Source organism: Ornithorhynchus anatinus, chromosome 8 (assembly GCF_004115215.2).
Source record: "Ornithorhynchus anatinus isolate Pmale09 chromosome 8, mOrnAna1.pri.v4, whole genome shotgun sequence".
Classification (NCBI taxonomy): Eukaryota; Metazoa; Chordata; class Mammalia; order Monotremata; family Ornithorhynchidae; genus Ornithorhynchus; species Ornithorhynchus anatinus.
The window spans coordinates 29123178-29185855 of record NC_041735.1 but is presented as its reverse complement, the minus strand read 5'-3'; the positions used below and the strand labels follow the sequence as shown (position 1 = coordinate 29185855).

Below are 62678 nucleotides of genomic sequence, written 5' to 3'. Positions count from 1 at the left end.
TCTCCGCACCGCCACTTTCTCCTGAAGGCTCCACTCATCTCTCCCCAGTTGACCAGATAGTACCAACTTGTTGGGGCCCCAATTCTCCTCCTTCCCCTTTCACTTTGCTCCTGCCCCTCCATGGCTCAGCCCTCCCAACCAAGCTATTTTTTCAAAAATGGTATTTAAGTGTTTACTATGTGCCAGGCACTCTACTAAGCGCTGGGGTAGATATAGGTTATCATCCATTCAATCATACTTATCAGATTGAACACACTCTATGCCCCACATGGGGCTCACAGTCTTAATCCCCATTTTACAGCTGAGGTAACTGAGGCACAGAGAAGGGAAGTGGCTTGTGCAAGGTCACACGGAAGACAACTGGCAGAGCTGGAATTAGAAGCCAGGTCCTTCTGCTTTCCAGCTTCTGATCACCTTCCAATCACCAGCTGATTAGACTCTTGGCAAGAATTTGCCAAGAAGTCTTGGCAGGAGCCCCCCTTTTCTCCATAAGAAGATATGGATTTAGTAGAGCTTGGTCCTGATACGGGGTTTGGGATAAGGGCCAGGAGAGGAATCCTAAGGGGAAGCCTGACTCTGGAAATCAGGACTGTAGTGTAGTGCACTGAAACCAATCAATGGAACTTGTTAGGTTATTACTGCGGGCACGCTGTAGTGGATAGAGCACGGGCCTGGGATTCAGAAGGTCACGGGTTCTAATCCTGACTCCGCCATCTGTTGTGTGTCCTTGGGCAAGTCACTTTGCTTTTCTTTAACCTCAGTTACATCATCTGTAAAATGGAGATTGAGATTGTGAGCTCCCTGTGGGACAGGGACTGTGTCCAACTCGATTTGCTTGTATCCACCCTGGTGCTTAATGCAGTGTTTGGCATATAGTAAGTGCTTAACCAATATCGTAATTATTACTATTATAATTATTATTACACTGCAACCGAATCGATAGAAACGTTCCTTGCCCATAAGGAGCTCACAGTCTAGAAGGAGAGACAGAAGCAGCGTGGCTCAGTGGAAAGAGCCCGGGCTTTGGAGTCAGAGGTCATGAGTTCGAATCCCGGCTCTGCCACTTGTCTGCTGTGTGACCTTGGGCAAGTCACTTCACTTCTCTGGGCCTCAGTTCCCTCATCTGGAAAACGGGGATGAAGACTGTGAGCCCCACGTGGGACAACCTGATTCCCCTGTGTCTACCCCAGCGCTTAGAACAGTGCTCTGCACATAGTAAGCGCTTAACAAATACCAACATTATTATTAAGTTAAAATAAATTATGAATATGTCCACAAATGCTGAAGGGCTAAGGGTGGCTGAGAGTCGAGTGCTTAAAGGATAGAGATCTAAGTGCAAAGGTGACACAGAAGGGAGAGGGAGTATAGGAAATGAGGGCTTAGATGGGGAAGGCCTCTTGGAGGAGATGGAGTTTTAGTAAGTCTTTGAAGCGGGGGAGAGTGGCAGGCTGTTACACCTAAAAGGAGAGGGGGTTTTAGGCCAGAGGGATGATGTGGACAAATAATCAGTGGCAAAAAAGACACTTCTCTCCTTCTACAGCCCAGCCTGCACACTTCCCTCCTCTAGTACTAGCCTTCTCATTGTGCCTCAGTCTCTCCTATCTCATCATCAACCCCTAGCCCACGTCCTGCCTCTGGCCTGGAATTCATTCATTCATTCAATAGTATTTATTGAGCGCTTACTATGTGCAGAGCACTGTACTAAGCGCTTGGAATGAACAAGTCGGCAACAGATAGAGACAGTCCCTGCCATCTGACGGGCTTACAGTCTAATCGGGGGAGATGGACAGACAAGAACAATGGCAATAAATAGAGACAAGGGGAAGAACATCTTGTAAAAACAATGGCGACTAAATAGAATCAAGGCAATGTACAATTCATTAACAAAATAAATAGGGTAATGGAAATATATACAGTTGAGCAGACGAGTACAGTGCTGAGGGGATGGGAAGGGAGAGGGGGAGGAGCAGAGGGAAAGGGGGAAAAGAGGGTTTAGCTGCGGAGAGGTGAAGGGGGCGGTGGTAGAGGGAGTAGAGGGAGAAGAGGAGCTCAGTCTGGGAAGGCCTCTTGGAGGAGGTGAGTTTTAACCCCTCCCTCCTCAAATCCAACTCACATCTCCTTCAAGAGGCCTTCCCAGACTAAGCTCCATCTTTTCTCATCTCCCACTCCCTTATGTGGTCGCCCTGGCTTGTTCCCTTTGCTCTTCCCCCCATCCGAGCCCCACAGCACTTATGAACATACCTGCAATAATTTTATTTGTATTCATGTCTCCCTCCCTCCCACTAGAGTGTAAACTCATTGTGGTTACAGTGTTCTGCACAGACTAAGCATTCAATAAAAAAAATTGAATGAATGATGATTGAATGAGATGGAGGTACAGCAAGTAGGTTGGCATTAGAAGAGCAAAGTGTGCGGGCTGGATGTAGTAAGAGAGTAGCAAGGTGAGGTAGCAGGGGGCAAGGTGATGGAGGGCTTTAAAGCTGATGGTAAGGAGTTTTCATTTGATACGGAGGTGGATGGGCAACCACTGAGGGTTCCTGAGGAGTGGGGAAACAGGGCCTGAACATTTTTGTAGAAAAATGATCTGGGTAGCAGAGTGAAATATGGACTGGAGTGGGGAGAGATAGGAGGCAGGGAGGTCAGCAAGGTGGCTGATGCAGTAATCAAGGCAGGATAGGATAAGTGCTTGGATTAATGTGGAAGCAGTTGGGATGTATAGGACAGGGCCAATTTTAGCAATACCGTGAGGGTTGAACCGACAGGACTTAGTGATAGATTGAATATGAGAGATAGGAGTCAAGGATAATGCCAAGGTTACGGGCTTGTGAGACAGGAAGGATGGTGGGGCTGTCTACAGTGATGGGAAAGTCAATGGGAGGACAGGGTTTGGGTGGAAAGATAAGGGGTTCTATTTTGGACATATTAAGTTGGAGGTGACTGCGGGACAACCAAGTAGAGATGTCTTGAGGCAGAAGGAAATGCAAGACTGCAGAGATGGGGCAAGATCAGGGTTGGAGATTTAGATTTGGGAATCATCCCCATAGAGGTGGTAGTTGAAGCCATGGGAGTGAATGAGCTCTCCTGGGGTGTGGGTGTAGACGGAGAATAGAAGGGGACCCAGGACTGAACCTTGAGGGACCCGCACAGTTCAGGGGTGAGAGGCAAAGGAGAAGCCCGTGAATAAGACAGAATGAGAGCCCAGGGCGACAGGAGGAAAACCAAGAGAGGATAGTGTCAGGGAAACGGTGGTTGAATAATGGTTCGCGCAGAAGGGGATGCTCAACGGTGTTGAAAGCGGCTGAGAAATAGGGAAGGATTAGGATATAGTAGAGGCCACTGGATTTGGCAAGAAGGAGATCAACTGGTGAACTTTGAGAGGGCGGTTTCCGTGGAGTGAAGGGGGTGGAAGCCAGATTGGAGGGGTTCAAGGAGAGAATTGGAGGAGAGGACTTAGCGCAGTTCCAGCACTTTAACAGAGTTCTTTGCACATAGTAAGGGCTTAACAAACGCAATTATTAAGAGCTCAATAAATCCCATTAGTTGATTGATTTATAGGAAAGGAAGACACCAAAAGTGACCAGATACAGGCATGCCAGGTAGCCCAGAAGCGGGATGCAGGGTGGCTTCCATGGCTTAGCATCAGGTTGCCCCAAGAGCACCCTCCCCTTACCGCCCTGTTCTTGGGTCTCACTCTCCAGCCCGCCTGGATTCAGCCTCAGCCTCCCCTCCCCTCAGGCCTTCCTCGGGGGGATACTAAGTTCTTAGTACAGTGCATGTGATTAGTACAATGCAAGCGCTTAGCACAGTGTTTTGCATACAGTAAGCACTCAATAAAAAAGACTGAATGAACGAATCCCGACCTGGACCCCACATGCCCTAAAATCCCTAAAATCTGCTCTTTCCTCTCCATCCAAACTGTCACCACATTAAGGCAAACACTTATCCTATCCCACTTTGATTATTCCATCGGCCTCCTTGCTGACCTCCCTGCCTCCTGACTCCAGTCCATACTCTATCCTGCTGCCTGGTTCATTTTCCTTCAAAAACGTTCAGAACACGTTTCCCCACTCTGCTAGAAAATCCAGTGGTTGTCCATCCACCTCTGCATCAAACAAAAACTCCTCACCATTGGCTTTAAAGCACTTAATCACCTTGCCCCCCCCCCAACTCACCTCACTACTCTCCTACTAAATCCCAGCCCGCACACTTCATTCCTCTAATACTAACCTTCTCACTGTACCTTGATCTCATCGCCCACCTCTTACCTCTGACCTGGAATGCCTTCCCTCCTCATATCCGACAGAAAATTTCTCTCCCCGACTTCAAAGCCTTCAACAACTCCTCCAAGAAACCTTCCCTAAGGGCCTCCTCTCCTCTCCTCTTCTCCCACTCCCTTCTGCATCACCCCAACTTGCTCCCTTCATTCACCCTCCCTCCCAGCCCCACGGTACATCCCTATAATTTATTCATTTATTTGTGTATATTAAAGTCTATGTCCCCCTCTTGACTGTGAGCTCATTGTGGGCAGGGAATATGTCAGTTTATTGTAATATTGTACTCTCCCCAGTATTCAGTATAAAGCTTGGCACACGGTTAGCGCTCAATAAACACGACTGAATGAAGGAATGAATCCCCAGGCTTTTCCAACAGAATCAGCCCTCATTCTGAGCATAATAATAATAATAATGTTGATATTTGTTAAGCGCTTACTATGTGCAGAGCACTGTTCTAAGCGCTGGGGAAGATACAGGGTCATCAGGTTGTCTCCCGTGAGGCTCACAGTTAATCCCCATTTTACAGATGAGGCAATTGAGGCCCAGAGAAGTTAAGTGACTTGCCCACAGGCACACAGCTGACAAGCGGCAGAGCCGGGAATCGAACCCATGACCTCTGACTCCGAAGCCCAGGCTCTTTCCACCGAGCCACGCTGCTGTTGATTACGTCACCTGGGCAGGCCACTAACAGAAGAGGATCAATAGCAAAATGTTGCTTCGCCTTTATGTTCTTTCCCAGCGCTTGGCACAGGGATCTACACAGAGAAGGCACTTATTAAATACTATTACTAGGATATTTTTAAAAACTCTAAGAGAAGGATCCAAAGTTGATAATAATATATATATATGCCAGTAGATGGCAGTCCATGCACAGTGCGATCAAATTATTCGGAAAGAGAGGCCTCTGCCTCTCCAGAAGGAAACCCCCAAATTTACAGCTATATGAAGCCCCCAACCCCCCCACAATGGTCGACATCAGGGAGGGGAAAATGGGAATTTTTCAAGGATTAGTGGGATTGGGATGAGGTGGTCAGAAACTGCTTTCTCACTGAAGAACCAGGTGAGCCCCCAGTCCTGTTCAAAGGACACAGAGGGTTTTTTTGTTTAATTCCGTTAACGCTCTGTCCATTCCCCCCCCCATCACTTGCCCCTAATAACCTGGTCATGTACTTGGTTGATAAAATCGAACCATTAGGTTTGGTGTCCCCTCTCCAGGTTCTTTCTCCTCCAGCCCCCTATTAACTCTCCCAACTTTCCCAGCAGTATCCTAAGAGGCGATCTCTGGCCTCCTATGATATTCTAAACTCTCTATCTCCTAACCAAAGTAATTGCCCCCTCTTATTCCCTCCCCGACTGTCATCTTCAACCATTCACTTTCCCATATCTCCTCCTCTGCTCTCAAGTCCTCCCTTGATCCCACAACTCCTTCCAATTATTGCTCTCCATCTCTCTCCTACCAACCTCTCCAAACTTAAGTTTAGAATGGGAGAGAGACATTAATATCAGAAATTTATAATATGCAATTAATGGGGCTGTAGGTGGCCGAATAGCGTATGTCTAAATGTCACATATCCAAGTGCGTAGATGACATAGAAGAGAGAGAGAGAGCTGGGATAAAGAGGGCTTAATTGAGGAAGGCCTCTTGGAGAAGCAACCTTATTAATGTTTTGAAGGAGGAGAGCATGGTGGTCTGGCATATATAGAGTGGGAGGGAATTCCAGACTAGGGGGAGGACGTGGGCAAGGAGATGGCGGTGAAATAGATGAGATGTGGCCCGGTGAGTAATCTGGTGATAGACGAGTGGAGTGTATGGACTGGGCTTGGTAGGAGATCAGTGAGGTGAGGTAGGGTGGGGCGAGCTGATTGAGTTCTTTAAAACCAATGGTGAGGAGTTTCCGTTTGATGCAGAGGCCAATGGGCAGCCACTGGAGGTTCTAGAGGAGTGGGAGACGTAGACTGACCATTTTTGTTGATAAATGACTCGAGCAGCAGGGTGAGGTATGGATTGGAGTGGGGGGAGACAGAAGGTAGGAAGGTCAACGAGGAGGCCATCCAGTGGGAGAGGTGGAATAAGATAAGTGCTTGGATCAGCACGGTAGTCGTTTGGCTGGAGAGTAAAGGATGGATTTTAGCAATGTTGTGAATGTTGAACCACAAGATTTGATGACAGACTGAATAGGGTGCATAGTGGTGTTGTCTACAGTGATGAGAAAGCCATGGGGAGGACAGGGTCTGGGTAGGAAGATAAGAAATTCAGTTTTGGGCACATTTAATTTGAGGTTTCGGTGGGATGTCCAAGTAGAAAGGTCTTGAAAGCGGGAGGAAATGCAAGATTGCAGGGAGGGAGCGAGTTCAGTGCTGAGGATGTAAATTGGGGAATCAAATGGAAGCAAATGAATTCTCCAAGAGCGTGGGTATAGAGGGAGAATAGAAGGGGTTCTAGAAACGAGCCTTGAGGGACTCCCACTGTCAGAGGATGGGAGGCAGAGGCGGCAGAGGAGGGGCCGGCGAAAGAGTGGTCAGAGAGGTAGGAAGAGAACCAAGAGAGGACAATGTCAGTGAACCCAAGATTGGATAAAGTTTCAAGGAAAAGGGGGTGGTCTACAGTGTCAAAGGCAGCTGAGAGGTCTAAGATGGAGTAGAAGCCATGAATATCAATCAATCAATGGTATTTTTTTTTGAGCGCTTACTGTATGACGAGAGTACACTAAAACCCAAATGGTGGACACATTATCTGCCCACAGGGAGCTTACAACCTAGAGGGAGACGGACTCTGTGGGCAGGGATCACGTACACCAGTTCTCTTGCAGTGTATCATCCCAAGCACGTTGTACAGTGCTCTGCACACAGTAAGCACTCAATAAATGCCACCGATTGACTGACTGATTGAATGAACCGATGTTCTATTTTCTGGTTTCTTCCAGGGGGATCTTCAAAGGGGGATTGAGACTGTGAGCCCCACATGGGACAGGGACTATGTCCAACCCGATTGCTTCTATCCACCCCAGTGCTTATTACAGTGCCTAGCACATAGGATGCATTTAACAAATATCATAATTATTATTATTACCCTGCTGACCCATGCCCAAAGGGGTAGGGTTGGGGGCCCAGGTCTGGGGTCGTGGGAGGCCGGGGAGGAATGGACAGGCAGCTATGTAGAGCCAGTTACCTGCAGTTCCTTTCTGCAAAAGTGAATCAGGTCTGCCTAAGAGCTCATTCAGCCCTTCAGGGAGGGTGTGTCTGGGCTGGGGCAGCGACCTGGCTGGTTCCCTTGCCGGAATAATAATAGAATAATAATAATAATAATAATGTTGGTATTTGTTAAGCGCTTACTATGTGCAGAGCACTGTTCTAAGTGCTGGGGGAGATACAGGGTAATCAGGTGATCCCACATGAGGCTCACAGTCTTAATCCCCATTTTACAGAGGAGGGAACTGAGGCCCAGAGAAGTTAAGTGACTTGCCCACAGTCACAGAGCTGACAAGCGGCAGATCCGGGATTCAAACCCATGACCTCCAACTCCCAAGCCCAGGCTCTTTCCACTGAGCCACGCTGCTAAGCGCTTACTTTGTGCCAAGCACTGTTCTAAGCGCTGGTGTAGGTACAAGCTAATCAAGTTGGACACAGTCCCTGTCCCAACAAGGGGCTCGCACTCTTAATCCCCATTTTACAGAGGAGGTAACTGAGGCCCAAAGAAGTGAAGTGACTTGTCCCCGCAGCAGACATGTGGCGGAGCAGGAAGAGAAGCAAGGTCCTTCTGACTCGGAGAACCATGCTCTATCCACTAAGCCAGGCTGCTGCATCTTGAATAATAATGTTGGCATTTGTTAAGCGCTTACTACGCGCAGAGCACTGTTCTAAGCACTGGGGTATATACAGGTTGTGCCACATCAAGCTCACAGTCTTAATCCCCATTTTACAGAGGAGGGAACTGAGGCCCAGAGAAGTTAAGTGACTTGCCCAGAGTCACACAGCTGACAAGTGGCGGAGCTGGGATTCAAACCCATGACCACTGACTCCCAAGCCCGTGCTCTTTCCACTGAGCCATGCTGCTTCTCTAACCCCAGAGGCATCCCTTCCGGCTGGCAGGTGGCCGCCGCCGGGTGAACCTGCCCCGATCCAGCAAGCCGAGAAGCACAAGGAGCCTAAGGGGGAAGGGAAGGACCCCAAAGAGCTGCGGGGACCTTATCACTAGCTCCGGGCCCCGCAATGGTTACACAGGTCATCAGTGCAACCAAAGTCTGCAGCGGGAGCTCGGTGTCCTTGGACAGTCAGGGTGGTGGAAAGCTAAACAACAATAACAACAATAATAATGATGGTATTTAAGCGCTTACCATGTGCCAGGCACTGGGGTGGATTCAGGCAAATCGGGTTGCACATAGTCCCTGTCCCGTGTGGGGCTCACAGTCTCTATCCCCATTTTACAGTTGAGGTGACTGAAGGACAGAGAAGTGAAGGGATTGCCTAAGGGCACACAGCAGACAAGTGGTGGAGCCGGGATTAGAAACCGTGACCTTCTGACTACCAGGCCTATGCTCTACTCTCTATGCCAAGCTGCTGGGAAGTGCATTCTGGGTCTTGAGACAGTGCTTGGCACATAGTAAGCGCTTTAAAAATACCATTATGATCCCTCCAGCCAATGGCCCCTCTTCATCCACCCACCCACGGCCACGAGGAGAAACGGGCCGATGGCAGTTCTCGAGATCCATTCGGCCTTCCCTTTAGGAATAATTCATCTATTTCAAACATTTCATATTCCATTTCCTGAAAAGCCCCCAGGAATACTTCCTTCACTACAGCCTCCGAGCGGTTACCAAACCTTCGGCAACTCTCCGTTACGCATCCCACTTCGTGGTTGAGAGAGGGAAGCTGGGAGGGAGGGATGGAAGAGAGGAAGAGTCTCAGAGAGTATCCTCCAGGGCTTAGTACAATGCTCTGCACATAGTAAGTGCTCAATAAATACCACCGATTGATGTCTGGAGAGGGAACTGTATGGATGAGCTGCCCTGTGCTCCCTTGGAAGACACGGTGAGATAGAATGGCCTTGCACAGCAGCAGCAGGTGGGATTAAGGTCAAATTTAGGAAGAAGTTCCTGAGTACAGAGGGATGGAGACACTGGAAACCTTGATGCAGGGGGAAGTAGCATGCTTTTGTGGATAGAACATGGGCCTGGGAGTCAGACGGTCATGGGTTCTAATCCCTGCCTCGCCCCTTGTCCGCTGTGTGGCCTTGGGTAAGTCACCTAACTCCCCTGTGGCCTCAGTTACCTCATCTATCAAACGGGGATTCAAAAACTGGGAGTCCCATGTGGGACATGGACTGGGTCCAGCCTGATTTGCTAGACTCCTGATTTGCCTGGCACATAGTAAGCTCTTAACCAAGCCCATAATTATTATTATTACCCAGGGAAGACAGTAATAGTAACTATATTTAGTAAACACTGACCTTGTGCATAGCATCGTACTGAGGCTTGGGAAACAATTCCCAGGAGAGAATTTGGGAGGGTCCCTGGCCCTAAAAGAGTTCACGACAGATGAGTAAGGGGGGGGAAGAGGACCCAAAAGGAGAAAACCAAACAGTGCAGACACCAAAACGATGGAAAATACGGAGCTGGGGACAAAGACAGAAGTCGCAGAGTGCTGTGGCTAGAAGAGCAGGATTTGAGGCTTCTGGTGGCTTAGCCAGCTGCTGCTCCTCTTCCCATGAGAGCTCACCTCCTCCAAGAGGCCTTCCCAGACTGAGCTCCCCCCTTTTCCCTCTGCTCCCCCTCCACCCTCTGCTCCTCCCCTTCTCCTCAGCACTCTGCTCATTTGTATATATTAATTTTTACCCTATTTATTCTGTTCATGAGGTATACATCCCCTTGATTCTATTTATCGTGATAATGTTGTCTTGGTTTTGCTTCTTTCTGTTTTGTTCTGCCGTCCATCTCCCCCGATTAGACTCTGAGCCTGTCGTTGGGCAGGGATGGTCTCTATCTGTTGCCATACTGTCCATTCCAAGCGCCTATTACAGTGCTCATAGCAAGTACTCAATAAATACGATTAAATGAATTTATCGTGATAATGTTGTCTTGGTTTTGCTTCCTTCTGTTTTGCTCTGCCATCTGTCTCCCCCGATTAGACTGTGAGCCCGTCCTTGGGCCGAGATGGTCTCTATCTGTTGCCAAAGCGACCATGCAAGCGCTTAGTACAGTGCTCTGCACATAGTAAGGGCTCGATAAACACTACTGAATAAATGAATTTATCATGATAATGTTGTCTTGGTTTTGTTTCCTTCTGTTTTGCTCCGCCGTCTGTCTCCCCTGATTAGCCTGTGAGCCCATCCCTCGGCAGGGATTGTCTCTGTTGCCGAATTGTTCATTCCAAGCGCTTAAGACAGCGCTCTGCCCATAGCAAGTGCTCAATAAATATGATTGAATAAATGAATTTATCGTGATAATGTTTTGGTTTTGCTTCCTTCTGTTTTGCTCTGCCGTCTGTCTCCCCCGATTAGACTGTGAGCCCGTCCTTGGGCGGGAATGGTCTCTGTCGCCAAAGGGTCCGTTCCAAGCGCTTAGTACAGTGCTCTGCACATAGTAAGCACTCAATAAATACGATTGAATGAATTTATCGCGATAATGGGGTCTGGGTTTTGTTTTGTTCAGTTTTGCTCCGCCGTCTGTCTCCCCCAATTAGACTGTGAGCCCGTCCTTGGGCCAGGATGGTCTCTGTTGCCCAAGTGTCCATTCCAAGCGCTTAGTACAGCGCTCTGCACAGAGTAAGTGCTCAATAAATACGATTGAATGAATCCTTTTGTTTTTCCTGAGGAGATGGAGAGGGTCTCTTTCTCTCTCTCTGGGTTCTTTCTCGCCGTCCCTTTTTCTCTCTGGGCAGACTTTTGGGGCAGCTGCCTGGTTTGGAGAGAGGAGAACCAGGATTAAGAGTCAGGAGGTGTGGGGTGACCTGTCCCCCGTGACGCTGGTCGTCTAAGGGAGAGGGACCACAAGGAATTTAATCCCCATTTGACAAGCAGCAGCGTGGTCCAGGGGAAGGAGCCGAGGGTCGGGAGGCGGAGGTTGTGGGTTCTAATCCCGCTCCGCCTCCTGCCGGCCATGTAACCTTGGCTGAGTCACTTAGCTTCTCCGTGCCTCAATTTCCTCGTCTCTAATAAGGAATGCTAATGACGATCAGGTGATTTGGGAAGTACTTACTATGTGCAAAGCGCGGTCCGAAGTGCCGGGGCAGGTACTCGGGAGGTCTCACAGTCCGAGTGGGAGGAAAGGCAGGTTGCAAATGCCCTTGGGGCAGAGGAGGGAAACTCGGCTCCGGGCCTCGTGCCCCCCTCTGGCCTCGTGCCCCCCTCTGGCCTCGTGCCCCCCTCTGGCCTCGTGCCCCCCTCTGGCCTCGTGCACCGTCTCTAGCCCCGCCCTCGGGGCGCGCGCTCCGTCTCTGGCCCCACCCCCTCAGGGCCTCGAACCCCGCCTGTGGCCCCGCCCCCTCCGGGCCTCGTGCATTGCCCCTGGCCCCGCCCCCTCAGGTCCACGTGCACCGTCTCTGGCCCCGCCCCCTCAGGGCCTCGCGCGCCGGCTCTGGCCCCGCCCTCTCAGGACCTCGTGCCCCGCCTGTGGCCCCGGCCCCTCAGGTCCACGTGGGCCGCCTCTGGCCCCGCCCCCTCCGGGCCGCGCGCGCCGGCTCTGACCCTGCCCCCTCAGGGCCTCGCGCACCGTCTGTTGCCCCGCCCCCTCGCCTCGTGCGCCACCTCTGGCCCCGCCCCTCGGGGTGCGCGCTCCGTCTCTGCGCCCTCCCCCCCCCCCCGCGGCCTCGTGCACCGTCTCTAGCCCCGCCCCCTCCGGGCCTCGCGCACCGTCTCTGTCCCCGCCCCCCTCCGGGCCGCGCGCGCCGGCTCTGCACCCCCCCCCCCGGCCTCGTGCACCGTCTCTGGCCCCGCCCCCTCCGGGCCTCGCGCGCCGCCTGTGGCTCCGGGCCCTGGAGGAGGAGCGGAGGGCCGCCCCCCACCACTCAGTACAGTACCTTGCGCGGAGAGAGCGCTCAACAAACCTCGTTGCTTTCATTCTTACTATCATTAGGGGAACTCAAGTGCACACTCCCCTTGTCTTCCACTCCTGTGGCGCAGTCCCAGCGGCTCAGTATTTAACGCCCTAAATGGAAGATAATATCGCGCCCCCCACCTGTAGTTGAGAAGCAGCGTGGCTCAGCGGAAAGAGCCCGCCCTGGGGAGTCAGAGGTCATGGGTTCGAATCCCACTCTGCCACCTGTCAGCTGGGTGACTGTGGGCAAGTCACTTCACTTCTCTGGGCCTCAGTGACCTCATCTGGAAAATGGGGTTGAAGACGGTGAGCCTCACGTGGGACGAGCTGATGACCCTGTATCTACCCCAGCGCTTAGAACAGTGCTCTGCACATAGGAAGCGCGTAACACATACCAACATTATTATTCTAAGCTCCTGAAGCCGGGGCAGGGGTCGTTTCTGCCAACTCGATGGAATTGTGCCCTCCCAAACGTTCAGTACAGCGCTCCGCACAGAGTAAGCGCTCAATAAATACAGCCAATTGAATGAAAACTGCATCTGGCAAACTACGTGGCTCAGTGGAAAGAGCCCGGGCTTAGGAGTCAGAGGTCGTGGGTTCTAAATCCCTGCTCCGCCACTTGTCTGCTATGTGACTTTGGGCAAGTCACATAACTTCTCTGTGCCGCAGTGACCCCATCTGTAAAATGGGGATTGAGACTGGGATCCTCACGTGGGACAGCCTGATTAACCTGTATCTACTCCAGCGCTTAGAACAGTGCTTGGCACATAGTAAGTGCTTAACAAATACCAACATTATTATTATCATTAATATTATTACCATTATGCTTGGTGAGTCCTGTTGTCGGTTGGGGAAACTGTGATGGAGGAAAGAAAACCAAGTCTGCCTCCTTCCCTCTTGGGGTCCCAGGAAATGAGAGGGGATAATAATAATAATAATAATAATGGTATTTATTAAGCACTTCCTCTGTGCCAAGCACTGTTCTAAGGGCTGGGGTAGATGCAAGGTAATCAGGTTGTCCCTCGTGGGGCTCACAGTCTTCATCCCCATTTTACAGAGGAGGTAATCGAGGCACAGAGAAGTTAAGTGACTTGACCAAAGTCACACAGCTGAACACGGCAGAGGCGGGATTAGAACTCCTAGAGCCCGGGTTTAGGAGTCAGAGGTCATGGGTTCGAATTCCGCTCCGCCACCTGTCAGCTGTGTGACTTTGGGCAAGTCACTTGACTTCCCGGTGCCTCATTTACCTCATCTGTAAAATGGGGATTAAGACTATGAGCCTCACGTGGGACAACCTGATTACCCTGTACCTACTCCAGTGCTTAATACAGTGCTCGGCACAAAGTAAGCGCTTAACAAATACCAACACTAATATCATTATTACTAACCCACAACTTCTGACTCCCAAGGTGGGGCTCTTGCCACTGAGCCACACTGCTTCTCAGGCAGATGAGGGGATGGGGGGATGGTCAGCCTCCGCCAGGATTCAGTTCCTCCTGGTTCCTGAGAAGCTTTTGAGATGGCCGGTGGGAAAAGTAAAACAAAAAGACCAGCAGATCACCTGCCAGGGCACATACCCCTCTACCCAACTCCTGCGTATGAGGGTTCCACTTTTGAAGCTGGAGACTGCCCGGCACAAGACCGAGGCCGGGTCGGCTCCCGCTGAACTGTGAGGAGCCGTTATTTGAGGGCTGCCCCATTCCCGTGGCAAGAGGGTCCCCCGGGCTAGAAGGGTAGGGAGAAGGGAGCTGCGGGCCTTGCGGTTAGAAGGACGGTGCCTGGCCAGGGAAGCCGCCTGGACGGGAGCTGGACCCACCCTGTTCGACCCCAGCCAACCTCCAACCCCAGCACCATCAGCGCCACGCTTTCCCCCGTGCCAAAGCCCCGGGAGAAGCCCGGGCCCGGGCCGGGCTGGGCCGCTTCAGGGGAAAATCCCAATTTCTCCCCTCCTTCTTCTGCTCTGTGGGTCCCCCGCCCCCAGCGCTGGGCAAGGGGCGGCCTCCCGTGTGGTCGGTGCCGCGGGAGTGGGTGTGAGTGAGCCTTCCTCCGTGGGGTCAGAAGAACAAAGACCTGCCAGGTGTCACTGGAGGTGATCCCGCGGACGCCTCGAGCCTGCCTGGCGTAGGAGCAACGCCCCCCCAACACCCATGGTCCCCGTCATGGAGTCCCCGAGGGCCCATAGGGCCAGGGGGCTCAGAGCCAGGAGGTATGGCTTCTCCATCCTCAAACTTTCCTCTCAGGCTCCTTTCTTTGCTCCCCCAGCTCCTGGCACGCTGGGACGGCCACAGGTAGGAAGTCGATGTCTTCTTAGAAACCACCTGTTGCAGACAGACTGGTCATTGGGTCTCTGACTTGTTCTTTGTTTGGGGGTCCAGCTCAAGGTCATTGAGTCCCCCTCAGATCGGGCCAGAGTGGTCTCATCTACAGGCCGTGCGGCAGGAGAGGGGCAGGGACTGGTCGGACTGGGGGTCCAGGATGGGGAGGAGGTCAGAAAACCTGACTTGGATTTAAAGGGCTGGCTGAAACCCTGAGGAGAATAGTTGTCGCCTAGGTTCTCTGCCTGAGGTGGCCTGAGCAGAAGGCTTCCAGCAGAATCGTCGTAGAAATGCTAGGACACGGGCCCAGGCTAAGCTCCGCTATCTTCTGCCACCAGGTAGCCACGAGGCTAAGTGGCTGGGCCTGGTGGGGAGGTAGTGGGAAGAAAGGTGGGGAGGGGCAGGGGGAACATCTCTTGACTCCCCCCATGACCTACAGGCCGGGACTAACGGTCATGGGGTAGGTCAAGGATTCCAGATATTTTCCTGCCTTTCTCAGGATTTTCCAGGCCCAATTCCGTGATCTTCTGGAGGGGCCCTCCTGTGATGGTATACAGAGACTTCTGTCTGGAACTCTCCACCGAGATCTCCCTGGAGGACCGTCGACCGTGGCTGGGCTTGACCAGGGAGGTCCTGGGGATGTCTTCCCACTCCTCAAAAGCCTCCACAGGGGTCCATCCACCCCCGCATCAAACAGAAACAAACTCCTTACAGTTCATTTTAAGTCACTGTCAGATCACCCCCTCCTACATAATCTCGCTGTTCTCCTACTACAACCCAACCCGCCCACTCAGCTCCTCTAACACCAGAGACTGCTCTCTATACCTCCATCTCGCCTATCCTGCCCCCAGCCCTTTGCCCACATCCTCCCTCTGGCCTGGAACTCCTTCCTCCATCGTCTCTGATGGGCCACCACTCTCCCTCCCCACCTAAGCCCTACTAAAATCACAACTTCTCCAAGAGTCCTTCCTTGAATAAGCCCTCATCTCCCCTTTTCCTCCTCCCTTCTGACACCTACGCACTCGGATGGATACCTCTTATACACCCCACCCCGAGCACCACAGCCCTCATAGTGTTTAAACTCTCCCATTTTGCCTATCTGTAATTTATTTTAATGCCTTTCTCCTCCTCGAGACTGTAATCCCCTTGTGAGAGCTCTGGGAGGCAGAGGAGGAGACTGCAAAAGAGACCGAGAAGGAGCACCCAGAAGATAGGAGAAGAACCAAGAGAGGAGTGTCAGTGATGTCAAGATTGGATAAAGTTTAAAGGAAAAGGGGGTGGTCCACAGCATCAAAGGCAACTGCTGTCTGCGTGTTCTAGTAGGATTAGAATGGAGTCGAGGCCATCTGAGTCGATGAAAAGTTCACCGGTTACCTTAGAGAGGGCTATTTTTGGTGGAATGAAGGGGGAGGAAACCAGACTGGAGGGGATTAAGGAGAGGAAGTGGAGACAATTGGTATAAACAACTCTCTCGAGGTGTTCAGAAAGAAATGGTAGGAGGGAGATGGGGCGGTTCCTGGGGGGAGCTGTGAGATGAAGGAAGGGCTGTTTCTTAAGGATAGGAAATACAAAGCACGTTTGAGAGCAGTGGGAAAGAAGGGGTTTGGAAAGTGAACAGTTGAAGATGACAGTCAGGAAGGAAAGAAGGGAGGGGTAAGTGTTTTAATGGGGCCGTGAACACAGGTGGTGCGGTTAGATTTTTGAGAGGACCGAGAGAAAATAATAATAATAATAATGTTGGCATTTGTTAAGCGCTTATTATGTGCCGAGCACTGTTCTAAGCGCTGGAGGAGATACAGGGTAATCAGGTTGTCCCACGTGAGGCTCACAGTTAATCCCCATTTTACAGATGAGGGAACTGAGGCACAGAGAAGTTAAGTGACTTGCCCACAGTCACACAGCTGACAAGTGGCAGAGCCGGGAGTCAAACTCATGACCTCTGACTCCAAAGCCAAGGCTCTTTTCCACTGAGCCACGCTGCTTCTCTCAAAAAGAGAGATCTCTTTTTGAGGTACTGCTGGGAATGTTGGGAAAGTTAAAGAGAGCCGAGGGGCCCGGGAAAGAACAGGGGAGAATTCAGGGAGGTCGCGCCTGATGGTTTCAATTTTGCTGATGATGTATGTGGCCAGGTTACTAGGGGACAGAGATGACGGGGGTGGAGAGGCAGGAGGATTGAGAAACAACTGGTGGGGGCAAGGGATATGGAACTCTATACCTTCCCTTTTTCTCCTCCCTCACCTCCAGACGAAAGGCCTCCTGGCCCGGGCTGTTGAGGCCTCCCTCAGCTCTCCTTCACTCTGGAAGCACTCTGCCTGGTAGTGCTGGAATGATGTCATTGACAGTCACACTGATAGGGGCCCCCATATCGGACAAACCAACCCAGGCCCCAACCTTTAAAAAAAAATGGTAGTCATTGAGCTCTCATTATGTACCAAGCACCGGGAAACAGGATAATCAGTCCATGTCCCACATGGGGCTCACAGTCTTAATTTCCAATTTACAGATGAGGTAACTGAGGCACAGAACAGTGAAGTGATTTGTCATGAATGGTAGGTAAAGGATTAGGTTCCGGGTCCTCTGACTCCCAGGCCTGTCTGTGCTCCGAGGGAATGCCGCTTCTCTAACTCTCCTCTAATTTCCTTAGTGTAGCTCTGAGTTGGCAGGGTGGAGAGAGAAGGTGGTTGGCTTTTTCTGGGAACTAGGGGGGGCCTGAGAAGCATCTGTTATTCCCTTGAGGCTGGGCAGCTGGGTCAAGAACCGGCAATTCAAGGAAAGAAGAAAAGAAAAAGGTTGAGATGATTGAGACTCAAATGGGGAGGCTTGAGGTTATTTCCCCAATCCACTGGGAAGGCTGGTGGGGAGGAAACAGGGAGTTACTGGGACTCCTTCTGCTGAAGCAAAGGCATCTGGAACCTGCAACCTCCATCTCAAGCCCCAAACTGGGGTGGCGTGATGGCTTAGAGATAGTGAAGTTTCAGCCAGCCTGTAGGTTGAGGGTAGAACTTGGGTAGAAAGGGGCTGAAGCAGGTTTGGCTATTGCCCCGGGGACGGGCCTATGGGCAGAAGAGTTGCAATTGTGCATCTGTTCGTATGAAGTTCTCCCCGCTTTAACTCTCCTTAGTTCCCTGTTCAGGCACCTGCACCCAGGGCCCGGTGCCCCAGGGTTGGCTCTGTCCCAGCCTCCAGCTTAGCCCCTGCCTGAAGAAGCCTGAGGCTTCCGTGGCCACCTCAGCCAAGGAACCAGTGAGCTTCGGCCAGGAATACTTCCCAGGACATAAGCAGCCTCTCTCCCTCCCAGGCCCTCTGGGAGAGGGCAGAACAGGTCGCAGGCCACACCGCTATTCTCACCTCTAGAACACCGTGGCCCAACCCCTGGGATGTCATCTCAGCAGCGGCAGCGGAAAGCAACTGTTAGGCAGCCCTGTGGAGATTTTAATTTCAGCCAGAGAGATCCAACTGTGCGGTATGACCCGGTTTTTTCCTGTATCTCTGCCCTTGGCCTCCTTGGTCTCCAGATTTCAGCTTCACGAGAGCACAGCCTCATGTTTGTGCCCCTTTCCTGGTGCAGGAGCTTAGGAAGTGATAAATCCCATTTTACAGAGTCCCCGAGAGGAGGCAGGCCTCGTAGGGGGGCCACCGGCCTGCCAGTGGCCACGCTGGGCAGGATGCTCGGGTGTCTCAATTCCCCATCATTGCTCGGCTGACCCAATCTACAGAGCCTCTTCTGGTTCAGCCTGGAAGAGCAGAGCCGAAGAAGGGAAGGCCTCAGGATGTGGGGTGGGCAGGTAGTTGGAAAAAAGTCCCTCCACGGGGGCTATGGGACTTCAGCTGAGGTGATTTGTTGAGCTCCCGGCCCGAAGATTTCTGCACATTTGCCCCTGGAAAACCAAGTCAGTACTGTCAGCACCAACCAAGGAGCAGAGCCTATTTCCCAGATAGTTTAGCCACAAATGCTGACTTTCCCCTGGCCAGCAGAAGCCAAGGTCACGGCCCCACTGGCCCCTGGGAAAGTCTCGGAGAGTGACCTTGGGGTCTGAAGCGGCCGAATAATAGACTCAGAGCTCTGCTTCTGCTCTGGGCCTGGATGCCAGGCCCGAGAAGGCGGCGACAACCACTCTGGTCTTTGACCTCGGCTGGGGCGGGGTTGGCTATTGCCCTCGGGAAGGTCTGTTGGGCGGGAGAGTTGCGGTGTTTATAAGAAGTCTGCCCTGCTTCTTAGCCAGAGGGTCCAAGCAGCTCCTCATCTCCTTCCCAGGCTCGCCCCAGCCGGTGATAGCAGCAGCAGCAGCAGCAGTCACAGCAAGAGCAGTGGGGCCTGGGCCCAGGGAGAGCCCCTTCCCTCTGTGCCTCGCTCTCTCCCCGAGGAGATGGAGGCAGCCAAAGGACTGGGGGGAGGGAGGGAGGAAGAAAAGGAGAAGGGGCTCATGGAGCCGCTGTTCCATTCCCACCCGCTGTCATCCTGCCAGGCACACCCACCCACCGTACACACCGACCTCCGCAGCGAGAGCTCATTGCCTTTATTTCACGGCGAGAAAAACCGGGAAAGAATCAAAACGGGGGGAAGGGGAAAGAGGATTCCAGGCACAGATTGTGGATTTGGAAAACAGAGAAGGCTCCTTCCTCCGGGGTCGCGGAGAGATCCAGTTTCTGCCCAAGTAGGGGAAAGTGCAGAGGTCACCCAAGGAGCCCAGCAAACCGTCGAAGCCATCGGGCTCCAGCTGCTGTCCACGATGCGTCTCTAAGGAGCTACGGGGTCGGGTGCCTTGGCCCGGTCTCTCTCAGTGCTCCTGGCTCACAAGTCCTTACTGGCTCGAACACAGAACAGGCTCCGCCCTCCCGGAGAGCTAAGCGGGCTTCTCTGGGTCTTGCACAGTACCTCACCGAAGGGGCAGGATCCTCACTGACCACCTCTTTTCCCCCAAGGCTGGCTCCTCCCCTGGTTCGCATAAATAGAAACGCTGATAAAAATGTGCTTCTTCGTACCAAAAATATTGACTTTGCAAGGCACTCATATGGTGGCGGTCCGGGGAAGGTCGGGTTGGGAATCTCCAGGGCCTCGGGCTGTCCGGCGGAGGCAGGGAAATGTGATGGAAGAGGAGCCGGAGGCTGGCTTCATTTTTAGGTCAGCCCCAGCCCTGGGCTCCCCTGGCAGTGGTTGGTGAAGTCCTTCCTGACAGGTAGTGGCTTGGGTGGGCTCCTTGCCCGGGGCTGTGCTTTCCCCTGCTCTGCTCCTCTCCGTCCCCTTGCAAGGGGTTGGGGGTTCGGGGAGGGGTATGCAGAGGTCTCCTGGGGTCTCCGTATCCTCCCTCTTCCTCCCTCAGCTCCTGCTCCACGCTTCTAGGCCAGCAGGCCTAGGCGAGTGACCTTGGCCGACAGGAATGAGTGGATGATGAAGACTAGGGTTTTGGGGCAGGAGTGCAGGTCCAGTTGCTGCAGAGTCAAAAAAAAATCGCATCAGGAGGCGGCTGGGGGCCAGCGGGGCAGGCGGGGCAGGTGGGAGAGAGCCGCCTAAGCCAGGCCTTGCCACTCAATTCTGGGCAGGGCGATGCCAGGGGCCGGCATCCTCTCCCAGGTCCAGCTGCGGAGGGCTTCGCTGGCTCGGCCTCAAGCCCAGCCGCTGGACCCCGGGAACAGGCAAAGGGTGGACACTGGGGATTGGTGACGCCCAGCCCGGGCTGGATCAGAACCTAGGCTCACCGACATCGCTGCCTCCATTTCTTAGGCTGGCTGGTGGCGGGAGGCCGGGAAAGCCGCACCCTGCGATTGAGAGCACCTTTCACAAGCGTCCTCCCAACCTCCCCGGGGGAAGGCGGGGCATCTTTTCATCCACGACGGACAAGGGATGAAATTTAGGCCCAGAGAAAGAAAGTGATCTGTCTTAAGTTGCAACCCCTGGCAGTGGCCGAATTGGATGGTGGTACCCTTTCTGCTCCCCGCAGTCCTTATTCCCTGAGATAACAGTCCTCCCAGGGAATCTCCACTCCAGGAAGGGCCTAAGGATCTCCCTCTTGGCTCCCCAAACAGGCTTTGCTCTTGTCTTGGAGGGCCATGGGCCTGGTTCTGAGCAGTCGGGACTTGGGGAAGATGATTCTGCCAGGGAGAAAGTGCCCAACTTAAAAGACCATCCCTCCCCCGGGGCACTGGGCTCAGAGGTACCCCTTCCTGCCATGGGCCCTTAGCAGGTGCAGAAGGTACAGGTAGGAGGGGTCTTGCGCGACTTGGGGACTTTTAGGTGCACTTTCCCCAGCCAAGCAGGAGAGAAACACAAGGAGATGCTTCCCAGGGAACTCCCAGGGGAGACAGGGATGGGGAGAGACAGGGAGAAGGCGAAAGAGGGGTACGAAAGCAGGGCACAGAAATGGAAGGGGGGCACTGGAGAGGGGGAAGTGGTTCCCGGCACTCTCGGTGCTGCAGAAGCAGAAAACACCCCGTGGCTCCTGGGGCCCCGTGGAGGGTCCCGAGGCCCCAGAGTCGCCACTTGCCATCAACCGGAGCCGGCCGGGTCTGGGACCACGGTTGGGGTACCGGGACCCCGCCCCTTCCCCGGGGCACCCCCAGCCGGCCACTCACGATCTCGCCTTCGGCGCCCCCGAAGTCCAGGAACAGCATCTTGGCCCCGTCGTCGGAGGACATCTGCAGCTTCTCAAAGGGCCGCTGCAGCAGGACGGTCCGGGTTGGGCCCGGCTCCAGGCCAAACAGGGTGAAACCCTTGTCGATGTGGATGGACAGGCTGCAGTCTCTCCCATTCCACGTGCAGGCTGAAAACAAGAGGCATTGGGCAGGGTCAGAGTTCAGACGACCCTCTCGGGGCTCTCCGGGGGGCTCTGGACCGGGTCCTGCGGGTGATGGTGATGGGCAAGGCCTACCACGATGGAAGGGAAGCAGGCGGGGAGGGAAAGAGGGAGGAAGGGAGGACAGCCCCTCTCCTTGGTGCTCAGGGGAAGCAGTGTGGTCTAGTGGATAGAGCACGGGCCTGGGAGTCAGAAGAACCTGGGTTCCAATACCGGCTCTGCCACAGGTCTGCTGTGTGACCTTGGGCGAGTCATTTTGCTTTTCTGGGTCTCAGTTACCTCATCTGTAAAATGGGGATGAAGACCATGAGCCCCAAGTGGGACGGGAACTATGTCCAACCTGATTAACTTGTATCTACCCCAGTGCTTAGAACAGGGCTTGGCACACAGTAAAGACTTATCAAGTACCCCAATTATTATTACTACTCAGGGGGGCCTGGCTAAGCAACAGTGTCCAGAAGGGGTTGGCTCCCGGGCCTGGATACCCTGGAACCCCAAACCCTGCCCCGCCTGAAGGCTGGGGTTCAGAGTGGCTCATTTCTCACGGCCCCTCCTGAGGAGGAGGTCACCATCCGGGCCCACGCTTCCCTCTTCCCCGGCCCCTTCCTCCTGGACCACGGCCCCCCCGGCCCCGCCCCTCGCCCGGACCTGTGGAGACCTCCTGGATGAACTCGGCGGCGCTATGGCAGCCGTCCACCAGCATCCGGGTCCACGTGGCCAGGTCCCGCGGCGACTCCACGCTGAACAGGTGCGTCCCCACGCCCTTCTGGGTGCCGGTGCGCAGGGCGAAGGACAGCTCCGAGTCGTAGGGGGCCGAGCCCTTGGAGGGGCCGGAATGCACCAGCCTGCGGGGGGCGGGGGCGGAAGGAGTGGGGAAAGGAGGATGGCGGGACTCCCCTGGGGTTGCACAACCATCCCAGTTCCCCCCGGCTCGCTCTCCTCCATCTTCCCCCTCTCCCTCCGTGGTCTGGGAGGAAGGGAAATGTGGGGGGCCCAGTGGCCCCCAACGCCTTCCCTCTTCATATCCGACAGGTGATCATTGTCCCCCCCTTCAAAGCCTTCCAAGAAGGCTTCTCTGATTAAGCCCTCATTTCTTATTTCTCATTTCTTATTTCTCCCTTCTGCATTGCCCTTGCACTGGGATTTGCTCCCTTCATTCCCACCCTCCCTCAGCCCCACAGCACTTACGTCCATATCCATAATTATTTATATTAATATCTGTCTCCCGGTCTTGGCTGTAAACTCACTGTGGGCAAGGAACGTGTCTACCAATTCTGTCATACCACTTTGCTTAGTACAGTGCTCTGCACACAGTAAGGGCTCAAGAAATACAATTGATCGCTTGCCCAGGGCAGCAACACCCCCGGGGAAGGGAGACGGAGGGAACGTCGGCTCCCAGGTCAGGGCGGGGGCTCCCGAGTCGCAACGATGCTGTATTGTACTTTCCCCAAGCGCTTACTACAGTGCTCTGCACACAGTGAGCGCTCGATAAATAGGACTGACTGAATGAATGAATGACAGCTTCTGCTGATAGAAAAGTGTCTGGGGACTGGGCACTTGACCCGGAGGGGCCAGACTGGAGGAGAATGGGGGAGTCCCGGGTAGCCTCCTGAACCCCGCCTGGCAGCACCCATTCCTCCAGACCGGAGGGACAGATTGCAGGAGGAGCCGCCGGAGGAAAACGTCCAGAGGCCTCGCTAGAGGACACCAGATGGCTGAGATCCTCCCTCCGGCCTCTTTTTTTTTTTTATGGTATTTGTTAAGCGCTTACTATGTGCCAGGCACTGTTCTAAGCACTGGGGTAGATACAAGGTAATCAGTTGTCCCACGTGGGGCTCACAGTCTTAATCCCCATTTTGCCGATGAGGTAACTGAGACACAGAGAAGTTAAGTGGCTTGCCCAAGGTCACATAGCAGGCGAGTGGCGGAGCTGGGATTAGACCCCATGTCCTCTGACTCCTAAACCTGTGCTCTTTCCACTCTGCCACGCTGCTTCTCGTGGGCCGCCTGTTATTATTGTTGTTATTATCATTATTAATAATAATAATAAAACTGTTACTGGTTAAGCCCTTATTATGTGCCAAGCACTGTTCTAAGTCCTGGGATAGATACGAATTCATCAAGTTGGATACAGTCCCTGTCCTACCTGGGGCTCACACTCTTAATCCCCATTTTAAAGATGAGGCTCGGAGAAGTGAAGTGACTTTCCCTAGGTCACTCAGCAGACAAGTGGTAGAGGAGGGATTAGAACCCAGGTCCTTCTGACTTCCCGGGTCCGTGCTCTTCCCACTAAGCCACGCTCGGGTGGTGCGGACGGCGGTCACCAGAGGGTAGCAATGCCCAAGAACGGGGCCGGACGGGAGCGGGCAGGGCTGGGGCCGGCCCCGGCAGGCCCTCCTCCATGACTCCGACCCCTGCGGCCCCCTCCACCCCGGGCCCGGGATGTCTCCGACTGAAGTAGATCTGGGAACAGGAAGCCTGGGTCCAGGATCTAATCCACCCTGACCATTCATTCATTCAATAGTATTTATTGAGCGCTTACTCTGTGCAGAGCACTGTACCAAGCGCTTGGAATGTACAATTCAGCAACTGATAGAGACAATCCCTGCCCACTGACAGGCTTACAGTCTGCCCTCATGGGCACTTCGCTCGGAGCCGGCAGCCCTAAACCCTCCGACAAGCGCCCTTCGGGGTTCCTCCACTCACTTGGGTTCGCCGTTGCCATCTGTTTTCTCACTCTTTGATTTCTGGTAACTTTAGCCATTTGTGCTCATTTCTCTCCTCCGCTAGACCGTGGGCCCCTTGAGAAGAGAATGTCCTACTAGCTGGACGGTTGTGGGAGTCAGAGGAACCTAAGGTCTGCCACTTGCCTGCTCTATAACCTCTCTAGGCCTCAGTTTCCTCCCCTGTAAAATGGGCACAATAATCCCTGCCTCTTCCTGCTTTACAGGGAGGTTGCCACAAGTAATGTCAAAGGGCTTCGGAAGAATAAAAGCATGATTCAAATTCGGGGCTCACTCAATCAATCAATCGCATTTACTGAGTGCTTACTATGTGCAGAGCACTGTACTAAGCACTTGGGAGAGTTGAACAGAATTAAGACACGTTCCCTGCCCATAAGGAATTTACAGTCGAGCGGGAGACACAGACAATAATAAGAATAATTTATATAATTTAAAGATATATACATAAGTGTTTTGGGGTTGAGGGTGGAGCGAGCATACTCCCAAGCAACTAGTCCGGAGCACCTTGTCAGCGCTGCTGCTGCTGGGGCTGGGGGGTGGGAAGGGCAGCAAAGGAGGGTCCCTGGCAAGAGCCAGACGTACCCAGCGGTCAGCACAGTCCTGCACCAGGGAATTCAGTTTGGTCAGGGACGCCTGGGGCACAGCCAGACCCTCAGAACCCCACCCTCAGTGGAAGAGGATGAGGAGGGGGAGATGGAACCGTGTTGGATCGCAACACGGATGGGCCAGGATCATCCCGCACCCGAGGGGCCGCTCTTGGTAGGCTTCCTGAGGGATCAGACCCGGCTCCCACTCCCATCGAGTGCGAAGCCCAGAAGGAGGGTGAAGCGAAGCGGGTAGGACTGTTTCCGGCCCCAGCTAGACCCGTCTGGGCCACCTGGACAGCTGAACGGCGGGCGCCGCTATAGGAGTGATGAGGCGGCCTGAGGAATGGAAGCTACTTAGCGGCCCATCCAGAAGCAGCTCCACTCTGCCTTCCTCCACACCCCGCCCCCCCAAGGTGAGGAACCCCGGAATTCTCTACCCATCTCTCAGTGGAGGGCACCACGCCCACATGTCTTGAGTCTGGCCCTACCGGCCCCCGGGGCTAGACCGTGAGCCCGTCGCTGGGTAGGGATTGTCTCTATCTGTTGCTGAATTGTACTTTCCGAGCGCTTTGGACGGTGCTCTGCATGCAGTAAGCGTTCAATAAATACGACCGACTGACTGAATGAATATTAGTCCCTCGGCCCCCCGGCAGGAGGAGAGCGCTAGGGCGCATGGGGGCTCCCACCCTGCTCCTCAAGCATCCTTCACCACTCCCATTCGCACTCTCGGCTGCGGGAGCGTGGAGGGACGCTAGGGCAGGACAGGTTTCTGCTCCTCCCAGGCTCCCATGCATCTGCACCACCTCCCGCTCACATCTCTTTCCCCTCCCGCTCAGAACAGCAGGGCTGGGGACACGGGGCTCACCAGGCCCCGCTCCCCAGCAGGCCCCAGGGACGGGAACCGGCTGGGGCGGCCGATAGAAAATGGGACGCGAGGGGAGGCGGCCCCCTCCCGCCACCCCCTACCTGGTGGCGATGAGGGGGTAGCTCTGGGCCGGCTTGTTGAGGGCGTCCCGAGTCTGAGGGAGCGTCTGGTAGAACAGAAGCTCCTTCTCCGTGAGCAGGACCAAGACGGGTTTCGTCCCGCTGCTGGGGAGCTGCAAGGGGGAGGGAAAGGTGGGAATACCAGAGAGACCTGAGCCTCAACGGAGTCTCGCTGTAAGGGGGTGCCAGTCCACGGACACCCTCCCATATGCACATGCTCTCTCTTTCTCTCTCTCCCTCTCCGCCCCCCACACCGCTCATCCCTTCTCCCCACCCCTGTGCCAGACCACGTCAGGAGAAGAAGGTTCGTGAGGGGGTAACAGTAAGGCTGCCATCCACCCCTCGACTCTGGCAGCTGCAGGGACTGCCCACCTCCTCATCTCCCCATCCCCGGGAAGGCAGGCAGCAAGGCAGAGAATACTGCCCGGGTGGGGAAGAGGCAGGGCTGAGGCTCCCAGGAAGATCCCCGAAAAGACATCGCGAAGTGAGTGGCCCCCGGCAAACCCACGTGTGGAGGAAGTGGGGCCGGGGGGAACCGTGTGGGGAACCTGGAGCCGACTCGGCCTGGCCCGCTGCTTGGCCCCAACCCCTGCCTGAGCCCCCACCCGAACCACCCTCCCCCAACCAGGTGCTGGCCCGGGGTCACCTGTTCGGTCAGCCATCCGATCTGCTTGATCTCCTTGCTCCCGGCGACGCCCGCCCCCGCCAGGAGGGCCCGCAGCTCGTCCTTGACCCAGGGCACCAGGGCATCGATGCAGGCTTGGATGGCGGCCAGCCAGGACTGGGCGCTCACCTCGTCCTTCGCCCGCAGGAAGAGGGAGTCCCGCCCATCCGCTGAGCGCACCTCCAGGTATCTAGGAAGGGGGCATCACACTAGAGACGTTTCTTGCGGCCCGGCAGCAGGGCTGGAATTACTGCCGGGAGGGAGGGGGAGGGCGGAGAGGGGCGCTGCTCGCGAGCCCAGTCGGGAGGGTGAGGGAGGGCGGTGGTCCTGTCCCATCCCCACTCCTCACCCAGTCCACTGGGATTCTTGGTGAGTCCGATTGCAAATGCTCTGCTAGTCTCCCAGCCCCCAGTGGCACCGCCATTAGCCGAGTGGACCTGAGGACTGCCCAGCCAGGGCCTGGCCTCTCTGGAAATACCCCCGGTTCCTGCCGGGATGAAGAGGCGATAGCTGCGGGGAGCGGCAGGGGGGTTTCGCTGAGGCTGCGCGGTACAGGGGGAGGCCAGCCTGACAGGCAATGAGGAGGCGGGGGTCTGCCGGGCGGTGATGGGGCAGGGGCCGGCCGGCTTGACAGGAACCCAGACGGGCCGACAGAACGTGCCCTCCAGCCAGCACTTCCCTTCGTTCTTCCCAGCTGACAGCCTTCTCAATCCTCGGTAACCGAGGAGAAAGAAGGGTTCTCCACTGGGTTTCCGACGTACCGGGTGTGTGCCTCGACAGGTGGGTGTTCCAGGATCCCCCGGCCCCCCGTGCTGTAGGTGGTGGAGCGGGGAGGGGACGCTCACCTGCTCTCCGGATCGGTGGGCGTGCACTTCCTGGAGACGTAACCCATCTTTAAGGAAACGTGTTTCTCTTCCTTGAGGTCTTGGGAGGGGAGGGAGGGGGAGGCCTGCTTTGGCAGTGAGTCCCAGCCGGTGGGGGCTCCGGAAGAGGAGGAGGAGGAAGAGGAGCAGTTCTTGAAGTACGGAGAGATCTCTTTCATGTACTTGACTGGGGAGGGGAGAGGGTGGTCGGTCACCTCCGCCGCTCCCCAGAGGCAGGGCCAAAGGATGCCCAGACTGCACCGGCCTCAGGTCCCGCGGGGCCGGGCGGACCGGAGGCCGCGGAGGGGAGAGCGTGGACCCCCGGACCGGAGCGGGGGCTGGTATTCGCAGAAAGAAGTAGTGCGGAGTGTGGCCTAGTGGAAAGAGCATGGATCTGGGAGTCAGGGGACCCGGGTTCTAATCTTGGCCCCTCCACTTGCCTACTGCATGACCTTAGAAAAGCCACTTAACTTTTCTATGCCTCGGTTTCCTCATAAAATATAGTTGAAATACCCGTTCTCCGTCTGATTTAGACTGTGAGCCCCACAGAGTAATGCCGGTCAAGTGCAAACTGTGTGCAGAGCCCTGTATTGAGCACGGGAAAAGAATATACAGCTGGGGGTTACACACAGTCCCTGTCCCTCGGCGGGGCTCACAATCTAAGAACGTGAGATAGTGACTGCGTCCGATCTCGTATCTACCCCAGCACAATATTGATAATAATCGGGGAAGTTGGAGTCACTGCCTGAGCCTGGAGTGGGTCCACGTTGCAGATTCCTGATGCCACGAGACAGCCTGGGAAGACCAAGGGACCCTTTGAATTTGGGCACAGTCATGCAAGGGGGCAGGACCCCTTGAAAATCCAAATAGAGCCTCTCTGTACCCAACAGATCCAAATGTCACCAGGAAAACAAGGAATTCTCAAGGGCTCATCTGAATGAATCAACCTTGGTAATGGTGCTATTTATTATTCCAATAGAGTCACTCCAGAAAAGGTGATGCCCAAGGGAAATGGAATTATTCATAATAATTACTGGGGTTTTTATTAAGTGCTTACTATGTGCCAAGCACTGTACTAAGAGCTGGGCAAGCGCAAGACAATCAGGTCCCACATGAAGCTCACGGTCTAAGGAGGGAGATCACATACTGAATCCCCATTTTGCAGATGAGGGAACTGAGGCATAGAGAAGTTAAGTGATTTACCCAAGGTCACGTAGCAGAACTAGGATTTGTATCCAGGTCCTAAGACTCCCAGGCCTGTGCTCTTTCCACTAGGCCACTAGAGATTTTTTTTAATGGTATTTGTTACTATATGCCAGACACTGTAGTAAGCGCTGGTGTAGACACGAGCTAATCAGATTGGACACAGTCCCTGTTCCACATGAGACTCACAGTCTTAATCCTATTTTAAAGATGAGGTAACTGAGGCACAAAGAAGTTAAGTGTCTTGCCCAAGGTCACACAGCAGACAAGTGGCAGAGCTGGATTTAGAATGCAGGTCCTCTGACTCCCAAGCCTGGGCTCTATCCACTAGACAACACTGCTTCTCAATTAACAACTGAGTGGCCCTAAAAAGAATATTGCCTAACACAAGCAGATATGCCCAGCTTAGAGAATTAGGCCATCCTGGTTTCTCCTTGCCTCTGCCCAGCTGTCCCCAGTGAAGAGAGAGGCCTGGAGTGAACCAGGCACCTCCTCACTGCTAAGAATCCGTGAGATGGGGGTGTTAATAGTAATAAGAATAATGATGACGATGGTATTTGTTAAGCACTTACTATGAAGCAGCATGGCCCAGTGGAAAGAGCCCGGGCTTTGGAGTCAGAGGTCGTGGGTTCGAATCCCGGCTCTGCCACCTGTGTGATTGTGGGCAAGTCACTTAACTTCTCTGTGCCTCAGTTCCCTCATCTGTAAAATGGGGATTAAGACTGTGAGCCCCATGTGGGACAACCTGATTCCCCCCTGTCTACCCCAGCGCTTAGAACAGTGCTCGGCACATAGTAAGCGCTTAACAAATACCAACATTATTATGTTCCAGGCACGGTACGAAGCGCTGGGATGGATACAAGCAAATCAAATTGGATACAGTCCCATGTGGGGCTCACATTCTCAATCCCTATTTTACAAATAGGTAACTGAGAAGTGAAGTGACTTGCCCAAGCTCACAGAGCGGACAAGCGGAAGAGCGGGGATCAGAACCGATGACCTTCTGATTCCCAGGCCTGTGCTCTACTACGGCCTAGGTGTCATTCAACCCATCTGCGGCCCTCTAAACTCACTGTGGGGAGGGAATGTGTCTGCTATATGGTTATATTGTACTCTTCCAAGTGCTTAGTACAGTGCTCTGCACACAGTAAGCACTTATTAAATAAGAATGACTGACTTGAGTGACTGAACCTGCTTTTCCGGAGAAATGGGTTCATCTTCTATTGCCCAACCTAGTGGATTTGGGGACTCAAGTATTTCTGTTAGGAGATCTCTCGATAAGCACTGAGTATGGAGAGGGAAAAAGCCTCCATTTTCCAGCAGATCAGAATCCGTGGATCCCAGAAACAGATCCCAGATGGCCAGAGAAAGATGGATGTGACCTTGGTGGTCAAGTGGAGGACAGACTGGCCAGGGCATTCACAGCAATCCGTTTGTTGTTCTATTGCACTGTCCCAGGCGCTTAGTACAGTGTTCTGCACACAGTAAGCACTCAATAAATATGCCTGCCTGACTGACTGACTGACTGACTGACAGCAATCCAAGTGTGGGATCTGCACTCAGATCAGAGAGGAGAGGAGAGGAAGGGGAGGACCTGAGATTCTCAGGGGCTGCAAAGGAGAGACAGAGACAGAGGAGTCCAAGATGAAGCCAAGTTATGCGTGTGAAGGGTAGGGAGGAGGGTAGAGGAGACAGGGATGAGAAAGAAGAGGTGTTCAGGGGTTAGAGGGGAAGAACATGAGTTCAGTTTCTAACACTCTAAGGCCCAGGAGGAGGAGAAAGAGGGAGCAGGGGGATGGCAACCTGAAAGGAGTTGATCTGGAGGCAGAAGGAAATAGGAGACTGAAACAAAGGTGAGAGGTCAAGGCTGGGGGCACTCTGAGATTTGGGATTTGTCCACCCAGACACCATGAGATTAGCTTTTGAACTGAGTGAGTGGAAAACGAGAGCAAAGGGCCCAGAACTGGGTGTTGAGGGTTCGCCGATAGCTAAACGGGGAGGAGAGAAGGAGGCTGAGGAGGGGCGGGCAGGCAGGCAGTGAGGAGGCAGAGCCAGGAGAGCATTGGATCCTGGTCTATTAACAATAATGATAATAATGATGGTATTTGTTAAGCGCCTACTATGGGCCAGGCACTGTACTAAGCACTGGGATGGATATAGGCAAATCGAGGTGGACACAGTCCCTGTCTCATGTGGGGCTCGAAGTCTCAATCCCCATTTTACAGATGAGATAGCAGGCACGGAGTGACTTGCCCACGGTCAAACAGCAGACAAGTGGTGGAGCTGGGATTAGAACCCATGAACTTCTGCCTACCAGGCCCGTGCTCTATCCACTACGCCATGCTGCTTCTCTAACAGAGTGGAGCTCTCCTCATGCCTCACAAAAAGGGGTCAGCTTGGAATCCACTTCCAGGGAGCCATCCTGAGTCCGTCCCCTGCCCTCGGCCCCGCCACACAGGCCCCGCCTCCTCCTGATGAGACTCCGAAAGGAGGGGAGGCTCTCAGGGGTTGGGTGGCTTCTCAGAAGAGAGCCTGATGTGTCCACGGCAATTCCACTGGCCCCCCTGGGCCCTCCCCAACTCGCCCCACTTTGCTGATCCCTTCTTGGGGCACCCAGCTTGATTTTCTTGTGTGGATGTGGCTGTTTGACAAGTGGGGCTGGCGCTGATCTGCGGACCTTCCCTGGCAGGCTGCCGTCCCTTCATCCTCCGCCCCGTGCCCCCTGCTGCTCAGGGACACACCTGTTATTCCCCAGATCAGAGGTTGGTCCCTGAAGAAACCCTCTCTCTCCGTCCCTCCTTCCCCCAGGCGATCTGGGCTGGCTAGAGGTAGAGGGGCAACGGCCACGGGGGCCTGGGGGGCCCTAGTTGCTCCAAGGGGAGATCGATGGCCCGCTCAGCCCGGGGACTCTTCCCGGAAGTCGGAGTGTGTCAGGGGAGTTTCTCTGGATGAGGGTGGCCCGCTCCTAAACCAGCTGCCGTCTACGTCAGGGCCTGGGCCTGCCCAGTCAGCCCTTGGGGACCCGACCCAGCCAGCCCCAGGGCTTCCAGTAGAGGTTTGTTCTGTCACCGCCATCTCCACCCCAAGTCCTCGACACAGCCTGGACTCCCTGTTGCGCTGGCAGAATCCGGCAAAGATTCTGGGCCCAGGTTCCATTATGAGGCAGCCAGAACAAGGAGTGTCTCTGTCGGGGCCCGGGGGCCAAAGAGGCCTAAAGCCACTCTCTGAGGGATGCAGGCGGGGGCTCACCTGAACTCTGAGTCCACATTTGGAGGCAGAATACCAATCAATCAATCGTATCTACTGAGAGCTTACTGGGTGCAGAGCACTGTACGAAGCGCTTGGGAGAGTTCCAAACTCCACTCATGGGATAGATGGGAAAACTGAGAAACTCCCCAAGAGCCATTAGGGGCCTGGGAATGGGCCCTGGACCCCCGTGTCTTCCCAGGACCCAGTCACCATCCTCCACCTTCTCACAGCCATGAGGCCATGAGGCCAGGGGTTTTACCAGCCAGCCCAAGCGTGGTGAAAGGGCATCGTTACGTGGCCAGGGTGTTATACGTGGTCCTGTATCTCGAGACCCTGGGGCCTTTTTCACACTGCAGTTCTCCCTCCATGCTTTTTGCTCCTCACACTCAAGTCTCCTGCCTCCAATTCCTTGCTTATGGCATCCTCCCTCAGCTCTGCCAGCCCGCATCCCTCCCGTCCTTCAGAGCCCTCCTCGAACGTCATCTCTTCCCACCTCTCCGGTCATGATATCCCATCAGAGCACCACTCTCCCCACCTTCAAAGCCTTATTAAAAATCACATCTCCTCCAAGAGGCCTTCCCTAAGCTTTCATTTTGCCTCCTCCCTTCCCCTTCTGCATCACCTACACCCTTGGATCGGTACTCTTGAAGCACTGGATATTCACCCCACCCTCGACCCCAAAGCCCTTCTGTACATATCTGTAATTTATTTTAATGACTGTCTCCCCTTCTGGACTGTAAACTTCTTGTTGGCAGGGAACACGTCTGTTAAAGTCTTCCAAGGGCTTAGGACAGTGCTCTGTAATACTAACAATAATATCTGTGATATTTACTGTGCTTACTGTGTGCCAAAGCACTGTTGTAAGCGCTGGGGTAGGTACAGGGTAATCAGGTTGTCTCATGTGGGGCTCACACTTTTAATCCCCACTTTCCAGATGAGGTAACTGAGGCCCAAAGAAGTGAAGTGACTCATCCTAGGTCACACGGCGGATGAGTGGCAGAGCAGGGATTAGAACCCACATCCTCTGACTCCCAGGCCCACGCTCTTTCCACTAAACCATGCTGCTTCTAAGCACTCAATGAATACCACCGATGACTGATTGATCGGCCAACTTTCCCCCTCTAGGCCAGCGTGGAAGTCCTCTTGTCACTGCTGACCTCTCGTCCATGTCTTGCCTCTGGCCTGGAATGCCCTCCCTCCTCAAATCTGACAATTACTCTCCTTCTCTTCAAAGCCCTATTGACGGCACATCTCCTCCAAGAGGCCTTCCCTGATTAAGCCCTCCCTTCCTCTTCTCCCACTCCCTTCTGTGTCGCCCTAACTTACTCCCATTATTCATCCCCCCTCCCAGCCCCACAGTACTTATGTATGTATCTATAATTTATTTATTTATATTAATGACTGTCTCCCCATCTAGACTGCAAGCTCACTGTGGGCAGGGAATGTGTCGGCATAGTGTACTCCCCCAAGCTCCGAGTGCTCAGTACACAGTCAGCGCTCAATAAATACGACTGACTGACTGACTAAGGTAGCTCCGGATCCTCCCTGTTCCAACCTCCTCCTCCCTTTGGCTCTGAGCACGGGCCCAGATTAGCAGCCCTAGCTGCAGATAATAATAATAATAATAATGATAATAATGATGTTGGTATTTGTTAAGTGCTAATTTAAACCAAGCCGTGTTAAGGCAAGCACCGTTCTAAGTGCTGGGGGAGATATAAGGTAATCAGGTTGTCCCATGTAGGCCTCTCAGTCTTAACCCCCATTTTACAGATGAGGTCACTGAGGCCCAGAGAAGTGAAGTGACTTGCCCCAAATCACACGGCTGACAAGTGGCGAGCCGGGATTAGAACCCATGACCTCTGACTCCCAAGCCCAGGTTCTTTCCACTAAGTCACACGGCTTCTCAGATGCAGGGGACTTTGCTGCTGCACTCTCAGGAGGTAACCAGGTCTCGTGGAATGAGGCAGGGGCTGTCAGAGAGAAGGCTCGGGGTCTAATCCCAGCTCCACCATTGGCCAGCTGAGTGATCCTGGGCCAGTCGCTTAACCTCTCTGTGTCTCCGGGGCCTAACGGGAAAGTCCACTCTTCTAACTCTTAGATGGCAGCGTGGCTCAGTGGAAAGAGCACGGGCTTGGGAGTCAGAGGTCATGGGTTCGAATCCCAGCTCTGCCACTTGTCAGCTGTGTGACCGTGGGCAAGTCACTTCACTTCTCTGGGCCTCAGTTACCTCATCTGTAAAATGGGGATGAAGACGGTGAGCCCCACGTGGGACAACGTGATTCCCCTGTGTCTACCCCAGCACTTAGAACAGTGCTCTGCACATAGTAAGCGCTTAACAAATACCAACATTATTATTGCACGACTCAGGTGCAACAGGGACTGTGACCTGTCTACCCCGTATCTTTCCCGGTGTTCAGCACCTAGAAATCCCAGAATAATGATTATTGTTGTTACGCCGCAGCAAGGAGGCGGCGTTTCTGACTGCTCATAGGTGCTGCTCATGGGGATTCTCTGTAACCCTCTAGACTGTGGGCAGGGAACTGTCTACCACCTCTGTTGTACTGAACTCTTCCGAGTGTTTGGTACCGTTCTCGGCACATAGTCAGCACTCAATAAATATCACTGACGATGACTGAGGATGATGAACGTGGGTCCTGGCCACTTCCACAGGATGTCCTGTCTCTCCGTCCACTCTCGGCAACTGGATCAACCTCGACCGCCCTGTTTTCCCTGATCCAACCCCTCCCGTCCGTCTGTCCGTCCGTCTGCCCTAGGAGGAGTTCTCCTTAATCATGTGCGCTGGGTGTGCTCAAGAGCAAGAAAGATCCTGGCCGATGAGAAGTAAGAGAAGGAGGTGGGGGAGGAGGAAGACGAGCAGGAGGAGGCGAAGCGGGGTGGGAGCTACATCAGCGCCAAAGCTATCAATCTCCTTGCCCCATTCTCCAAGTGACTGCCTGAGGGTCACACGTTCAGGCAGACTGCGAAGGCCCTGCCCGGGGTAAGGTGGTGGTGGCTTTCTCTCCTGGGGAACATTCTATAAACGGACAGTGGGCACAGGAGGCCAGAGGCTTGGGTTTCCCAAATGCAGTCTGCAGGCCCCGTGGCTCCGGCCCAGGCCGGGGGCGGGCAGGGACGCGGGGGAGTGGAAAGAGGGCAGAGGGCGAGGAGGCTTCTCCAGGCCTGAGCATCTGGCTATAAATAGCGGCATCTCCGAGGCTCGGCCCTCCCCGATTTTGCCCTGAGTCATCAACGTTGGCAGCGAGGGGGCCTGCTGGGAGCCGCTGTGCCCGTCTGCTCTGCCGGGCACAGGAGGGAGTCTGGATTCCTGACTCCCCCGCCCACCGGACAACCATGGGTTTGGGGAGGCGGGGGCCGGAGGCAGCCAATCCGCAGGTGCCAGCTCAGCCCTCTCAAGGGGGACAGGAGTCTTCATCACCCAAGGAGTGTTAGCGGGGGGGATTCATACCCACAGGAAGCTGTGTAGGTAGAAAACGTTGGTAATAATAATAATAATTATGTTGGTATTTGTTAAGCGCTTACTATGTGCTGAGCACTGTTCTAAGCGCTGGGGTAGATACAGGGTCATCAGATTGTCCCACATGAGGCTCACAGTCTTCATCCCCATTTTACAGATGAGGTCACTGAGGCCCAGAGAAGTGAAGTGACTTACCCACAGTCACACGGCTGATAAGTGGCAGAGCCGGGATTAGAACCCATGACCTCTGACTCCCAAGGCCAGGCTCTTTCCACTGAGCCACGTAGGTTCAAGAGGGGCTTGGGGAAATTCACGGACAGCAGTCCATGCTCGGCTAGCACATGAAGAGATTTGCACTAAGTACTTGGGAGAGTACAATATAACAGGTTTTGAAGACATGTTCTCCTCCCACAAGGAGCTTACAGTCTAGAGAGGGAGGCAGATATTAAAATAAATTACGGAAATGCACTTAAGGGCTGGGTGCGGATCATGGGATGAATAAAAGGTACAGATCCAAGCCCAGGGGCCTAGCCAGGGAAGGCCTCTTGGAGATGTGATTTTAATAAGGCTTTGAAGATGGGAGAGTGATCATCTGTCGGATATGAAGGCGGAGGCAGGACGTGAGTGAGATCAGCAGTCAAATAGATGAGACAGAAGAAGAGTGACTAGGTTGGCATTAGAGAAGCAGTGTGGCTCAGTGGAAAGAGCCCGGGCTTGGGAGTCAGAGGTCATGGGTTCGAATCCCAGCTCTGCCACTTGTCAGCTGTGTGACTCCTAGCAAGTCACTTAACTTCTCCGTGCCTCAGTTCCCTCATCTGTAAAATGGGGATGAAGACTGTGAGCCCCACGTGGGACAACCTGATTCCCCTGTGTCTACCCCAGCGCTTAGAACAGTGCTCGGCACATAGTAAGCGCTTAATAAATACCAACATTATTATTATTATCTATCTGTAAAATGGGGATTAACTGTGAGTCTCACGTGGGACAACCTGACTACCCTGTATCGACCCCAGCGCTTAGAACAATGCTCTGCACATAGTAAGCGCTTAACAAATACCAACATTACTATTATTATCATCTGTCAGATATGAAGGGGGAAGCAGGACGTGAGTGAGATCAGCAGCCAAATAGATGAGACGGAAGAAGAGTGACTAGGTTGGCATTAGAGAAGCAGCGTGGCTTAGTGGAAAGAGCACGGGCTTGGGAGTCTGAGATTGTGGGTTCTAATCCTGCCTCTGCCACTTGACAGCTTTGTGACTTTGGGCAAGTGACTTAACTTCTCTGTGCCTCAGTTGCCTCATCTGGAAAATGGGGATTAGGATTGTGAGCCCCACATGGGACCACCTGATCACCCTGTATCTACCCCAGTGCTTAAACAGTGCTCGGCACATAGTAAGCGCTTAACAAATGCTATCGTTGTTATTAGAGGAGCACAGTGAGCGTTCTGGGTTGCAGTAGGAAGTGACTGAGATAAGATACGCTTGTATCACCTCCCGTGCTTAGAACAGTGCTTGATACACAGTAAGGGCTTAATAAATATCATTATTATTATTTTTACTATACGAGGGCACAAAGTGAGTGAGGGCATTAAAGCCAATGGTAAGGAGTTGCTGTTTGATGTGAAGGTGGATGGACAACCGCTGGAGGTTCTTGAGGACTGGGGAAACATGGACTGAATGTTTTTGCAGAAAAATGATCCGGGCAGTAGAGTGAAGTATAGGCTGGAGTGGGGAGAGACAGGAGACAAGGAGGTCAACAAGGAGGCTGATACAGTAATCAAGACAGGTTAAGTGCAGGTTAAGTGCATGGTAGCCATTTGGTTGAAGAGAAAAGGGAAGACTTTAGCCATGTTGTGAAGGTTGAACTGACGGGATTTAGTAACAAATTGAATATGTGGACTGAATGAGAGAGCAGAGTCTAGGATAATGCCAAGGTTACAGGCTTGTGACACAGCGAGGATAGAGATGTTGTCTATAGTGATGGGAAAGTCAGAGGCAGAATAGGGTTTAGGTGGGAAAATGAAGAGAAAAGGGAGGATTTTAGCCATGTTGTGAAGGTTCATTCATTCAATAGTAATTATTGAGCGCTTACTATGTGCAGAGCACTGTACTAAGCACTTGGAATGTACAAATCGGTAACAGATACAGTCCCTGCCCTTTGACAGGCACACAGTCTAATCGGGGGAGACGGACAGATAAGAACGATGGCAATAAATAGAATCAAGGGGAAGAACATCTACATTAAAACAATAGCAGATAAATAGAATCAGGGTGATGTACATCTCATTAACAAAATAAATAGGGTGATGAAGATATATACAGTTGGGCTGACGAGTACAGTGCTGAGGGGATGGGATGGGAGAGGGGGAGGAGCAGAGGGAAAGGGGGAGAAGAGGGTTTAGCTGTGGAGAGGTGAAGGGGGGGGTAGAGGGAGCAGAGGGCAAAGGGGAGATCAGTCTGGGAAGGCCTCTTGGAGGAGGTGAGCTTTAAGTAGGGTTTTGAAGCGGGGAAGAGAATCAGTTTGGCGGAGGTGAGGAGGGAGGGCGTTCCAGGACCGCGGGAGGACGTGACCCAGGGGTCGACGGCGGGAAAGGCGAGAACGGGGGACGGTGAGGAGGTGGGTGGCAGAGGAGCGGAGCGTGCGGGGTGGGCAGTGGAAAGAGAGAAGGGAGGAGAGGTAGGAAGGGGCAAGGTGATGGAGAGCCTTGAAGCCTGGAGTGAGAGGCTCAACTGATGGACTTTAGTAACAAATGGAATATGTGGGTTGAATGAAAGAGCAGAGTCTAGGATAATGCCAGGGTTACAGGCTGGTGACACAGGGAGGATAGAGATGTTGTCTACAGTGATGGGAAAGTCAGAGTCAGGATAGGGTTTAGGTGGGAAAATGAGTTTTGTTTTAGACATGTTAAGTTTGAGGTGTCAGCAGGACACCCAAGTAGGGAGGCGCTGAAGGCAAGAGGAAATACGAGACTGCGGAAAAGAAGAAAGATCAGGGCTGGAGATGTAGATTTGGGAATCATCCATAAAGAGGTGGTAGTTGAAGGCCTAGAAGTGAATGAGCTCTCCCTTGGAACTTGAGTTCTCCAAGGGAGTGGGTGTAGATGGAGAATAGAAGGGGACCAAGAACTGAGCCTTGATGGACTCCCACAGTTAGAGGGTGGAAGAGATGGAAGAATTGAAGAAGGGGCAGGAGGAGAGAGGACCTGGAGAGGAGCGGGGAGATCTTAGGGAGATCACGCCTGATGGTTTCGATTTTCTCAGAGGATTATAGACCGTTAGAGATGGAGGGGAGGTGGTCCAGGCCAAACCACGAGGCTGGATGCCCAGGAGGACCTTAGTGACAGTAATTACTAAGCAATCAATGTGTGTAAAGCACTGTTCTGAGCACTGAGAGAGAATACATAGAGGGGGATTAGACACGGTCCCTGTCCATCGGGGGCGGTGACAATCTAAGGGCATTCACCACTCTGTTCCTCCAAGTGTCGGGCTGCCATCATCACTGGCAGATCAGTGGGTTGGCCAGATCTCTACTGTGATGCAGATGGGGCGTGGGAGTGACATCACTCTGGCATTTACTTTTCACCAAGGCAACCGATAAATATCTCCTCAGAGCTTCGAAGCGCCTTCCCGTCGATTAGTGCCAAAGAGAGGGTAAAGCTTTCTCATCCATTTTCACACTAAGGGAACAGGGAGGGGCAGGATTTTTTATCCCTTTTGTACAAATGGAGAAACCAGGACCATGCACGGAGAGCAATACTAAGTGACGGTGGCCAATTAGCCACTGTCAACCCCGTGCACTCTCCTCTAAATACCCCAATGTCCTTCATTATTCACCCCCTCACCCTACCCACCCTATTGTTCACCAGTCCCTGTTGACTGGGGGACGGGGGCATTGATATCAAGGTCATGGACCTGAGGGACAGGGAAAAGGTAGGGATTGCTGCGGGGGGTGGGGGGGAGGTGGGAGAATGTAAAACTCACTGTCTTATACTCTCCCACGGACTTAGCATAGTGTTCTGCACAAAGCAAGTAGTCGATAAATTCCAGTGATTGAGTGATTGATTGAATGGACACGTGAGGTTTCAGGTGGCAGGAAATGGACTCATGCTGAAATCACAAGAGGGGCTGAGCTGCCCAGGAGTGAGTGTTAAATGCTTACTGGGCGTCAAGCGTTGTGCTAAGTGACGGGGTAGATTCAGGATAGTAGGATCGGGCGGAGTCCCTATTTCATGTACGGCCCACAGTCTAAGGGGGGAGGAGAAAAGGTATTAAATCCCCATTCTACAGATGAAGTAACTGAAGCACAGAGAAGTTTAGTGACTTGCCCAAGGTCACACAGCAGGCAAGGGCAGAACCAGAACCCTGGTTTCCTGACTCCCAGGCCCATGCTGTTTCCCCAAGGCCTCGCTGCTAGCTCTGAAGTGACAAGAATCGAGGACCCGGATCACAGATCGGCACGGCGCAAGGGGCCTGACAAGGCAGAAACTGACAGCCGCCCTCCCTGTGGGTCTGTCTTTGAGTAAGTCGAACTGCAGGCAGGAAGCCCTAAGCGGAGCGACCAGCGCTGGCCATTCCCGGTCCCGGTGCCCACACGTAATTTACGTATCTCCATAGCTGTCTGTCTCTTCCTCTAGACTGTAAGCCCGCTGGAGGGAACGTGTCTGTTTATTGTTATTCTGTACTCTCTGAAATGCGCTAAAGTACAATGTTCTGCACACAGTAAGCGCTCAATAAATACGACTGATTGACGTGGCCCAGTGGGGCTCAGGGGGCCTCACCCGCCAACATTGCCGCTGCTAGCTGCGTGGGAGATCCCCAGTGCCCTGCTACCCCCAGTGAACCCTCCCTCCCGCAGCTTCCCTCCCCCCTTCTCCCAACCCGCTCCACCCAACCCTCTGGGGGAGGAGCCCCCAGCACAGTTTCAGCCCCCACCATCCTCTCCACCCTGGCCCAGAGGGTCACTCAGGGTCCCCAGCACAGTTCGACAAGCCCGCAGCCGTGACCCGCAGCCATTTTGGGTGCTGCGGAGTTGGAGACGGCTGATCGGCAGGCCGGAAACACACACACCCCACCCCCCGACCTCCGCCCGGCTCCCCCGCCGTGTGACCACACCCTCCCATCTCTAGAGCAACAGATGGGCACCAGCAAAGCCTGACACCCTGAACTTTGTCTTTATCAGCCCAGAATTCTGTCTCCAATTCCAGCAGTAAACTGGAGTGGGAAGAGCTCGAGACAGGAAGTCAGGAGACCTAGGTTCTGATCCAAACTGGCTCCAAACTGGCTCCAAACTGGCTCTGTGGGCCAAAACCTCCCTCTCCCTCCCATGACCCTCCTGGACCCTAGACTCTGCCCCCACCAGGGGTTGGCTCCACAGAGCCCAGGAACTCTAATGGATGCACCGTTCCAGCCCATTCCATGCAGCAGCCTCTCCGATTGAGACATTCCCCCCGCCGTGGCCCTTTATTAATTAGGAGGACAGCTAGAAAGTTCCTCTCAGAGCTTCAGTAGCTGCTGCCAAGCCGCCCGGGGGCATCTGAATGAGGAACGGGGCGGGCTAGGAAATCCAGCAGCTCCGTCCTCAGCTGACCCCCCTGGAGGGACCGGGGAAAGAGGAGGACGCTGCCGGACTCGGGCCACAGAGTGACAGGTGTCAGCAGGCCATCTGAGAGTTTGAAACCTCCTCCGGCCGGCCCTCAGGAGGGGTCACCTTGTCTGTAGCTCCCAAGGGGGGCCAGGACCTCCATCTCTCAGTCTGGGCATTGCCTCTGCCCACTGTGCCCCCGGGAGCCCAAGCCACCCTTGATTCAGTAGGCAGACCCGTGGGGCTCCTCTCTCCTTCGATCCCCTTCCGGTCAAGGGCACAAGGCAACGGAGCGGGCTGGCTTTCTCCCCCCCACCCCGGGTCTTTCTGAAGTGGCGGCTGCTTTGAGGGCAGCCGGCCTCCCGTTGGCTCAGCCCACCTGCTCCCGCCCATCTGGCCCGCTGTGCCGGTCACCGCCCCTTTGCAGTGGGTTCCACGGCTCCAGCAGCCCCGAGCTCCCGGTGGACATAAGAGGGCAGGACCCCCCACCTGACCCTCCCGGGAGTATCGCTCCTTTGGGGTTCTACTGGGCCTTCCGCTTTCTGCGGCGGCTGGGGCCGACCCCAGAGGCCAAAGGGGAGCTCAGTCAGTGCCTGAATACTGGACGTTAGACTGGAAGCGCCTCATGGGCCAGAAGAGTTCTCTCCACGGGAATTAACATAGCCCTTTGTACACAGTGGGTACTAATTCTGTTGTACTCTTGCAAGTGCTTTCTACAATGCTCTGCACCAAATACTCAATGAATACCACGGATTGATTACTCCATAAATAGCACTGATTGATTGGACGGGGGATGAGGTCCGGCTACGTGAGTCAGGACGCCTCCCCTTCTGCAGTCTCCATCCTGGTGCTGTACTCTCCAGGAAGGAACCTTCTCCCCACGAGGGGCTGGGGGAAGGGGAAAGGAGGCGGCTGCCCCTTCACGGACAGAGGCCGGTGATCTCAGTTTCCAGTGCTTTCCCAGAGAGGCCACTGGGCTGGCACCATGAGGGGATTGTGGCGTATCACGAGCACCACTATGCCAGGGCTCAGGAGTCTCCACAGCGTTTATGGACATAGCCGTACTTTATTTAGATTCATGTCTGTCTGCCCCCCAGACTGTAAGCTTACTGTGGGCAGGGAATGTGTCTCACTCACTCACTCATTCATTCGACTATTTATTGAGCACTTACTGTGTGCAAAGCACTATACTAAGAACTTGGGAGAGCACAGTATAACAATTAGACTACTGTACTCTCCCAAGAACTTAATACAGAGCTCCGAACACAGTAAGCGCTCAATAAATACGAATGACTGATTGAGTAGGAACCTGATGAGCCCCTCTCTCTGGTGCCCCTAATCCCCCAGGGCCCAGGGCCATTCTGCATAGAGCGCCTCTGACAGCCACATAAAAGGGCCCAGGTGGAGATTAAAGAGCAGCAGTGTCTCTCGGGCAGGACTAACAGAGACACCCAGTTCCCCTTCCTCCCCTCAGCGTGGACCCTTCGGGCACTCCAAGCCTAGCGCTCTGACGGCCGGGAGGCAGCTCAGGGTGGGCAGGCCGATGGCGTTGAAGCCTCTTGCCTTTGATGTCATGCATCCTCGTCGCCCAGCACCCCACCACTCCGGAGACTCTGGGCTCCACCCCACCGTCTGCTCTGGGCTGCAAGAGGAGGGTGGACAGAGAACCCCAGGTCGGGCTCCCCGGTGGGTGGGCTGGTTGGCGCAACACTGACGCGGCCCTGCGGTTTCCAGTGTGGATGGAAACACCCCTAAGCTAATTGAAAAAACATGCTTCCGGAGGGAGGGAGTGACCTGGGGCTGGGGGTAGGAGGGGTGGGGCCATCTGCAGGGGCAAGTGGGGACCACGGGCCTCTGGGGCCGGCCCGTTCGAAGCAGGGGTGTCTCTCCCCAGAGGAGGAAGAATTAAGTCATTTCCCCCTCCAGAAAAGAGGGATCGAGCAACATCCAAACGAAGAGGAGGAGAGGAAAAATCAATGAGTGGAAAAAAGTTCTTGGGCTCTGATCACGCTACAGTGCTCAGAGCAGGCTGCTACCTCAAAAGAAAAGTGGGAGAGGTCAGACACCATCCACGTACTCAGGTCTGTACTCTCTAAGCACTAAGGTACTCACCTCCACCACAGAACTTATGTACAGATCCTTTTACTTGGTGGCTTCCCCTACCTATAATTGATTTTAACCTCCCCCACTAACTGTAGGCTCTATTAACTCTAGTACGCTTACCCAAGATCACAGAGAAGGGCTCAATTAAAACTATTTATTGATTGACCGTGGGACATCTCCAGGGCATCTTTAGGTGGCTCATGATCCCCACCCCCCTCCTCCTCCGTCACCCAGTGTTTCGAGGCGACATCCCGGATGTGGACCCCAAGACCCTCTGTCAGCTGACTCCCAGTCCCTACTTGCTCTCTCCTGCTCCCCTCCAGCTCGTGCCCTTTGCTCCTCCCAAAGTAACCTCCTAACCAGCCCTGCTGGCCTCTCCCGCCTCTGACCCACTACTCGTTCCTTTCCCCTGCCAGGACCGCCCTCCCCTTCTGGTTCACCCCATCCCATCGTCCCCCTTCTTGAAAGCCCTCCTAATATGCCACCTTCCTGGCCAAGCCGTCCCCAAAGTCAGTTCAGCACTCTCATGTACCTAATAATAATAATGTTGGTATTTGTTAAGCGCTTACTATGTGCAGAGCACTGTTCTAAGCGCTGGGGTAGACACAAGGGAATCGGGTTGTCCCACATGGGGCTCACAGTCTTAATCCCCATTTTGCAGATGAGGTAACTGAGGCACAGAGAAGTTAAGTGACTTGCCCAGAGTCACACAGCTGACAAGTGGCAGAGCCGGGAATCGAACCCATGACCTCTGACTCCAAAGCCCGTGCTCTTTCCACTGAGCCATGCTGCTTCTCACCTAGCTGCAGCATTCTTTGTTACTGTTTTATTCTATTCACTTGTGTCCATTGTTTATAGCCTCGCTAGCTATAATCTATTCATCAATGTATTTCTCCTCGTTTCTCCTCATCTTCCACCATCATTTTAGAAGTAGTGTGGCTTAGTGGATAGAGCACGGGTCTGGGAGTCAGAGGGACCTGGGTTCTAATCCCGGCTCTGCCACACGTGTGCTGTGTGACCTTGGGCAAGTCACTTAACTTCACTGGGCTGCAGTTACCTCATCTGTAAAATGGGGATTAAGAGTGTGAGCTCCATGTGGGACAAGGACGTAATTAACCAACGTGATTAACTTGCACCTACCTCAGTGCTTAAAATAGTGCCTGGCACATAGTAATCCCTTAATACGTATTATTATTATTATTTGATTATAAGCTCGAAGGCAGGGATCTATATAATACTTATTCCGATATGGCTGAAAAAGTGCATATTTTGGGAGTCAGGAAACCAGGGTGCGAGTCCCAGCTCTGCCTGACCTGCTAGGTGACCTCGGCTAAGTCCCTTAACCTCTCTGTGCCGCGGTTCCTTCAGCTATAAAATGGGGCTAGGAACCGCCTCGCCCTACTCACTGGGATGTGGTAAGGATAAAATGAAATCACTGGGTGAAAGTGCTTTGGAAAAATACAATCAATCTACAAATTCTTGCCTTCGTGATTATGTTCCCCAAGCACCCAATCCAATGGGCCGGTGAGCAACAGGCTCAGGGGAGATTGCATCGGATGGGAGGCACGAAGGGGGAATCCGGGCTTTCAGAGCAGAATCTCGGGCTTCCGGGTTGCCCCCTCACTCCTGCCCCACCCAAACCAGGGGTCAGGAAAGGAAAGCGGGTCCCTAGAAAATACACCCAGCTTCCATCCTCTCTGAAAAACACCCTCCCATCTACTCTCACCTGCCCCACCAGGGCTCTGACCCTTCCCAAGGGTGCTGAGCCAGCTCTCCGGAGACAGGAAGAGGAAGGTGGGGAGGAGAAGGGGCAGGCCGCGGCACTGTGGGGTGGAATTAGTGCCCGGCGGCTGGGGGAAGAGCTGAGGAATGTCCTGGACGCAGCGAGAAAAGGGCTCTTGTCCGATTCCCTCTGGCGAAAAAGATCATCGGGGAGCAGCTGCAGAGCAGCACATTCCTCAGACCGCTGCACCATTGGTTCTGGAGGCCCAGGGCTGAGGAGGGACGATGGAAAGGGCTGACTAAGCAAAACACTCAAGGCCGGGGTGGGGGAGGAGGGGCTGTTGGCCCTGGACCGCCGGCCAAGTTTCGAAGAGGAAAAAAAAGGGGGACGGAAAATATTTTCAGGGGAACAAAACAGTCCAGAGGCAGCGGTTGGAATTCCCCAGAGGGTCTGGGTACCGAGGGCCCACATGGGGCCAAACGGGGCTGACCTGCTCAGGGGAGCAGCAGAAAGTGGGGTTTGACCTGCTGGAGCCTCCCCTCCCCCAAGCACAGGGCAGGCAAAAGGGAGCAGGCGGGGTAGGGGGCGGAGGCACCTCTTCCAGCTCTGCCCTTCCTTTCTCGGCCTGGCGTGGCATCGAGCAGACCCAGGCGGCAGTGGTTTCTGTCTTCTCTGGCCCGGGCACCCACAAACCAGGGAAAATAGTGCAAATGGAACTGGAGGGGGTCCCCTCCTACAAGTGGGGGACCCATATCTCTGAACCTTCTATAGACTAACCCTATAGACCCCCACCTCTGAGGCAGCAAGGAGAAGAGCTGGCAATGGGGAAGGCGGAAGGGAGGGCGCTGGTGACTGCGTACCCGGCTCCTTCATTCATTCATTCAATCGTACTTATTGCGCGCCTATTGTGTGCAGAGCACTGTACTAAGCACTTGGGAAAGTACAATACAACAATAAAGTGACATTCCCTGCCCAAAGCGAGCTCACAGTCTAGAGTGGGGGAGAAAGACACCTATACAAATAAATAAAATTACAGATATGTACACAGGTGCTATGGGGCTGGGAGGGGGAGAGAGCAAAGGGATAAATAGAATTACAGATTTGTACATGAGGGCTTTGGGGCTGGAAGTGAGGAAGAGCAAAGGAAGCACGTCAGGGCGATGCAGAGGGAGTGGGAGATGAAGAAAAGTGGGGCTTAATATGGGAAGGCCTCTTGGAGGAGATATGCCTTCGGTAAGGCTTTGAAGCCGGAGAGTGGTTGTCTGTGGGAAGAGGAGGGAGGGCGTTGGGCCAGAGGCAGGATGTGGGCTAGGGGTCGGTGGTGAGACCGGTGAGATGGAGGCACAATGAGAACACTAGCACTAGAGGAGTGAAGTGTGTGGGCAGGGTTGTAGAAGGAGAGAAGCGAGGTGAGGTAGGAGAAGGCAAGGTGATGGACTGCTTTAAAACCAACGGAGAGGAGTTTTTGTTTGTCACGGAAGTGGATGGGCGACCACTGGAATTGTTTGAGGAGTGGGGTGACGTGTCCAGAATGTTTTTGTAGGAAAATGATCCGGGCAGCAGAGTGAAGTATGGACTGGAGTGGGGAAGGACAGGAGGCTGGGAGGTCAGCAAGGAGGCTGATGCATAATCAAGGCGGGATAGGATGAGTGATTGTATTAACATGATAGTATGAATGGAAGGGAAAAGGCAGTCTCTAGCAATGTTGTGAAGGTGAGGCCGACAGGATTTGGTGACGGATTTAATATGTGGGTTGATGAGAGAGAGGAGTCAAGGATGACACCAAGGTTATGGGCTTGTGAGTCACGAAGGATGGTGGTGCCGTCTACAACGGTGGGACGGTCAAGGGGAGAGGAGGGTTTGGGTAGGAAGACAAGGAGCTCTAATTTGGACACGTTAAGTTTGAGGTGACAGGAAGACATCCAAGTAGATATGTCTTGAAGGCAGAAGGAGATACGAAACTGGAGAGAGGGAGAGAGATCAGGGCTGGGGATGTAGATTTGGGTGCCATCTGCATAGAAATGGTAGTTGAAACTAAGGGAGTGAATGAGCTCTCCACGGGAGTGGGTGTAGATGGAGAATAGATGGGGACCCAGAACTGACCCTTGAGGGACCCCCACAGTTAGGGTGTGGGAGGCAGAGGAGGAGACTGCGAAGGAGACTGAGAACGAATGGCCAGAGAGATAAGAGGAGAACAAGGAGAGGACAGAGTCAGTGAAGCCAAGGTTGGATAACGTTTCCAGGAGAAGGGGTTGGTCCACAGTGTTGACGGTGGTTGAGAGGTCGAGGAGGATTAAGATGGACTACAGGCCACCGGATTTGGCAAGAAGGAGATCACTGGTGACCCTGAGAGGGCGGTTTCAGTGGAGTGAAGGGGACGGAAGCCAGATTGGAGAGGATCAAGGAGATAATCGGAGGAGAGGAATTTGAGACGGGGGTGTAGACAACTCACTCAGGGATTTTGGAGAGGAATGTTGGGAGGGAGATGAGGCAGCACTGGGGTCAAGGGAGGGTTTTGTTTTTTTAAAGATAGGGGAGACATAAGCATGTTTGAAAGCTGTGGGGAAGAAGCCATCTGGTTCTGATCTCTACTTTGCACCTGTTCCAATCTCTGCCCCTGCCCATGTCAAGCTCAATCCTGAGAAATAATATGGCCTAATGGATAGAGTATGGGCCTGGGAGTCAGAAGGACCTGAGTTCTACTACTGGCTCCTCCACTTGTTTGCTGTGTAACCTTGGGCAAGTCACCTAACTTCTCTGGGCCTCAGTTACCTCATCTGCAAAATGGGGATTAAGGCTGTGAGCCCCATGTGGGACAGGGACTGTGTCCAACCTGATTAGCTTGTATCTACTCCAGCAGTTAGTACAGTGCCTATCACATAGTAAGCACTTAACAAAAACTGTAAAAAAAAAAAAATCCAGACACGTGCCCTCTCACCCAGGGTCAGGGCTCTGAGCGCTGGCACTTCCGAAACCCAGAACATTGGCCCTTGGCCTCATTCATTCATTCAATCATATTTATCGAGCACTTACTGTGAGCAGAGCACTCTACTAAGCGCTTAAGCCTCCTTACCTGATCTGTGTCAATTAATGAATGGTATTTATGGAGCACTTGCTGTGCGCACAGCCCTGTACTAAGGGCTTGGGAAAGTCCAGTACAACAGAGTTGGTAGATGGGATTCCTGCCCATAGTCTCCTTCCCCAGTCCCTCCCCAGTGGCTTCCTCCTCAGCAGGATGGAGGGCCCAGGAACCAGGAAGTGTGGTTTTCCCGTGACAGGGACCCTGGGAAGGCCAGCCTGCCAGCATCCAGGCCCAGAGTCCAGGAACCGGGAACAGCCCCCGGCAGGGGAAAAGGGATTTCCTGACAGGTTGCAGCCTCCCACAAATGCTGGGGCAACCCTTAGTGAAGACCCAGCAGAGGGATCAGTCCTTGGGCCTAGTCTTGCCCATTCCCCCACTGCCTTTAGAATGGCGGTGAGCAGGGAAATGAGAAGCTGGGAGAGAGGAGGTCGCTTCCACTCCTTTCCCACACCCTCACTTCAGACTCGATCTCTAACAAATCCCTCAGCTCCTGGACAGACAGTTGGCTATAAGCTCCCTCCAGACTGTATGCTCGTTGTGGGCCAGAAATGTTTGTTGTTTGTTGTGGTTTTGTACTCTCCCAAGCGTTTAGTAGAGTGCTTTGCACACAGTAAGCACTCAATAACTACAATTGAATTGAATGGACAAAGTAACAGAGAAATCACAGAGCTATGAGCAGGGCGAGGGACAGCCTCAGGGATTTCCGGCCCCCGCTCCAACACGGTGACCCCCATGACCTTTGCAAACCTCTCACCCCCAGCCCAGCTGCAATCTCCAACCTGCCGCCGGGCCCCGAGGTCGATGGAGGATCTGCCCTTTACACATCCGCCCCCTGAGGGCAAAGGTCAGGACAGACAGGCCGAGGGTGGGTACAGAACTGATCCTGCTCAGAGAGGAGACAGGGCCCCACACCCCCTACTTCCCAAGGGTAGTCAATTGGTACCTGCAAGCTCATCTCCTCTCACTTAAAACGTGCTGGAACCGGGGCCCTGGCCATCCCCCAGGGGCCAATGATAATAATAATAATAATAGTGATAGTAATGATAATAATAGTGGCATTTATTAAGCACTCACTATGTACCAAGTACTGAACTCAGCACTGGGGTAGATACAAGATAAGCAGGTTCTAAAGGGGGATCCCAGTCTAAGCAAGCGGGAGAACTAATTTAGGACCCAGCCACGGAACCCCCAGCCCCGGGACCTGCCACGAACCCCTGAGAACCAGTTCCTGCCACTGAAGCCAAGTCAGAATGTGTCCGTTTAGCTCCCACGCCTCAGAGCCTCACTCGGGACTCTCCAGAAGCCTCCTCTGTCCTCATTCCAGAACACTTCTTTTTTATGTTAAACTAAATCAATCCCCAAATCCTAACTTTCCAAGAACCATGCCGTGCCCCTCCTCCTCATCCCTCCCACATAATAAAGGGAGTCTTGGTGGGGGCAAGGGGGCAGGGCAGGCAGGCTGTAGTCTCTTTCCTCCTCAGGGATCACGGATGCTTACCTTCCAGGACCACCTCCTTGCCCGTCCTCTTCAGGGCCTGCACCGCCTCGTCATGAGTGGCTGTGGAGAGGTCCCCGCCGTTCACGGACAGGATGGCGTCCCCCACGTACAGGGCCTCGGTCTGGTCGGCCGCCAGCCCCTTGAAGATCTTGGAGATGAGGATGGGCATCTTGTTCTCCCGGCCACCTGGAGACCAACCCGGAGAGAGGAAGGGGAGGGGAAGGGATAGCGTGGCTTACTACACGAGCACAAAACGAACAAGGGGAGAGGACACTTCAACTTTTGCTAAATGTCCTAATGATGACCTCAATCCCATGAGAGTTCCCCATGTACTAACAGGCTTACAAATAACCCAGCAAACTTACCAGCCCACCAGAATGCTTTTCCATTTTGCCCTCATTCCTACCTTCCTTCTTGACCCCACAGAGAACAAAACCTGAAAGGGAAATGAATGAAATCGGGCGGCAGGGGGGTACCTTGCTTTACCCGGTTTCCTTTTCCCATCATTCACACTCGCACCAGTGTTCTGAGAGTCCGAACCGCCCCCCCCGCCCCCGACTCCCGCTTTCCTGGGGAAAACCAGGTTCACTGTAAACTGACTCTTCCTCAGCAAGCATCCCCTCCCTAAAGGAGAGGGACTCGGACACATCTAAATCCCCCTTCTTGGGAGGGAAAAAGGGATCGATTGGCTTTTGAGGTAGTGGTCACTGAGGCTCTGGGTGGGCACTTATTAAACGGATTCTCCAATCGAGGACAGGAGTGCGATAAGCACGTAGAAGCAGTGGGGCTTAGTGGGTAAAACTTGGGCCTGGGTAAAACACCACGTCTGCTGCGTGACCTTGGGTAAATCACTTAACTTCTCTGTGACTCAGTTACCTCAGCCATAAAATGTGGATTGAGACTGTGAGCCCCATGTGGGACAGGGACTGTTACCAACCTGATTAACTTGTATCCACCCAGCACTTGGAAGAGTGCTTGGCACACAGTAAGCACTTACCAAGTACCATAGAGGCACAGGGGCCTCACCCAGCCAATTCCACGCTGAGGTTTGGGTCCATGGGGTTCCGTGCCAGCCTCAGCCAACCCAGCCAGTTGCTGCTGTAGCCACTGTGGCCAGCCTCCCACATCGGCAAAGATCTTTCAGGATTCCTGCCCCCCATCTAGGCTGTAGGCTCATTATGGCTCATTATGGGTAGGGAACAAGTCAGGAAGCCAAGAAAGGGGTTGACACTTTAAAATGTCTTGAATTTTCCGAAGTTTCTCGGTGGCAGTCACCCGAAGGAAGCTGGCCAACGGCTCCCCTGAGGGTAGGGAGGCTGAGAAGGGGCTGGTGATTGAGTGGGGTGGGGGGTGGGGGTCTGGATGTGTTTTTCCAGCCAGGGAGTTTAGGCGCCTGTATTCACACCTGCAGTGGGTGTCCATGCTACGGACAGGCAGGGAACCGGAAAGGGGAGCTGAGACACTGCAGAGACTTCACTGCTCAATCAGCGGACTGCTTGACGGACCCAAGGCTGGCACTGGGGGACCTCCAGTGACCCTGGGCCAGCAGATCGTTGCCCTAGCCCAGTGGTCCCCAGCAGTCCGGCCCCTTCCAGTGGATAACTGGGACCCCCGAGGCATCGCCATCGCCAACTTGCCCCCAGTGTAATAAAATCAAAGAGGAGGTTGGCCCCATCCAGGGATTGTGCCAGCTTCCAGGTCAACTGTCTGCGTGACCCTCCCCTGCCCCTTCCTCCACCCCGACCCTGCTTCCAGACCCCAGCAGGGGTTCAGCAGGGGGAAGTATGTGTCTGGAGCTGGGGATAGTGATGTATAATCATCAAAATCAGGACAATTACTGTATCTGCTCAGTATTTACTATGAGCAAACCTTAATGCTAGTGCTAGGGTTGGGGTTAATACAATACAAGCAGATTGAACACAGTCCTTACCCATGCTGGGCCTCACAGAATTCCTCATCTGGCCTGCCTTCTGGGAACTCAGTACTCCTAAGTGCAGCAAGATTCTTGCAGCTCCCTGCCAGGGCCCAGCTCAAACTTTACCCCAGCCTGGAGAACAGAAATTCAGAGGGCCCAAAAACTTCCCTGTAGCCCCTAGGGTCAACCTTCTTCATTCAACTGTATTTATTAAGTGCTTACGGTGTGCAGGGCATTGTACTAATCACTTGGGAGAGTAAAATACAACAGTAAACAGTCATATTCCCTGCCCATAACTGCCTTACAGTCTAGAGTGGGGGAGATAGACATCAAGGCAAATAAATAAAATTACAGATAAGTGCCTAAGTGCTGTGGAGCTGGGAGGGGGGAAGAGCCAAGGGAGCAAGTCAGGGTGATGCCGAGGGGAGTGGGAAACGAGCAAAGTGGGGCTTAGATTGGGAAGGCCTCTTGGAGGAGATGGGCCTCCGATAAGACTTTGAAGCGGGGGAGAGTAATTGTCTGCTGGATTAGAGGGAGGGCACTCCAGGCCAGAGGCAGGATGTGGGTAAGGGGTCTGAGGCGAGACAGGCGAGATTTTGAGGCACAGTGAGAAAGTTAGCACTAGAGGAGCCAAGTGTGCAGGCTGGGTTGTAAAAGGAGAGAAGTGAGGTGAGGTATGAGGGGGCAAGGTGGTGGAGTGGTAAAGGCCAATGGTGAGGAGTTTTTGTTTGATACGGAAGTGGACGGGCAGCCACTGGAGTTTTTAGAGGAGCAGGGTGACATGTCTTGAACGTTTTGTAGAAAAATGATCTGGGCAAAAGAGTGAAGTATGGAGTGGAGCGGGGAGAGACAGAAGGCTGGGAGGTCAACAAAGACGATGATGTAGTAACCTAGGTGAGATAGGATGAGTGACTGTATCAACGTGATAGCAGTTTGGATCTCCTTCAGACTTGATGACAAGTGGGAAAATTGAGTGATTGAGTTCCACCTCATCTTTTGGTCCCTGCCCTTTCTCTGGGAAAAAATCAGCCAAAAGACAGCTCAGAAGCAGGAGAGGAAGCAGAGGGCCTGGATCATCCACAAACAGGCTATTCAGCCCGAGGATAATAGAGTCAGCTGTATGGTGTGTTGAGTATGAGACTTGGAAGCAGCAGCGTACACACCTGAGAATGGCTTTGCTTTAGTCTCTCGAGGTAAGGAACTAGAGAGTGACCCAGAAGGTTCCCCAGCTCTGTTCCCTCCCTTGAAGGACAGGCAGTTTTGCCTTAAGATATGCAAGGGCCAGAATCACCCTTAATGGGTAAGAATAGCTTTTCCACCTCACCCTATCTGACCTCTGTCAGTTAATGGTTACCTTGGGATCAATCTTCCAGCCTGTAATGCTTCACTGCCCTTCTTAGAGGGGTTTTGAGGATTTGGGGCAAGAGACAAATTTTCTCGCTCACCCAGCCAGGACATACGGTTGTTTCTATTTGTTACAGAAGGTGGTTCCTGGCCCCGGCATTTACAAACAATTTTGCTTTTTTTTTTCCCTCTCCAGAAGCAACTGCAGGGCTTTCTTTCTACTCCTCTCCTTAAGCTACCCACTACAAGGCCTTTTAGCAGCGATGGCTTAGTGGAAAGAGCATGGGCTTGGGAGTCAGAGGTCATGGGCTCTAGTCCCGGCTCTGCCACTTGTCTGTGTGACCTTGGGCAAGTCACTCAACTTCTCTGTGCCTCAATTACCTCATCTGTAAAACGGGCATGAAGACTTTGGGCCCCACGTGGGACAACCTGTTTACCTTGTATCTACCCCAGCGCTCAAAGCAGTGCTCGGCACATAGTAAGCGCTTAATAAATACCAACATTACTATTATTTTAGGCAAAAATAATTGGAGTATTTGTTAAGTGCTTACTTTGTGCCAAGCACTCTACTAACCCCTGGGTGCATAAAATCAGTTTAGACAGTCCTTGTCCCATAGAGTCTAAGGAGAGAGAGAACAGGTATTTAACTCCCATTTTACAGAGGAAGAAACTGAGGCACAAGAAAGTTACTTGCGATACCCAAGGTCATATCACAGGAAAGTGGTGGAGCCAGGGTTAGAACCCAGATCTCCTGACTCTTAGCCCTGTTTTCTTTCCAGTAGGCCATACTGCCTCTCAAGGCATCAAGAACAGGAATCCCAGGGAGCAGAGCCAGCTTCAGACAGCAAGAGAGTGAGGGAGCCATCTCTGGGCACGCTATTAAAGGGGTGACCGCAGTGGGTCATGGGTCGTGGGTCCCGTGGGGTGGTCACGGGGTGAAGGGGGCTGAAAATTCTAAGGTGCCCACCCTTCCTTAGCCTGAGTTGGACTTGGCATCTGGGCAAACAGGGATGAAAATGAATAAATTCTCGAGCAAGTGAAGCCGGGGGGAGGCTAGGGGTCCCCCTCAGAGAACCCTCTGAGTTGGGACTCGGGATCGAGAGAACAGGCTTCCAAATGAGGTCACTATGCGCCTGGCACTGGGCCCAACATAACACAATCATGTCAAATGGAAAGGGAGGACTGGCGAATTCTCCCTCCTCGCCGCCCCCAACCCCCTGGGTGGCCCAAGTGCTTGAAACTGGGAGCTGACTCCCACCAGGAGGACAGAGAGCCAATCTGGGAATGTGGGCAGGACTGCTGGTCAACTACGGGTCAATTGAAGAGGCCCAGTATGGAGCCCCCACATCGCTTCCCTCCCTGTTCCCCCTTGCCCAGTGCCAAAACCAAAAGGAAACGGTTTCAGAGTCTTGGGCCAGCTGGCAGCGGCAAGGAGTTTTATTCCCAGAACACCAATGACCAGGTGACTGGATCATATTTACTCCCTCTAGGATAATCTCCCAAGTGTTTAGTATCATGCTCGGCCCATAGCGGGTGCTCAATAAATACTGCGGATTGATTGATGGATTGGCAGGTGGGTCTAACCCACCTTCTCGACCTTCCTGGTGCTTCCTCTTGAAAGGGACTAGAGAAGGGTCTCTCTCTTTTTCTCTCTCTCTCTCACTCCTCTCTCTCTCTCTCCACCACCTGCTGCCAAACAAGACAGAATCCTCTGGGAAGGATATGACAGCTGCCAGGCCACTGGCAGTGATGACTTTGCCCTGTGAGTCTCAAACCCAACCCTGGCTCTGCCCTACTAATGACCTACCTCAACTCTTATTCTCCAGCAAGACAGAGAAATCCAGAGCCTGTTGGAGCCATGGAAGTTATGGCCAACCCTGAGCGTGCAGGCTGATGATGGGAAGGGGCTTGGGCAAAAGTCCAAAATGCCACCCTCCCCCCATTCCTGCTGTTCCCAGCATCATTTAGAAGGGGAACAGATGAGGACAGCCAGAGCCCTGGGCGGCAGAGCGGTGAGTGAGGAATGCGTCTTTGGCCACCAGGGAAACACCTGGGCCGCCCTTCCAAGAAACAACAGGAATTCTGCCAGCTCCAATCCCACCAGTAAAATCGGTAACATTGGCATTTTCTCCCATTCAACCGGAATGTACTATTCCTTGCCCTTAGCAAGAGAAGGCGACGCTCTGTGCTTGGCAACGGTGAGCAGTGAACTATAAAGAAGGGAGCCAACAAGAGGGCCACCGGACTGCTCTCGGGAAAAGGAAGTCCCAGGCAGATCTCTCCATCTTGGACTCTCCCCACAGAGTACTGGAAGATGGCGATATGGCCTCTTCCAGGCTCTAGATGACGAACCCGGAGAGCAAGAAGGGGATGCCAGGCTAGAACTGGACAGGATGGGCATGGAGAGGGGCAGGGTGACTTCTTTATCAGAGGGGGCATCAGTGTACTGATCCTAGGTGCCCACCCCAGGGAGGCGATGGGAACCCTTCTCCCCATGGCCCACAATGTGGCCAGAGGGAAGGCCGGGGTGCTTGTCTTCGGTCCCCATCTGCCCGAGTCAGTCACCACCTGGTTCCCGGGAGGGGGGGAGGGAGGGTTAAAGTGCGGAGCAGAGGCTGGTGGTGGGTGTCTGGGAGTGGGGACTATGAAGGGTTCATCACCCCTCCATCACCCCGCACCACCACGGCACAAAGCCTGCTACTCACCCGGCAGGCCAAATGAAAAGCTGGCCCCGGGGCCCAAACCATTCATCGAGCACTTGGCATCACTCAAGGAAAGACAGGGTCTCTGTGTGGGAGGCATAAAGAGGCCTTTGGGCCTCTTCCCAGTGCCTTTTGTTGGATCTCTTGGCCCTCTGAACAGCTCTCCAGTAATGCGCCAAGAAGGCTGAGGGCTCAAAGGTTGCTGGGAGGAGCTCAACAGGACTTCCTCTCACTGCGGGTCCCCACGGTTCCACCCGGCGCCATATGTGCTCCCTCCCGGGAGACAGGGCAGCCGGATTTAGGTCCCCGGACCCGGGCCCCTCTGCCACCGCAGACCCCGGCTCCTCCGGCTCCGTTGAGCAGCCGGGTCTCTCAAGAGGGTCAGAGCGGCCGCCGCTGACACGTCTTCAGTCAGATCCGAAAGGGGCAGGGATCCAGCGCCAGGTGAGGGCTGGCTAGGCCGCTTTTGCTCCGGTTTCCTCTCTCTGACATCTGAGGTGTCGGATGCGATGCAGCCAAGCCAAGGGCGGCTAACTGACCCACTCTCCCTCCACAGCCGGGGCAGCTTCCAGTCTCTGGGCCTCCCCGGCAGGGAGAGGGAGTAGAGGAAGGCACTGACCGAACGCAGACCGCTGTATTTCCCTTCCCTCTCCTGGCTCCCTCCTCCTGCCCACCCAGTGGCCTCCTCCCTGCCTCAGAGTGCGGTGCCATCCTGGGAAACAGCCTTTTCTTGGGCCATTCCACAACGGTAACGGGCAGGAGAGGTCCCCTGGGCAAGGGAGAGCAGGCCAGCAAGGGGCAAGTCTAAACTGGGGTTTTTAAACCTTATGGCCCGAACCCAAGGAGCGGAGGGAGGGAGAGAAGAGAGCAGAGGGAGACCTCTTTCAAGTATGGGGGCCTTTGGTGGACCCCAAAGACCGGTGGGTGTGCCTTCGGAAAGAATTCTGAGCACACGCCTCTCCTCCCCTCACTCTGCTTCTCCTCCGCCCAGTCTGCCTCGGCTCCCCGACTCCGCCGAGGGCTGCTAGGGAAGAGGGACGTGTCAGGGATCGTCTCCAGGAGATCCATCCACAGCCAAGCCCAGCGTGGGAGTCCCAGGGAGAGGCAGCCTCCACGGGCCGAGCCCAGGCTCGGTTCCCCTCTGGGCCAACGGAATCTGGTGCTCGGGTCGCTGAGTTGGGAGTCCAGAGACCTGGGGTCCAGCCCTGGTTTTAGTTAAGACACTGATTGTGCAAGTGTTGTGTGCCAAGCACTGTGCTGTGTGTTGAGGTAAAAACAATCAGATCGGACCCAGCCATGTTCCACAGCGGGCTCACACTCTAAGAGTTAGGGAGAGTGGGTATTTTATCCCCAATTAATAATAATAATAATGGCACTTGTTAAGCACCTTCTATGTGGAAAGCACTGTGCTAAGCACTGGGGTACACACAAGGTCATCAGGTTGTCCCAGATGGGGCTCACGGTTTTAAACCCCATTTTACAGATGAGGTAACTGAGGAATAGAGAAGTTAAGTGATCGGCCCAAAGTCACAGAGCTGATAGAGTGGCGAAGCCGGGATTAGAACCCACGACCTCTGACTCCCAAACCCGTGCTCTTTCCACTAAGCCACGCTGCTTCTCCTGAGAAAGGTGTGGCAGAGAGAGGTTAAGTGACTTTCTCATGGTCACACAGCAGGCAAGAAGCGGAGCTATGATTAGAATCCAGGTCTCCCAACTCCTAGCCCCATGCTCTCTGTACTAAGCCTCGCTTTACTGCTATCTCATTGGGTCTCAGTTTTTCCATCTGTAAAATGGGGATAACATTACCTGCATGGGTATCATTCTCCATCACCCACGCAGGTGGGGAGCAGAGGGGACTGTCTCTCTCACCCTCTCGGATCTTCCGAGGCCAAGGAGAATCTCCTGACGGGCAGGAGGGAATGGGTCACTCTGAGAGGTGCCGCTGCATCTCCTCCTCAGAGAGAACCTCTCCAGGGTCACAATCTCCAGTGACCCACTCTCCATGTCGCTGCTCTTCCTGCCCTGTCTCAGGAAACTCCCCGTCCCCACCCCACCCCCCATCACCCGACCAGTTCTGCGGCCACCTGAGTAGTGTGGCTACACCCAAAGCAGCCGGGCCCTCGCCCAGGCATTGGCTCAATTCTCTCCCCACCCCCTCACACACACACATCCCAGTCAGTCCACCACACGTTCGCACTCTCTCCCTCCCACCCCAGCACCACCTTCTTTCATTCTGCACAGCGATGCGTCTCCCCTCCAATTTGTATTCAATGCCCATTTTCTGGTTTATCCTAAGCACCCACTGGGCACGAAGCTCTTCCTGCATGTGAGGGCAACTAGGGAAAAGGAAAATACGTAGGTCCCTGATCTCCAGGGGCTCGCAGTCTTCTCGGGGAGGCCGACCACAAAGATGAGAGCAGAACCGCCCTCCGGTTCGAAGACGGCCCTGCTGACGGTGAAGCTGTATCCGTGGGCCTGTTATGCTGAGAATCACTTGCACGCTCCCTCCCTGGCCCCGTTCACCTTCCTTTCCGTGTCAACTATGCACTTAAATCCATAGCCCCTGAGCACCCCATCCCACAGAGCATTTTTGTATATATCCTTATACTACATTGCTTCCCCTACCTGTAAAGCACTAAGGATAATCAGGTCAGACATAGTCTATGCCCCTTCTAGGGGTCACAATCTAACGTCTGCCTCCTCAGCTAGATAGTAAAGTCCTTGAGGGCAGGAATTCTGTCTACCGACTCTATGTACTCTCCCAAACACTCAGGACAGGACTCTGCCCACGTGAGGTTCTCCATAAATACTACTGATTGACTGAACACCGATGCCCATGAAAATAGGAAGGTCATCTTCTCTGGCCCCTTGCCATTCAAGATAAGCATACTCAGAAACTACTGGTTGGGAGGACTATCTCTGTTTCCATTCTCCCTCCTATCTGTAAACTATTCGGATTCCGTCTCCATCCATTAGATTGTAAATTCCTTGCGGGCAGCAATTGTGTGTTTGGCCTCTATTGTACCCTCCCAAATGCTTAGAAGGATGCTTTGCAAGGTGAAGGGGCTCAATAAATACTACGAATTGATTTAAAATAAATACTAGTGAATGAATTTAAAACTATATCTCACTGCCACCAGGACATGTCCTTGAGTTGTCTCTGCGGCTTGGGGGTGTTTTGCTCTGAGCCATCCACACTCCATCGCCCACTCGCCAACCCAGGGTCACGTAAGGTGAGATGGCCGGGAGGGAGAATGGGTGGATGGCAACAAAATAGATCAAAACAGGAAGCGGTCGAGGAAGAAGCCGTAAAAAATGCAGAAGGGTAAGGGAAGAAGCTGGTGATCAGGAATGATCAGTGGGACGGTTGATCTGGGGGGGGCCTCATAGTGGAGATGCCCCTCAAGCAGAGATTTGAAAGACGGGAGGGAGGGTTTCAGGAAGGGGCTGGGGAGACATTCCAGGGCACGTGGGCAGGGAACACATCCGTTATACTGGGCTCTCCCAAGCTCTTAGTACGGTGCTCTGCACACGGTAAGTGCTCAATAAATGCCATCTATCGATCGGTTGATGACTGATGACTCCTAACAGGCCCCCAGGGGTGGATCTGGACTGCCCTGGGGTACAGGGGCAACGAGATCCAGGCTTCTGGGGGAAGGGAACCTGAGAGAGTCAAGGACTTGGCAAATGTCCCTGACAGTGCAAGACCAGAAAGGCGGAAGCAGCTGACGGAGCCGGCGCCGGGGTGAGGAACCTGCCACAGGGAGCAACAGAAGTGACTCCTGGAAAGGTCCTGCATAACTTCTGTACCCAAGGATGGGGACGGGTAGATGCAACCCTGAAATGGGGCCAAGGAACAGCCCGCGGAGCAGAGAGACGGGGGTCCGGCAAGGCTGAGCTTAATGCTGATCTGGGGTTTGCCCATATACCTGAGCAGATCTCTCCCACCCAGTGATTGAGTTCCCCCACCACAGGTCTGGGGGTGATTTTTAAAAAGTCTGGGGGGGAGTCAGGCAATTAAGGACTCAGTAGACAGCTCGCACACAGTATTCACTGAACTCTCCTCGGCTCATGTAATCTCCGGTAACGATAACAGTAATAACAGATGATCACGATGATGATATCGCTTAAACATTTATCACGCACCAAGCACTGTACTAAACATCGGGGTAGATACCAGATAATCAGATCAGACACACTCCCTGTCCCACACGGGACTCAACGTCCAAAGGGGAGGCAGAACGAGGATTGGATCCCCATTTTACACACGAGGAAACTGAGGCGCAGAGAGGTTAAGTAACACGGAAAGGGCACGGGCCCGAGAGTCAGAGGGCCCGGATCCTAATCCCGGCTCCGTCGCCTGTTTGCGGTGTGACCTTGGACATGCCACCTCATTTCTCTGTGCCTCAGTTACCTTATCATATAAAATGGGGATTAGGTTTGCTCGCCTCGTGTGGGACCTGGACTGGTCCCAACCCGATTCGCTGGTATCTTGGTACAGCACCCGGCGCACAGTAAACATTTAACAAGTACCGATTTTTTTAAAAAGGGACCTGTCCAAGGTCACACAGCGGACAAATGGTATAGCCGGGATGAGATCCCAGGTCCGCCGACTCCCACATTCCACGCATGGGACCCTGGAGTCAGAGGGGGAGGCGGAGGCCCTGGGGACAGGTCACGGCCGTGGGCACGGTGGGCCCCGGGGGCTTAGAGGAGCCCGTGGGAGATGAAAAGCACAGGTGACCCTGGACTGCCTGGGAGACCCTCACCCTCCCCCGCTCCGATCCCCCATTTGGAGGTTCGGGTCCCCCGCTAAGCACTCCGCCCACCGCTCTCCTCGGCCCGTCCTCCAAGTTTTCAAAGCGAAAACTGGGGCGGAGCGTGGGGACAGTCAGGAGGGGAGAGGAGGCTAGATCGAGAGAGGACGGGGGATGTGTCCACTCAGTGTATCGTACTCTCCTAAGCGTCAGAGTAAGCGCTCGGTAAATACCGCCGATCGAAGGGAAGGAAGCGGCGGCTCACGAGGAGAAGAAGCCAGGACGGGCCCGGACCCCCCGTCCTCCTTCACAAAGTCCGCAGGGCAAAGATCAGAAGCGTGTCCTCCTCCGGGACCCCCATCCTCCTTCCCCGAAGTCCACAGCTCAGGGATCAGAAGCGTGTCCTCCCCCGGATCCCCCACCCTCCTTCTCCGGAGTTCACGGCTCAGAGACCCGAGGTGTGTCCTCCCCCGGACCCCCGACCCTCCTTCCCCAAAGTCTACATCCCAGGGATCCGAAATCTGTCATTCCCGGGACCCCTCCTCCTCCTTCCCCGGAGTCGACAGCTCGAGGATCAGAAGTGTGTCCTCCCCCCGGACCCTTCCTCCTCCTTCCGGAGTCCACAGCTCAGGGATCGGAAGAGTGTCCTCCCCCGGGACCCCCTCCCTCCTTCCCCGGACGCCCCGGCCCGGGGCTCGGAAGCGCACTCCTTCCCGGGCCCCCCGCCGCTCCCCGGCCGGTCCCGCCCGGCCCCCGGCGCCCCCGCCCGGCCCCCGGTGCCCCCGCCCGGCCCGGCCCGGCCCGGCCCGGCCCGGCCCCGCCGTTACCTTTGATGCTGATGCCCAGCCCGCCCGCCTCCTGCTTGACGATGCGCACGGTGCGCCGTTGGGTGGCCAGCGCCTCCGGCAGCGGGGCCCCGTTCAGCTGCTGGGGGGGCCCGGCGGGGGGCCCGGCCGGCTCCCCCTCCGCCTCCTGGCCGGCGGCGGCCCGGCCGGGGCTCACGGTCAGCAGGTCGTCGGCCAGGGTGACCAGGACCCGCAGCCACGGGTCGGGGTCGGGGTCGGGATCGGGGCCGGGGCCGGGGCCGGGGTCGGTGCGGGCGCCGGCCCCCGCTCTCAGGTCCAGCAGGCCGGTCCTCGGGGCGCGCCTGCCCGCCGCCATCTTCGGCGCAGACGGCGGAGCCCCTCCTCCCCGGCCCGGCCCGGCCCGGCCCGGCCCCACCGGACCCCGGACCCCGCCCCACCGGACCCCGGGCCCCACCCCGCCCCCGATCCCGGACCTCAGCTGCAAAATGGGGATGAAGCCTGGGAGCCCCCCGGCGGACAACCCGATGACCCCGTGTCTACCCCCGGCGCTTAGAACAGTGCTCGGCACACGGTGAGCGCTTAACAAATCCCATCGTCGTTATTAGTGGTACCGGGTTCGAATCCCGGCTCTGCCACTCTTCTCTGTGCCTCGGTTCCCTCATCTGCAAAATGGGGAGGAAGGCTGGGAGCCCCCCGGGGGACAACCCGACGACCTGTATCTACCCCCAGCGCTTAGAACAGTGCTCGGCACACGGTAAGCGTTTACCAAATCCCATCATCATCATCATCAGTAGTATTAGTATCATCCCGGCCCCAGGATCCCGGACCCCGCCCCCCCCCCCGATCCCGGACCTCATCTGCACAATGGGTTTAAAGACTGCGAGCCCCCCGGCTGACAGCCCGATGACCCCGTGTCTACCCCCGGCGCTTAGAACGGTGCTCGGCACGTAGTAAGCGTTTAACAGGTCCCGTCATCATTATTAGTAGTAGTATTATCCCGGCCCCGGAATCCCGGACCCCGCCCCCAGATCCCGTCCCACCGGACCCCGGACCTCATCTGCAAAATGGGGATGAAGACTGTGAGCCCCCCCGTGCGATCACCTGATGACCCTGTGTCTCCCCGCGCCACTACTCCCCAGCGCTCAGAACAGTGCTCGGCACCTAGTAAGCGCTTAACAAATACCGACATTATTATTCGCATTAGTATTATTCCGGCCCCAGGATCCCGGACCCCGCCCCTCCGGTCCCGGGCCTCGTCTGCAAAATGGGGTTGAAGACTGTGCGCCCCCCGTGGGGCGACCTGATGACCCTGTATCCACCCCAGCGCTTAGAACGGTCTTCGGCACATAGTAAAACAAATACCATCATCATCATCATCATTACTATTATTATTATCCCGGTCCCCGGATCCCGGGCCCCGCCCCCCGGATCCCGGACCTCATCTGGAAAATGGGGATGAAGACTCACGTGGGACAACCTGATGACCCTGTATCCCCCCCCCCCCCCCCCCCCCCCCCCCCCCCCCCCAGCGCTTAGAACGGTGCTCGGCACATAGTAAGCGCTTAACAAATACCATCATCGTCATCATCATCATCATCCCGGTCCCCGCCCCCAGGATCCCGGACCTCATCTGGAAAATGGGGATGAAGAGTGTGAGCCCACCATGGGGCAACCTGATGACCCTGCATCTACCCCAGCGCTTAGAACAGTGCTCGGCACCTAGCAAGCGCTTAACAAATGCCACCATTATTATTATAATCATTATTATCCCACTCCCTGGGCCCCAGACCCCGCCCCCCAAATCCATAATAATAATAATGGTGGTATTTGTTAAGTGCTTACTTTGTGCAGAGCACTGGGGGGGGGATACAAGATCTACATCTCCGCCCCTGTCCTCTCCCCCTCCCTTCAGGCTCGCATCTCCTCCTGCCTCCGGGACGTCTCCACCTGGATGTCGGCCCGCCACCTAAAACTCAACATGAGCGAGAC

The 62678-nt window shown here is 54.3% G+C and overlaps 1 protein-coding gene across 1 annotated transcript; it reads right to left on the bottom strand.

Annotated features, from left to right (window-relative positions):
* Positions 1-19121: 19121 nt before the first annotated feature.
* Positions 19122-61063, bottom strand: SNTA1 (syntrophin alpha 1). The gene is made up of 8 exons (XM_029070365.2): positions 60711-61063; positions 49166-49351; positions 27235-27439; positions 26372-26579; positions 25708-25838; positions 22059-22255; positions 21190-21377; positions 19122-20049 (listed from the first exon to the last, which is right to left on the bottom strand). Exons 1-8 carry the CDS (start codon positions 61042-61044, stop codon positions 19957-19959), a joined length of 1542 nt encoding a protein of 513 aa, XP_028926198.1. The 5' UTR covers positions 61045-61063; the 3' UTR covers positions 19122-19956.
* Positions 61064-62678: the final 1615 nt, after the last annotated feature.

Excerpts from the sequence above, each read along its gene's own strand:
- SNTA1 (XM_029070365.2), bottom strand. The coding sequence starts at position 61,044 with ATGGCGGCGGGCAGGCGCGCCCCGAGGACCGGCCTGCTGGACCTGAGA. Across the intron at positions 27,440-49,165 it reads CAAGGAGGTGGTCCTGGAAG|TCAAGTACATGAAAGAGATC; the intron begins GTAAGCATCCGT and ends TCCCCTCCCCAG. Across the intron at positions 21,378-22,058 it reads CATCCAGGAGGTCTCCACAG|CCTGCACGTGGAATGGGAGA; the intron begins GTCCGGGCGAGG and ends TCTTGTTTTCAG.